Consider the following 72,089-nt stretch of genomic DNA (forward strand, 5'->3'; position numbering starts at 1 on the left):
GTACAAGATTTGTTGCAATTGTATAACAGTGGTAATATCAATGATATAAATAGTCATATTCAATCATACAGCATCACATATGTGCATTATCATAGTCTGGTGTGCTGAGATGGGATTTAAGATTCCTGTAACTGCATTCTTTGCAGTCACAAATTTGTACCCCACTTTTGAAAATGTAGTACTCATAGCCCTAAAATGCTTCCTTTTAGATTTGGTAGTATATTAACCAATTGTTTTCTGTTAGAGTAATGGATTAGTATCTGTATTGAACAGAACATTTTCAATGCCAGTACATCTGTCTTACCAATGGAGTATGTCCCCAGAGAGACTCTAAGGGCTGCAAGATGAAACCAACATAGAATAAGAGGTTAAATTTTAATTCTCATTAAAATCATTGTCATAGGATGGAGGATTGTTGTGCTGTTTCTTTTTTTTCCTTTTCCATTACATTCTTTGTAGACTTAAAAACATAATTCAGGCCATTTCCATGCAAATTATACTTTTCCAGGATTCATTAAATGCTCTTTACTGAGAACATATCTGGACTCTCTCCTCTCAAATTACCTATGTGGAATACAAGGGTCAAAACAGTTCAGCATGCTACTGTATTTCACAGAATAGAAAAGTAGTCAGATTGTTGTGATTTCTCATTCTTGTCATAAGGAATGGTAACAAGAAAAGAAAATGGCTGAAAATGGTTTTGTTCCCGTGTGTCAAATACAATAATTAGAATAAGAAATGATACAAATTAACCCATTCTCATTACAGTCTCTGTATGATAATTCCATGGTCCTCTTCTGATGCTGTACTCTTGCTAAGCAAATTTACATCTCATCAATGAATACATGCAGCAGATCTGCTAGCAGTGAACGCCAATTTATGTCTTCTTTTTAGCTGGGGAATCCATTGTGTGAGCTAATAGCAGGTTTCCCATTTGAAATGACTGCAGATCTCTTCACATTTGGATACACTGCAGGCATTGTCATATTTTTTTAATGTGTCACATAATTGTTGCATTATACTATGATGTGCAAGCAGAAGAAAGCAAATTTTCAGCATAAAATTAAACACTACGGGCTGCACTGTACTCTGCTGCTGCAGATATATGGAAGCTTTTTTCTCCCAGAATGGGTACAGTTGAGGTCTTTGTGCTCATCTGAATGTAAGGAGTGCACAATGTTGTCACCACTTTCCCCCCACAGGGGTAAGGATGGGTTTCAGGAGATAGGGCGATGGCAAGAAAAGTGGAGGAGTGCACCCTTTTAAGAGGTGATTAAGTAGCCATGCTTCCACTATGTCCTGGATTTCCCACAGAGCATTGTTCACTGTATGATGTTTTCTAGTTCATTTATATACGCCATATACAGCAGTGGATTTTGCTTTCGGGCATGTGGGACAAATTTGTCCTTGGTGTAACTCCACTGAGGTCATAGATAGAAACAGAAAGTGAAAAGCACTTAGTTTAACTTTTCAAAATTTACAGCACATAGTTTTAGTTTAGTTATAAAAACGTACTGAAGATGTAGCGGGAGGAAAATGTTCTTATGTTACCTTAACTGGTTTGACACTATTTAAAAATATTGTCACTTTCTTTGTGGTTGGTTTATTGCTATTTAAAAAATCCCTGAGAATTTAATATTTATGAAAGATGAAGGATTAACAGACGACAGAAGTTCTAGGTTCCTCACAGTACCTCTCCAAGGTGCTTCAACACTGACTTGGAAGAAACCAGTAGAGATATAGGGCCAGACTCTGCCTTCTGTTACACCAATATAACTGTGGAGTAACACTAATGATTTCAATGGAGTTACTGTGGAATTTCACCAGGATTACTGAGAAGACACTTGGACCACAGACCACAAGCTTATCTGTCTAGCAGATACTTCTAACAAACTAATGCAAACTTCAATGCTGTGTTCCTAATTGTAGTGTATGTGCAGATGACAGTTTGAACCAGAATTAATTGTCTTATCCTATTCCTATTAAAGTAAACAGCAACATTCCTATTAGTGTTCTCAACCATTGAAGTTAAGTTCATTTTATAGACATCAAACAGATCATCAGTAACTGAAAATTGCAACTATCTGATGGTAGCAACTTCCAGTTTCTGCTGATCTGAGCTAGATTTCAACTGGTAACCTCAAAGGGAAAGGCTCTGTGTTTGCAGTTTCAATTTCCTAAGCCATCCAAGCTCCCCTTTTTTATTTTTAATGTGAATATTAAAAAGCCAAAAAAGAACAATCTGTCATGGATGTGTATGATAATTGACATAATAGACCCTAACGGCTAATATGGAGCATAATAGACTATGACAGCTCCACTGGAGCTTACTCGAAGGTTCAAAGAGGATTTTATGGACACAAACACTTACTATACTTTTTAGTATATCATTGTTTATTATGGATGTATAATTTAAACAATGACGGATTCATACACAGTAACGTTCTTCAAAGAATCACAGGGCACTTCACAAGAAAACAATTAAAATAGTTAACATTTTTAAACCACTAGTGAGCAGATGTCTGACAACGAGTTGTTCCAGAATTTGATAGATTTAGAAGATTATTGGTGGTCTCATTATTTGCATAGACTCAATAGCTATATCCAAGGTCTGATGCTGTGGTGAATTTGAAGGACAAGGTAATTGCTACAGGCACAAACTGTGGGAGTCTGAGAATGGTGACATTCCCCGTTTCTTTTTACCCCTCATCTAGCACGGGACATGTTGAATCGATAACGAAAGCTTACTCTCCCAGGTCTGATGTTACATTCCTTTAAACTCAGACTGGGTGGTATAAAACTCTCATCACCAAACACTATCTTAAGATAGGTGGAGTAACATGTAATTCAAGCTTCTGTCAGCACCAGGAATAGGGTGGCTTCCTGTGGGGTAATCAAAAAAAAAAAAAAAAAAAAAGCCCGAGGAGCCAAAAGACATGGTGTCACCTGTCAAAAAAGGAAGTTAGTTCTGTCCGAGAGAGAAAGATGTATTTCTCACCCTGCAATGCCAGCATAGATTGGAATCTGCATGAGAGAGGGGAAAGAGGCACACAAATTTCAAAAAAAGAGAGGCTTCTAATGCTGCTTCAGGGGCTTGATCCATGATTACTGAATGCTTAGGGATGGCAATGTTGGTGGGCGCAGGAGGAATGCATAAAGTCTTCAGTAGAATTCACCTGCATAAAAAAGAGGACTAACACAGCAATGAATCAGACCCTAGAGGCTATGGCCCGGCTCAGTGGCCCTCAGTTTTCAAGATGGATATTTCTTTGGTTTTAAAAGCTACCAGGAGGTGAAATCCTGGAAAAGGGAAAGAAAATGGTTATTTTGTGAAACTGGCAAAACGCAGATTTGGAAAAAGGAAAGGTGTTGCTGCTGCACAACTTTTCTACAGCAGAATTAGGAATGAGAAGTAATATTATCGAATGCTTAGAACAGCAGAAGTCAGGATTTCTGAGCAACATTGAGAGCTCTGCTATTGGCCTGCTGTGTGACCTGTGGGAAGCCATTTAACAACCAGTCACCTGCACTTGTCTAATACTTATTCACCTAACAGGGGTGTTCTTAGATTGAATGTATTTTATGTACTTTGAAATCCTCTGAAAGGAACTGCAGACATGTTATTAATTACTGCTATTATCATTTTGGTAGAAAGAACATTTTGATACTCTGCCTGTTATCATCTAATTCCAGATCAAATAGATCTCCCATCAGGAAAGAAAGAAAGTATCTGCTTGTGAGACGAATCATGGAACAAATTCAAAGCAAGGGCTCAGACAGTGAAATTATTTCGGAGATCAGTGGACGGAAGATAGGAGGAAATGGAAAAATAAGTATAACTAAGCTTCATATTTACATCACAATAGGTTTGTCAACCAGCGATCAAACATTTTACTATATATCAGTCTCAGTTAATTAGAAAATAGTCCAGTCTCATTCTGTTCAGCTCTAACTACACATCTAACCAACCTTCAGGATATTGAAATAAAGATTTTGAAAGTGGCTTCCCTGCATTCAATTGCAGCTTCAGTCTGGAGTTTATGATATCTGAGTCTAATTCCAGATATTGAAACAAACAACTTATTTTTCTTTGTATCTTCAAACTATTAATAACATTTATACTATTTGTATTAACACAGACGTTTGTAATTATAGTATTTATTTTGTGCATGTTTCTCTGCTATGTAAGGGTCACATTAAATACCATCGGCCATTTAGGAGCTGGCCCAGAGTTTTAGTCAATGGGAATATTTCCATTGGCTTCAATGGTTTTTGGATCGAGTACACCAGGAATCGGCAAGAAGCCGCGGCCAGCACATCCCTCAGCCCGCGCCACTTCCCGCAGCCCCCATTGGTCTGGAATGGTGAATAGCGGCCAGTGGGAACGGCGATCGGCCAAACCTGCGGACATGGCAGGTAAACAAACCGGCCCGGTCCGCCAGGGGGCTTACCCTGATGGGCCGCAGGCCAAAGGTTGCCGATCCCTGAAGTACACAGTCAGTAAATGTAATTGATCCTGATCTTTTGCAAGTCTACATCAAAGACTAGGACTAACTAAAGAATAGGGGGGAGATTTTATAATTTCTTCTTAATGGCTCTCACTGTAATCTATAATTTGTATATTTTACCTACATACTACAGAAATAAGCATTATAGAATTGTTTATGATTGGTGGAATTGATCTAACCTTTTCTGTTATACATTTGAATAGTTTTCAAAAAGTTGCAGTTATTGAGATGTCTAAGAGTATATGCTGCTACATGCATATTTGAAGGCTAAACTACTTATGAAAATACATATAAGAAAAAGCTTTGTTTTCACTTGCACAATGGAGTTATTTTGGATGCACAAAGTGCAGAAGTTGGTCATATTTTATGTCATTCATTATATTGCCAGAAAACAGTCCTGGATATGATGCCTGCTCCACTGGCACCTCCTCCTGGTCACTCTGGGGATTAGCTCTCAAGACCAATGCCCCTTTCTGCAGTTTGAACGCCCTCGCTCCAACTCACTCTCTCTGATCTGCAGCACCTCTCTCGCTTCAAGACCTGCAGTGACACCTTCATGATGCAGCCCTCCAGCTAGGTCAGTGAGCCTTCCCCCTCCCAGGGTGCCAAAGCCTTTCAAGTCTCTCTCCACACTAGACGTATCTGGCAGTCTTCCCATTCACTGCCCTCCTAGTCTATGCCACAAACTTGGTGGCTGGTAGGGGAACCTGGACCTACCCTCTTCTCCGGGTTCCAGTTCAGGAACCCTCAACGCAGCAGTTCTGGGCTTTCCTAACTCTGTTCTCACCATCCCTTTCTTGGAAGGCTTCCTTCCACTCTGGTTCCCCTTCTCTCTCTGGGTATACCAGCTCCAAACCTTCTTCCCAGAAAGGCTGCAGCCTGCACATCCCTTGGTCCGCGTTGCTTCCTGCAGCCCTCATTGGCCTGGAGCGGCGAACCGCGGCCAGTGGGGGCCACGATCAGCCAAACCTGTGGATGCGGCAGGTAAACAAACTGGCCCGGCCTTGCTTACCCTGGCGAGCCACGTGCCAAAGGTTGCCAATCCCTGCTGTAATGCTCTGCATGCTTTCAGAACATTTCAGGGGCAAGGGGAGAGATATTTGCCTGTATATAGTTTTTACTTTCCAGAACTGTGTAGTGTTTGCTTTCTGACTAAGACACTTAAGAACTTGACTACTTGCTAACTAACTTCAGCCGTACTTCAATCAAACTTAATTACTGAATATTTTGTGTCTAGTTTCAGGTGTGGCCACAGCTTTGAGATTGCTACACCAAATGTTGTAAATGACCCTGTCTGTTCTTCAGCTGTAGAGGCATTCTGTGATAATGTGTTAGGTCTTTTAGCAGGATTTGTTTGCTACAATTAATTAATGGCTCCTGATGTTCACCTCCCTGTCATCGCTTTAAAGTTGTTTAGATCTTTTATGATGTGGTGACTTTCTTTTGCATTTGGGGTCTCCTATAAATACCGTGCAGAATCACTGATGAATTTTATGGCATTTCTTAGGGGTATTATTTTGGCACTGTGCTTTCTGACATCTTTATGTCTTTTAATAATGTTAATAGACAGGAGCAATAACCTCATTTGCAAAAACCTTATGGTTGTTGAAAGATTTGCAACAAAATTAGAAAATGTCAACATTTTAGATTTTCATTATTCACGCCAACTTTAAATAATAGTTCTCATTTCATGAAAAAGGTGCAAATTTTCACTCAGAACAATTCTGTTTTTGAGGAAAAGCTTCAAAAATACTGACATTTTAACAATTCTAAATTCTTTTCTGGCAATGATCTGTTTTTTGCTTGGAAATGTGGCATTTAGGATTTTGTTCATGTTTTGACATGCAAACTGCACCCTTCCAGAAAAATGTTGCGATAAGCTACACTTCATGCCACCACCTACAATTGGAATGAAACTACCTTTTTTTTTTTTTTACAATTTAATGAGAAAATGTTTTCCATTTTTTGACCCAGCCTTAAACCCAGCAAGCTGCACTGCTCTGCCAGATTCCTGGGTACATTGGTGTGAAGGACACAGTGCTCAGTATAAATGCAGGGGGTCCATCCATTCGAAGCAGCTTATTATATCTTAGACTCGGTCACAGTTGCTATGTAGAGCACACAATGCCCAGCTCCACTTACATATTTCTCTTCCAGCTCAGGTTGTACTTTCAGTACTATACAACTGTTCATTCTCTCAAGAAATGATTTGGTGCAAGTGTCTGGTATTTTGCTCAACTTTGAATCAACACAAAAACATGTTGAGAGAGAATCCTGGGGATGATAATATTGTGCCTCTGTAAATGTCTTTGTTACACACGCCTGTAATGTCACCAGAGGAGTTACCAGATGGAAATCCCTGCTTATTAAAATTGAAGCTTTGGCTTTTCATTGCCTCACATTTAAATTTATGAATGTCATTTGATTTCTTTGGGCCTTGTGGACATTTATCAAATAAATGGCAATTCTCAGAGTACAGCAACTGGGGTGTTGAATATACCAAGCTTTCAGGTGACACCACTGCTCCCTGACCTGAATTAATTACCTGAGAAATCTTGTAACATAAATACAGTTTGAGCACAAGTCACTGGGTTCTTCCCCCTTCCCTGGCCCCTACCCCCTGCGTGCACACACACGTTTTCTGGGTGAAGAAATGGCTCACAGCACTCATGTGATGAAATCCCAGTTCATTGAAGAAAATGGCAAAATTCCCATGGACATCAATGAGGTCAGGATTGCACATATGATTGGCAGAGACATGCATGGACTCTCTGAATCTTGCCCAGTGGCATCACATGGCTTCTTCTGCCTTCAGAAACTTCAAGGGTAAGTGGGCTGGATTTAGCCCATAGTTAACAGGTACAATATTTAGGTTTATTTTCCTAATAGTAGACAATGTTTCTTTTCTTTGTTATATTAAACACACACACATACAAACTGATGCCTTTTCTTTAAAGGTAAATTCCTTATAGTACCACTTACTTTTCTACTTTTACCATCACTATCAATTGGGCGGAACAGCTCTGTTGCTTCAACTATAATATACAACATTAAATCAATGTATGGGACATCCTCACAGAAAAGTATTAGATACTATAGCAGGTTCTAGTGCCCCTGTAAGATACTCTCACTGGTTCTCCTACTTGTGTGTAGAGACCTGGTCTGTAGAGAAATACTGATATTTTTTCCCCAGAGACCTCAAAGTTGTTAGCTGCAACAATAAGTTTATCTTACAAAGAACTGTTCTTACAACTTTTCCATAGTAAAAAGTTGTCAGAAATTATCCCAGGCAGTTGGGAGAGCGAATCCAACAGTGTTTTTATTATGAGCAGTGGAGTACAGAGAGGCAGTTTCATTTCGGCAGATGAACTTCAACACTGCCCTCTTCCTTAGAAACTAGAAAGCAATAATAGAAGATCAGCCTTTGCTTTCCCACTGGTAATAATTGTGTTTTGTTGCTCCTTCAGGATAGTGATAGCCTGTGATGTTTTAATATTAACAGCTTTATTCTGATGAGTTCACAGCTCCATCTATTAGTATTAATTAGTTATCTAGCAGCATGGTGGATTGACAGATCTTAACACCCCTCTCCCCAGGGGTTAATATCAATTAATGCAGAAGAAGAAAAAAACAGAGTGGAGGAGGATGAAACTTGCACTTGAGTAGTCTCTCATCCCCTGTCTCCCCCCTTTGTGTTTTCTTTTTTTCTGCTAGGAATTATGTACAATTGAATTGCATGACTCAACAGTCACAATAATAAAAAAAGCTCTTACAAAATATAGGTTAAGGGAAATGAAGAGTTTACTGCTCATCTCTGAACTATGGCTAATTAGTGGATTTAGTGTCTGTGATGAGCACAGAATGACTACTTGCTGCCAACCACAAGAGGATGTGGTTTATATCTTCTTATTGTGACCTAGGCCATGGAATGGTAAACCAAAGTGTATCAATTATCAGAGTAAAAAATTAACTTCATCTGCAAAATGTTGGGCTTCCTTCAATTTCTGGTATTGTACTCCCACAGCTGTTCTGCACTGGGCTGTCACAACCTAAGATTATTCCTCATGTGTCCTGGATGTCCACAATAGGAAGAAAAAAAAGGTACCACAGGAAGTGATGATAGTGATTCAAAGATCCCAGAAACAAAGGATGAGCAGGACAAACATGATTTAGAGTCCAAACCTGCTCTCAGTGAAGTCAGCAGGAATCTCACATCTTTAAGGGCATTCTGGTACAAACACCAGATGGTAAAAAAGTTTGGAGAAAGAGGGCTACTAGTCTTTTTAGGAAGGCTTTCAAAACATATTTTTTGCTATTCCTCCTCCCCCAAACATAAACACTTCCTGTCAAACATGAATATGTAGTTAGGTATTGTGCACAGCTGGCCTAAGGCTTAGGGGAGGATGGGTGAATCTTTAGGAGATACTGCAAAATAAAATGACTAATTTTGCTCAGATTGTGTGTGGGAGTGTGATTTTAGAGATCCCTTAATTCTCCTGGTGTAGAATTTGGGTCTCAGTCTTTTCTTCCTTTCTAGACCTGCCATTGGCTTACATTGGATTAGTGGGGTTGTGAATTCCAGACTTTATATTTCTAGTGCTCCTGAATCAGGGTCTGGTAGCCACTGTATTTGAAAGGTAGTGTGACAGACCCAGACCAGTGGGGTACAGGAGTCTGGTAGAGGGCAAATATACTGGTCACTGGATGAGTAGTTTTCTGTTCCCTGAGTGACCAGAACAGGGGCTGCACTAGAGTAATCAGGAACCTGCTAGAACCAGTTAAGGCAGGCAGGCTAATTAGGACATCTGGCGCCAATTAAGAAGAAGCTGCTAGAATCAATTAAGGCAGGCTAATCAGGGCACCTGGGTTTTAAAAGGAGCTCACTTCGGTTTGTGGTGTGAATGTGAGGAGCTAGGAGCAAGAGGTGCAAGGAGCTGAGAGGGTGTGCTGCTGGAGGACTGAGGAGTACAAGTGTTATCAGACACCAGGAGGAAGGTCCTGTGGTGAGAATAAGGAAGGTGTTTGGAGGAGGCCACGGGGAAGTAGCCCAGGGAGTTGTAGCTGTTATGTAGCTGTTACAGGAGGCACTATAGACAGCTGCAATCCACAGGGCCCTGGGCTGGAACCTGGAGTAGAGGGCAGGCCCGGGTTCCCCCCAAACCTCCCAATTGACCTGGATTGTGGGCCCTTCCAGAGGGGAAGGTCTCTTGGCTGTTCCCCAACCCACATGGTGAATCTCTGAGGCAAGAAAATCTGCCAATAAGCGCAGGACCCATTAAGGTAGAGAAGGAACTTTGTCACACTGGTGTCAGGGGTGGGATCTTGGGTTGCACAGATGGGCGGAAGAGGGAGGGTGATTTTAAAAAAAAAAACAACAACAAAAAAAGAAGAGGGTTTATTTTCTTTTTTCACCACAATGGATGACATAGTGTGGGCACTGATGCAAGCTACGGTGGCCCAGCAGGAGGCTACCTGTTTCCAGGCAGCCGCCCAACAGGAGGCAGTGCGGCTGCAGCAAGAGACTAATCGCCTGCTGATGGACCAGGCTGCTCAAGACCAAGCTATGTTGCGGGAACTGGTAAACCAGGTAAAGTCCCTTACAGAGCTGAATCGTGGCCATGATGGGACACGGCTCATATGGGCCAGCCATTGGCTGCAGAAAATGACACGGGAGTATGATGTAGATCCATACCTTCTGGCCTTTGAGAGGACAGCCCTACGGGAGGCCTGGCCTCAAGATCAGTGGTCTGGCATCCTTGCCCATTCCTGTGTGGGGAGGCCCAGAAGGCCTACCATGATCTGCCTGAAGAGGCTGCGGTAGACTACCCCCAGCTGAAAGCAGAGATCCTGGCCAGATCTGGGGTAACGATAGCAGTGCGGGCCCAGCAGTATCAGAGTTGGAGGTACCAAGAAGACAAAACCCCACAGTCCCAATTGTATGACCTCGTCCATCTCGCACGAAAGTGGTTGCAAACAGAGTCCCGGAGTCCGGAAGAGATACTAGTGGTTCTGGTCATCGACCGATACATGAGGGGACTACCACCAGACCTTCATGCCTGGGTAAGCCAGAACAAACCTTCCACCTATGACAAGGTTGTCGCCCTGGTAGAGAGGCGAAGGACAGCGAGGGAGCTGACCCAACCAGTTAAGGAAAAGACACCCTGGGTTAAACTAGCAGCACCAAGCCCTAAAGTTCGGGTGACTGGGCCACCAGGAGGGCCCAGGTGGAAAAAGAGAGAGGCTGAAGGCCCTTCACAGGCCACAAAGAGTCGGAGCACTGAGGGAGAAGAGGATCGTCACGTTAGACTGCCCAAACCAAGAGACCAGGGAACACCTAGGGCTGCATACAGATATTATGCCTGCGGGGCGTGGGGCCACATAGCTGCACAGTGTCCCAATGCTGAGGAGCCTATGCAGTGTAACCTGGGGAACTGGGCAGATCCATGCTCCCTAATCCACCTTGTGGGGGTCTCGCTAACTCCACATGTGTATACCAGACCAGTGAAACTAAATGGGTTAGGGACCACGGCACTGGTTGATTCGGGGAGTACTATCACGCTTATCTCAGGGAAGCTCGTGAAGCGTAGTCAGCTGCTACAGGCTAAACGTACAGGGATAACATGTGTCCATGGGACAGTTAGTTACTACCCCACCATCCCAGTAAAAGTCGAGTTCCAAGGGAACACTACTGATGTAGCAGCAGGTGTAGTCCCTAAACTCCCATACCCGGTGCTCATAGGGAGGGACTTCCCAGGGTTTGGAAACTTACTCCCAGTAGGGGGATTGGAGAAAGATGGGGACCCTAAAATTGGTGAGGCATCCACAGCAGACTGTCAACCCCCAATCTTCTCTGAAATATCCACAGATTTGTTCTCCACTCCCAGACAGGGTAGAAAGACAAAAAGGGAAAGAAGGGCAGCTAAGGCCTTAGGAACCCGAATACTGACCCAAAGCCAGAGGGTCGCTCTTGTAGGTAGGCGGACCCGAGCAGCTGAAAAGGAGGCCACGCAGGAGGGAGAAGCACCTGCGTCTGACCCCCACCCTAATGCTTCTGAACCAGTAGAGGCAACAGAGACTGGGCCCCTAGATCTTGGGCAGATTAGCTCCGGGAGAGGAAATTTTGGACGGGACCAGGCAGAAGACCCCAGGTATGACAACATTAGGAAGGAGGTGACTGAAATAGATGGGGTCCCCGTGGAAGGGAAAACCCATGGGGGAAGTAACCTACAAGGTGCGGCAGCCAGCATGCAGAAAACAAGAACAGATTTATCACGTTAACCTTCTGAAACCCTGGCATGCACAAGAGGCATGCACAACGGTCCAAAAAGACCTAACCCAGGAAAACAAGCTTTCCAAACAGGTGAGAGTGTCTCCCGATTTAACACCAGACCAGAAGAATGAGGTGTCTGAGATGATCTTCCGGAACCAAGATGTGTTCTCGACAAAACCGGGTCGAACAACCAAGACATATCACCACATCGTCACGAACCCTGGGGCCAGAGTAACAATGAGGCCCTATCGGGTGCCAGCGGCAAAAAGGGAGGAAATAAAAGCAGAAGTAAAAAAAAATGCTGGAGTTGGGGATCATCGAAGAATCCCACTGTCAGTGGTCCAGCCCAATCGTGCTGGTGCCCAAACCTGATGGCACCACAAGATTTTGCAACAACTTCCGGCAACTAAACGAAGTATCCCAGTTCGACGCATACCCCATACCTTGCATAGATGAGCTAGTGGACCGTCTGGGTAATGGCCGGTACTTGACTACCCTAGACTTGACAAAGGGGTACTGGCAAATTCCCCTTGCAGAAGATGCAAAGGAAAAGACTGTGTTCTGTACACCAGAGGGTTTTTTCCAATATACTGTCCTCCCTTTTGGACTACATGGGGCTCCAGCTATCTTCCAGCGCCTCATGGACAATCTATTATGCCCGCATAACAGTTATGCTGCTGCCTACTTAGACGATGTGGTCATTCATACACCAGACTGGGAAGCCCACCTGGAGAAAGTGGAGGCAGTCCTCGATACCTTCAGGCGAGCTGGCCTTACAGCCAACCCTGCCAAGTGCGCTGTAGGGTTTACAGAGGCCAAATATCCCATTGTGGGAAAAGGTCTGGTAAAACCCCAAGTGAACAAGTTAGAGGCCATCCAAAATTGGCCCCGACCAAGTCGCAAGAAACAAGTCCAGACGTTCCTAGGTGTGGTGGGGTATTACCGACGATTTATCCCCCACTTTGCCCCCTGACAGACCTAGTGAAAGCCTGTGGACCTGACCTGGTGAGATGGTCTGACGGAGCAGAGGAAGCATTCACAGACCTACGGACTGCCCTCTTCAGTAACCCCATACTGATAGCCCCTGATTTCACCAAGGAGTTTATCCTGCACACAGATGCATTGGAAGTAGGGTTGGGGGCCGTTCTATCACAGATGGTCGGGGAGGAGGAACACCAATTCTATACTTCAGTCGGAAACTCCTTCCAAGGGAACAAAAATATGCAATGGTGGAGAGAGAATGCCTCGCTGTAAAATGGGCTATGGAAACATTGCGTTACTACCTGCTCGGGCGCAGATTTGTCCTCGTGACCGACCATGCTCCTCTGCAATGGATGCAGTGGAACAAGGAGAAGAACACAAGGGTGACCAGATGGTTCTCATCCCTCCAACCTTTCCAGTTCCGTGTGCAACACAGAGCAGGGAGCTGTCATGGCAACGCCGATGGCTTGTCACGTGTGCACTGTCTGGCGTCCCAAGCTGCCCAACCCCTTGGCGTTGAGCAGGGGGGAGGGATATGTGACAGACCCAGACCAGTGGGGTACAGGAGTCTGGTAGAGGGCAAATATACTGGTCACTGGATGAGTAGTTTTCTGTTCCCTGAGTGACCAGAACAGGGGCTGAACTAGAGTAATCAGGAACCTGCTAGAACCAGTTAAGGCAGGCAGGCTAATCAGGGCACTTGGGTTTTAAAAGGAGCTCACTTCAGTTTGTGGTGCGAATGCGAGGAGCTGGGAGCAAGAGGCGCAAGGAGCTGAGAGGGAGAGGGTGTGCTGCTGGAGGACTGAGGAGTACAAGCGTTATCAGACACCAGGAGGAAGGTCCTGTGGTGAGAATAAGGAAGGTGTTTGTAGAAGGCCATGGGGAAGTAGCCTAGGGAGTTGTAGCTGTCATGCAGCTGTTACAGGAGGCACTATAGACAGCTACAATCCACAGGGCCCTGGGCTGGAACCCGAAGTAGAGGGTGGGCCTGGATTCCCCCCAAACCTCCCAATTGACCTGGACTGTGGGTTCTTCCAGAGGAGAAGATCTCTTGGCTGTTCCCCAGCCCACATGGTGAATCTCTGAGGCAAGAAAATCCGCCAATAAGTGCAGGACCCACCAAGATAGAGGAGGAACTTTGTCACAGTAGTAAAGCCAGCTATGCTTTAGAGTCACGTATTCAGAGGCTTAAGGGACAGATTTTTAAAGGTATGTAGATACCTAATGAAGGAGGTAGGCATGTAGTGGTATTTTTAAGAGTATCAAAGTACTTACCTTCCTTTGACATCAGTAGGAGATAGACACCTAGTAGATTTTGAAAATCCCAGTAGGTGCCTTTTCGTTTTCATAGGCACCTAAATACCTTTTTGAAATGTGGTACTGAAGGCCTATTCTTACAATGTGTTGAACACCCTCTCCATTCCCAATAAAGTCAGTGAGAATTAAGGGTGTTCAGTTCCTCACAAGACTGGGCTCTAAATGAGGACAATGCTTTGCACACCTCCAGACTGAGATCTCACACACAGTTTGTGTGTATGTGTGTGTGCAAACAAACCGCCTGCTCATTATACATTTCTTTTTCTCTTTGGTGTTTGCATAGGGGCAACATTTAGGAACTGGGAAAGTAAAGAATCATTAATTCATGGCTGAGCCAGTGACATGTTGCACAGTTTGAAATCCCATGGGACATTGCCCCTGAATCCCAACTACAGAAACTTCTGAGAATTCTGTGCCTAATACTTATGAATTCTTAAGGATGGTGAGCTGATCACATGGTCATACATTCGTTTCAGGATAAATATGTAGCCCCATCTACTGATATTGGCAAGTGTGTATATTTTCTTGGAACACTTTCCTCTAGAACACCAGTTCTTACATGCACCTCTCTAAAGCTGCTGCAGGATATGCCAGATGCTCTCAGCAGCACTAGAGAGCTGCATTTAAGGATTCAAAACTGAAGTTTGTAGCACTACTTTTGTACCATAAGTTACAACTGTGCTTAATTTAGGTATACTTCTGCTATATATTTCCATTACTTATAGCAGAAGCAAAAGGGATTTTATAGTCCAGATCATCAGGTGGTATAAATCAGGAAGTCAATAGAGCTATGCTGATTTATACCAACTGAGGACCTTGCATTATATTTGTTAGTTGCATAGTTATGGGCCTGTTTCTTCCACTCAGCACCTTACTCTGTGAGTTGTATTACTGATTTTGATATATGACAACTTGTGAAGAAGAGTACTACTCAACATGGGTAGAGAATTCCCCCCCTCCCACTCCATACATTTACTTTTAGGTTCTTAATTGGTACATAACTGAACTATTTTTCAGATCTGTTTAGTTCATACCTAGATTTATCATATAAGCTTTAGGTTTTTATCATGATATATTTTGAATATGTTATGTAGTGCAACTGGATTAGATGCAGTTATTTGAGTGATAAAACCATATTTTAGAGGCTTCTAAATCAAACTTTTAAGATACAACATTTTCCAAACTCTTTCTTGAACATATTTTTCATCAGTAAGAATAGGGATTTTTTGTTTTGTTTTTTTCAGTCTTAGCTGTCAAAAATACACTGATGCAAACTAGTCGGATAACTAGGTCAATTTTGTCAACCAACTTATTTTTCATTTATTTTTTATTTTTAATCTCCTAACTGCAGAGTATAGCTGTTGGGCTTTTGTAATGTTTTATGTATTATGTTGATATACATCAATTATTTCAGCAGCAATCATATTTAATGCTAAGCTGATTGCAAAGTATTGCTTACCTTGCCAGAAGACAAAAAGGGGGGAAAAAAAAGCTTTAAAGTTGGGCAGTTCATTAAGGAATTATCAAGAGCCTACAAGGACTAATATCCATTCAAAAATATGGAAATAAATTTAGCCTCATCCTGAGAAAGATACATAAGCTACTTTCAGAACATGAACAAACCACAACTCCTATGTAAAAAGGAGTGAACAAGAGGGGGCAGCAAATCAGACCAGAGCATGTTATAGTTAAGAAAATCATTAATAGCTCAAAAGAGCTCGTACAAATAAGTCCTAAAACATTATATATTATATTTATTTATATTTTCAGTGTCGGTACTATCATTTTTATTTGTTTTGAATGTATGGGCATTGTTGGGATGACTGGCTTCAGTGGGAGCTAAGCAGATGAGGGAAAAGAAATCAATCTTAATAGAAGGTTAGATTAGAGCTGAGGTGGACAGAAAGTCCCTGTCACTGGTACTGGACTGGTTTAAAACAAATGTTACCTCATCCCTGGAAAAAAATGTTTTGAAGAAAATAAGTGTTTTAATTAAGTAAAAATGAGCCCCATGCTCCCGTCCATAACAGAATGGGAATAAAACACATGAATCTGGTTGGGTAGTGTCAGATCTGGAGGAGAAATTCTGTGGAAGCATGTTCCCCTTATCTCTGTGCTCTGCAGAAGTTCCTCTACCAGGGCTTCATGGATGGAGAGGAGGCCAAGCAGGGGGATATTGCTCATGCTCCATGAGATTCTACCTCCACAATAACTGTCAGTCAAATCAATGTAAGTTACGGTAAAGTCTACAACAACTTGTGCAGATTCTTACTCCACGGTATAGAATGTGTAGAATTCCAGGAAATGTGTTGAAAATACAGTGAAATGGAGAAATGGAGGGCAGGTGACAAGACAGAAGTGAGAAGCCAGTGCTTGGATGAACCTTGCATATAAGTGATCCCTCACACATTTCAAACAGGATCAGCAGGTTTAGACACAGATCCTGCCATGTGTTAACAAAAGGAGGCCTAAAATAAGAATTTTTTTCTCTCTGCCTGCATTACAAATACACCATTCAGATCTAGTGATAGTAATAGGGATAGGACAGAGGCCATCTTGTGAATCCATGTTGACCACTTTCAGACAATGCCAAAGTCAATAAAACACCATGAATCTGAGAATGAGTAGAAGGTAATGTGAAGTGACATGAGCCTCCCTAAAAATTTCTTTTTAATGAATATTTAAACAGACCCAGAGGCTGACCTACAATTAATATGGATTGATGCAATATGCCATGTAAAATTACATGAAATCCTCAACGGCCCAGAGATTCAGATAGTCACTTCTGTTTTCAAGTATTACAAATATGTATTTAAAATATGATTTTAAAAAATTTTAGTACTCTTGGAAGATTCATTACTGATCGTCTTCAAGATTTACAAGAAGGGTTTTGGGAGAATTGCTGAGGTCCACACTGTATATTTCCTTTTTGAGGGTAAAGAAAATATGGTGGTGATCCATGTTGACAGAAGACAGGTATTTTTAGTAGAAATCCAGACTGGAAGAATAGATATGTTTTCTTTAGTCATTATATAATAAATCTGTTAAAAAGGAGAGTTAATGTCAGAAAGATCCATATTTATTCATGTTTAAATTGAAGTTGGCTGTATACCTTTGTAAAAAATTATCATAATTGTCAAGGACATTTAGGTATGTGTTTCCATAACAGATGTAGTGATTCAAATGCAGCAATCCTGTATAGCAGCTGTGACCTTTCAAAGGTTCCTAGTGTGTCACTATTTAGAAATCTGAAATCTATTTATCTGCAATAGAAACACACTTGCAATGAGAACTCAAAGTTCATTGATACAGTTTTTTACATCTGAGGTATGAAAATCAGGTAGAACTGTATGGTCATTCAAGCCACTGGGAAAATGGATATTGTAGTGCAGGTACATGAGAATTGTTTAAGCCTTGGGAACAAATACAGGAATTTATTTTTGATACTGAAACACTTTCATTTTAAATGACAAGAACAGAAAAAAAATGTCCAAAATCCTTTATGGAATATTTGTACATATTAGACAAACATTTAAGACCACACAAGCTTTCACTCATTCATTAGAGTGAATTTTCTCTTTGCAGCAGGCAGTATCTGTGCATTCCATTTCAATTAAAATATAAAGGAGCATATCAAATCATTCCTGCTTACATAGACAAGGCCACCTAGTGGCTTCTTTCAGAGTAGTGGCTTTCAGAGTAGTGGCTTCTGTATGCCTAATGCACTCTGTCCTGGCACAACTGCTCCAGGCTTTGATTAGCTTTATCTTACTTGCAAGAGGTACCCCGTGAAGAGAGAGACAGATGATAAGTTTTCCTGTGGTCTATGCAGATCTGGTGGAAACCAGCTCTATTCTGATCACTGGGTTTCCTGGAATATAAGCTTTAGAAATCAAGCAAGCTCTTATTGTTGCTCACCATATAGCTCATCCTGAATGCCACATCAAAACCATATGAATCTTCTGTCAATTGACTTAGGCAAGGATTACAAGGTTCTTCTTTTAATCCATTAAACTTGTAAATAATACATTTTCTGGTAGATTTCATTTTGCTGTTACCTATGTGTGTGCCTGCTTAATTCTTTTCAGTTTATTTAACAGACCATCATAATTTTCATAAGCTCTTACTTATTTTTTAAGTAGAAGAAAATTACAGGGTGTAAGGATGGAGAATTGTTATGAGAGAGGGGGGTTAATTTACATAGATGCCTGGTTTGCTGGTAATCAGTTTTATTGAATGGTCTTGGTGCATTTTATTTATATGTAGGTATTGATTTTGACTTTAAGTTATGTCAGGGGTCAGCAACTTCTGACACACGGCTCGTCAGGGTAAGCACCTTGGCGGGCCGGGCCAGTTTGTTTACCGGCCGTGTCAGCAGGTTCAGCTGATCACGGTTCCCACTGGCCGCGGTTCGCTGCCCCAAGCCAATGGGGGCGATGGGAAGCCGCAGTTAGCACATCCCTCGCACGCGCAGCTTCCTGCAGCCCCCATTGGCGTGGGACGGTGAACCGCAGCCAGTGGGAGCCGCGATCGGCCGAACCTGCCAACGCGATCTGCGTGCCAGAGGTTGCCGACCCCTGAGTTATGTCAAGGCTGTCTACAGCATATGGATAAACATCCTTTTTCATTGTGTGTGTTTATTTGTGTGTGTTTGTGTGTAAATCTAAAGAAAGAAGAGTATCTTTCATGCACAATTACACTGTGGTGCACAAATAAAATAATGATTTAGCAGTCTGTTTTGGTATAACTGAGGCCTCTATGACATGGGATCTAATTATCATATAAAATTAGATGAGAGCTCACTATAAAAATGGGTGTTCCCTCATTTTTAAAAGCACTGGGAATCAAGAATCAAGGTGATATGTAAATGCTTATATATCCGTACGTGATAACTAATAATAATCTTTAGTTACATCTATAAAAATGACCACTTAGGTTAATTAAAGCATTTTTATCTTCCAATAGATCAGTTGCAGAAGATACATTCAAAGTCTATCATTTCTGAACTTGTCTGGGTCTCTTAGCAAATCATAACCTATTAGAGGAGGTTTTACTTTTTTCTTACTGTTTTTATTACACTTCAAGTATACTGCTGCTTTTTTTCCTGTCAAATGTATAGTAATAAGGCTAAAAGTCCATGGTTTTGAAACTGCAAACCCTTATTCACGTGAGTAATCCTACCTAATCTGATAGTCACATGGATAATCCATGCTAAATTCAATGGGACAACGCATGTGAGTAGGAGTGTAACGGCTCAGGACCTAAAATTACGGATAGTATTAGTTAAGGTGTTCCTGGGCTTTGATTCGCTCTATTTTTGATACACCAAGGAAAAAACCTTCTAGATATGTGAAGGAAGCAATTTTATTGATTAAACAATTGAGACATTTGACCTATTAAAATGGTAGTGATGTATCTTGTTTCTCTTAAAACTGCTTAATTTTAATTCCATTTTTTTTTAAAAAGCCTGACATGAGTTTTTTTCCCCCATATATTTATTCATAACATAAAACCCTTATCTAGGTTCAACTTAAAGGTCACAGAATAGGAGAAACTAATTGCAATGAACTAAGAACAACTTAAAATCAGCACAATTAAAATACAGGAAAATGATCAAGTTCTATTATATGCAATATACTATTATAACATAAAATAATGAAACCATTTTACATGCATACTGTATTTCCAACTGGAAAATCTTAACCTTTTCGAAAGGACGTTAGAATAATGAAAAGCATGAGAGTTTGTATAAACAAACTTACTTGGTCCATGGGAATTTGAAAGTTCAAAACAGCTTTAGATGTCAGATTTTAATTTGCAGCATGTCTACTCCTAATTAACCTAACTATGAAGCTCAACTAGAAAGTGCATTGGGGTGGGAGAGGGGAGCATGTTTCCAGTATAACAGATAAATAGCTAGCTATTACCTAGGTGTTGTTTGTGGATAGCTTACCTCCTCAGAGATCTTTAAATGGGATTGTTTGGCAGTAATGAGTTTTCCCTCAGTGAGGAATTGCTTTTGCAAACATATAGTGCATTGAAAGGCCCTATTTGCTTGAAGACTATATATACTTGTAATTTTCCTGTAAACTATAAAGATATAATTTACAGGAGAAACTTAAAGTAGTATACTCAGAAAAATTCTGTTATTATGGTCAGAATCTGTTTTTGCAGGTTTTCCCCCTTCTTAATGTCTCTTTCTTTAAGCTTTTAGAATTTTAAGATTGAATTGAGTTTCACCATCAGTGGTGGGCTTCAAACAGTTCCTTACTTCTGAAAGACACCGTATGTGCTGGCCAAAATTACAGCTTTTATCATTTGAGTACAAAAGGGTTTTTTTCTGGGAATTTACAGGTAAGTTGGTTAATTAATGACTGACTCAATATTATTATTTTTTAAAAGTCCTTTAAGACATGTAATATCTGGTTTCACATCATTGGTTTGTCTTGCTTTATTTTAATAACAGAATAATTCCTTTATGGTTAAAACTAATTGAAATATTGTGCATAGGTTACATTGGAATGTAGATAGATAGATAGACCGATAGACAGATATAGATATATACAGAGAGAAAGAGAGAGATTAATGGTATATTTTTATCATTAGTCTTCATAAATGTAAGTTTCTCCTCCAGCATAGGCTGCTGAATAATGCCAGAAGGAAGAAATCTTTACATGTTAAGTTATAGAAATGCACAGTTTGGCACTTTAACTGTCACATTTCAAGGCAACTGCACCTGTACTTCCCTCTCGTGGTCCAACAAAGGACCTTTTACTCTTCTAGTTGCCCAGTCGTCACCCCTCTTGGACAGAGATGTGTCCTTTCCCTCTTGACTGGAGTAATCCAATCTGTACAGTTCCCTTCCTATACTCTAAAATCTCCAGCAATATAGATCGCCTCAGCAGGCATGCTTTGCCTTCCTTCCTCAGATGCTGTAAACAAAGTAACTGCCCACAGTTAAGTCACCACCCAGTGTTTTCTAAGGCCGGGTCGCCACTGGGATGGCGGGGGGGATTGATCTAAGTTACACACCTTCAGCTACGTGAATAATGTAACCAAAGTCAACATACTTAGAGATACTTACCATGTTGTCTTCACTGCAGTAAGTCGACAGCTGACGCTCTTCTGTCGACTCCGCCTGCGCCTCTCGCTGTGGTGGAGTACCAGAATCGACGGGAGAGCGTTCGGCAATCGATTTATCACGTCTAGACTAGATGCGATAAATCGACCCCCATTGGATTGATCGCTGCCCGTCGATCCAGCAGGTAATGTAGACAAGCCCTTAGAAAGCATATTTATTCTTAAGGTAAAAACATTACAGATAAAGCATTAAAAACAATAAAAGAACCTGCACACATGTTATTAACCTTACACCCCATCTCTGGCAAATGATCAGTCCTTCAAACCCAACTAAGGTTTGGGCTTTTTCTGTGGTCAAAAATTCATTGCAGCCTCAGCTCAAAACAACCACAAACATGAAACTGTGAATCACTCTTTTTATCTAGATTGGGCCTCTGATCTTGTCCTCATGTTACAGGTGATCAATAGACAATGGGTTTCCTCTCAGAGTGTTGCTTAAAAAGATTGGGTCCAGAGATGAGAAGTTGCCTTCCCCTCCTCCCAAGTATTTCCTAGGAATTTCTCATAACTTTGTTTGTCAAGCACATTGTTTCAAAGAGTCCTTGGTATCTCATAATACTTCCCAGGGTTTACATTAACTATGTCTCCTCCCCAGAGATGTTACATACAATCCCACAATAATACATAAACATTTGCATGCTTAATACAATGAACTCCTGAAAATTAATTAAATAAGGATGAACTTAATTTAGTAATTTTTTTTCCAGGAAGTTGCTATATCTGTCACACAAATAAACCTAACTTTGCCCTGTAATGAAACCAGGAAAGAGGGGCAAAAAAGAAATAAAATCTAATGCCTCTTTAAAAATTAGCTTTATCTAAACTGGAACCACAAACACTAAAATACACAAATCCTAGTCATACAGTTATTGAATAGTCTCTCTACAGGGCAGAGTTAAGGTGATTTGGGTTCCTTAACTGTGCATTCCAAACTATAACACGTTTGAATTTATCTTATGTGTAAGCAGGATCTGAATGAATTCTTCCCTGACAGCTAGCTGGGAAGAGGGGAGACGTTAGGTGTGTTCATGTCACATGTTTGGTCCTGCTCTGCTTAGATATCCAGCAGATAGAGCAGTGTGTTGCTCAATGTAATCAACTTTGGCTGGTGTTGGGTTACAAATCACTTTAGTACTGAATCTAGGGGTAGTGATATGTTGTAACCATTGTTATCATTATTGTATGACTAAAGGGGAGCAGAACTGTGCTTAACCTGTCCCAGATAAGGGGGTCACCCTCAGCTGAAAGGACCTCATTAAGCCAGGGTCTCAAATGCCAGAGCTCTGTGAAAGTAAGAGGGATGGGGACAGGTGTGCCAGCCAGGAGGTCCTCCCCAGGCTGGTTTAACCTGTTTCTCCCCACTGTTCAAAGAAAGAGCTAAACAGGCTTCATTAGGAGCCTCTTTGTTATTTTAAATGCTCAATCAGAGCTGAAATCAGTTGTGGTGGGACTATGTTTCTGCCCAGCCTGCTAAAAATCACTGAGAGGTGAAATCACTTGAGATAGGGCAATGTTTCTGCCCAGCCTGCAATGAGCTGAAAATTACTAGGAGACTGATGTGCAGAGGTCACAGCAGAGAGGCAGGTGGCAACAGAAGGTGACTGACAGTCGGCTGTTGAACAAGTGGCTGACAAGGCGGTGAGCAGAGCGAGCGGCTGGCAAGGCAACGAGGAACCACGGCTGGCGGGATGGGCAGCAGAGAGAAGCAGCAGCTGGAGGGGTGGCTAGCGGAGAAGAGGAGTGGCTGGCGGGGCGACCAGCCAAAGCAAGTGCTCTGATGGAGAAGCAAGCAAGGTCCCTTCTTCCCTGGGTGGGAGGTGAACTCACAGATGCACCTCTGAACCCTGGCTCCTCTCTGACCAAGGACAACCACTGTGAGTGGGGTATGGTGATGGAACAGACAGTGGCACAGAAAAGGAACTTTTGGTTGTGGAATTCAAGAACATGAGGCGGAAGGCACTACCTCACGCACTCTGGGGTGGATGTCCTGCTCACAGTTTTATGATTATGAATCCCACTTGTGGCATTTTACCTAATTAATGTCAGGTGACTTCCCTCCTTTCATTAAAAGTTTCTTTTCTACACTCGGACTCTGTACTTGCGAGTGGGGAAGTATTGCCTCTCAGAGGTGCCCAGGGGTGGAGTGTAATTTTCCCATGTTACTGGGTGGGGGCTTGAGCCAGTTCTGTGTTGTGTTGTTGGAAAGGAACCCTTAGCTATTGCATCTGGCCCTGGTTGCTGCTGGCTCCACCTGGCAGAAGGGTTACATATGTTTAACCTGAACTCTGAATTTCCTGGATTTATAATACTTGTTTGGGGGACAATTCTCACAACTGAGGCTTCTAGGGGCTACCACAATACAAATAATAAATGATAATCCAGGTGCTGTATTTCCCCCTAAATCACTGATATGTACTCTGAGCCATCTTAACTCTCCATCTCTTACCAAGGAATATTTATACAACAACTTTACTGAGACTCCAGGATCCCAACATGGTTTATAGATATTGGATCAAAGTCACTGCTGGAGTAAGTGGACCCAACACCATTCCAATAAACAGGAATGTGCTTACTTATGACAAAGTTAAATATAGCCCAGTGTATACAAAGGTCTCTGTACTCCAGTGAAAACATTCACTTCTGGGATGGAAATGTGGCACAACTGTAGAAAGAGAATACACACCAAACTTTCTACAAAAGGAAAGGAAGGAAAAGTATCTGATGGAAAACACAGATAGCATTCAAGTAGATTATAAAAATCTGTATTTGAATTTGGACCAGATATAGGAGCTATTCTTGAGAAAGCTGCTTTAGCATCTTTAATAATCTGATATGATAGTTTATAGTTTTACAATTTAAAAAGCATTTTAACATTCATATTTTGGTATTTCAGGCCAAAAAACTAATTTAAGTAAGGTTTTGTTTGAAAGTGATACAAAGGTCTTAAAATCTAGATTCTAATGTTATTTCAAGCTGTAAACTCTTAAGGCAGGGATTAGCCTTTGGACCTGATTCAGAAAAGCATTAAAGCATTGTCTTCTTAAATGTCATTGGCTTAAGCACATGCTTAAAGTTAATTGTGCTTAAGTGTTATCTTGAATAGGGATGCTTTCCTGAATGGAGGCCTTAATTTGTACTTTATATTGTATGGAGTGCATCACTAGGAATTAATATTGTTATTTCATAAAAGACAAAAGAAAGGTAAACACAGTGAGTTGTTGGAGGGCTATAGTGGAAGGAGAAAGGGCTCTGAGACCTATTGGAGAGTTAAAAACAAGAGCCAGAAAAGGGGATATTATCAAACCCAGAAGAAAATTTGGGCTCAGTTTGGTTCTGAGGATGGGCTTGTTCTCCTTACTTCCCCCAAAGCACTTTGTTCTTAGCAAAGTTCTGAAGACCCTCTCTTCTATTCTCAATATAATAAATGGCCCCATATATTTTAATGTAGATTTTCTGAGTATTCATTGTATAGAGTAGTTTGAATTGCCTGGCCCATTTGTGGTAGATCATTGAATACCCCCTCTACCTGTAGTAAGGGAGTGCCCTTCTATTTTTTGAGCAATTATATTATAAACTTCTTTGACATGTTCAATGTTCTGATGACAGCAGTGCTAAATGACCTACAGGATCAGCACTGCTATATGCCCCTGGGGATAAACATTATCCCCTGCCTTTTATGTCAGGAATAAACTGATTCTGCTCCTAGATCCTTTCAGTAATGCATCACTACAGAACCTTACTTTGATGATGCATTATACCAATACATCATCAGAGGACTGTCAGTCAAAAGATGGCATCATCTAGGATAAACAGATCCAGTTTAATTACAGGAGAGAAGGTGTCCTGATGTTCCTTAGAGACAAAATGATGGTGCCAAGAATTAATATGCTTTGAATCTCTGTGCAGTGGTCTGTTAATAAGGTAGAGAGTTCACAATTCCTCTATCAAGAGATTAAGATTAAAACAAAAATGAAACATTAAAATTATATTTTTCCCTTCCTAAAAGAAACACAATAATCTATATTTCAGTATTTCAAAAGTGTCTTGCAAGGACACTGTCAGGTCAAATTTGACTCATCATGTAGGCTATGTAAAATAAGATATTATCAAAACAAATGTTTTCATGTTTTGCGGGGTTTTTTTTAAGAATGTATAGGGGGGTAGTTACACTACATGAATTTACAGATCACTGCTACTTGTAACAGGAATATAGATATATCACCATAACAAAGAAATATACATCAACACATTGTGTCATTTAATTCAGGCAGGGATTCCCTACAGTGATATTATTAGTATTATTATTTTTTTTGTTTGTACAGACTAACTCAGTGACTTTACATTGAGATGTTTTCAGTCCTTTTTGGTATTATTGGCTTTTAAGGTATCAGGTTATTGGTTTTGCTGCCCCCCCCCCCACACACACACTTTAACTAATGGGCATTTCCCCATGGTATATGCAACCTAATCATTGCATTATTATTCTAGTACAGGGATCAAAAACCTTCGGCATGCGGCACGGACAGGATAAGCCCCCTGGCAGGCCAGGCCAGTTTGTTTACCTGCCACGTCCACAGGTTCAGCTGATCGCAGTTCCCACTGGCTGCTGTTTGCCACTCCAGGCCAATGGGGGCTGCAGGAAGCCATGGCCAGCACATCCCTCAGCCCGCGCCGCTTCCCACTGCTCCCATTGGCCTGAGACGGCAAACCGCGGCCAGTGGGAGCAGCGATCATCCAAGCCTGCCAATGTGGCAGGTAAACAAACTGGCCTGGCTTGCCAGGGTGCTTATCCTGACAAGCAACGTGCCAGAGGTTGCCGACCCCTGCCCTATAGTCTCTGGCAAGGTACCTCGAGTATGTTTATGCAGCAGACTGGAAATTCTACAGCAGCTCAATTTAAATAGTAAAAAAAAAAAGAGTTTTAACAAATGTAATATGAAAACAATAAAAGCAGTACGTAGCCCCATGTTGTTACCTTGATGTGAAATTCAATTTAATTTACCCCGCCCCTGCATTTTCATATATCACATATCTTTGCACTGAGAGCATATAACTTGTAAAGTTGTCAGGAGGAAGTTGAAGCTTGGCCTCTGGGGAGGTGAGAGCTGGAGTTTCTAGGATTTTACATCTGGGAATAAGTGGACAGCAGTTCCGAGGTAAGCGGAAGTATATTTGCTAAAATAAACAGCAGTGAAATAGTTAAAGGGCTTGTTTATTATCATCAACACTTATTATCATAATGCCTCAAGTGGAAACAGGGCCCCATAGTATTAGGCATTGTTGGACAAACAGAATAAAAACCAATCATTGGCCTAAGGAGTTTACAGACTAGACAAGACAAATAAAGGGTAAGGGGGAAAGATATAACATACAAGCAGAAGGATCGAAGTGATGGCTGAAAACATCATGTTAATTCTGCAGCCTTTTTTTCTTTTGTTTTCTTATGTAAATTCTTTCAAAGGGGATATGTAAAGATAGGTCTGTGAGATGGAGGCCTTAGGGGTTTAACCAAGGAGACAGTCAGTATGAGGGTGCACAGGGCATATAGTATTCAGAGGTAAAATGGCAGAAAACAATCTGATGATATCCTCAGCGTCCCTTGGTCCCTACTGTGACAGATACGGCAGTTTCCTGCAATGTCCTGGTGTGACGGGTTGGATCACAGAAACCCCCTTGGGAACTGCCAACTGATGTGCCAAGACTTCTGCCCCTGCTTTCCCTGCCAGCTTGGGACTCCAGCACCTGTCTTGCTGAGCCAGACACACCAGGCTGCTCCAACACAGACCCAGGGTCTGAACAACATGCCCCAAAGCTGCAGGCTTAACTGAAAGCATCTTACAGAAGTTCCTGTCTTTAACACTCAGACGCACAACTCCCAATGGGGTCTAAATCCCAAATAAATCCGTTTTACCCTGTATAAAGCTTATGCGGGGTAAACTCATAAATTGTTTGCCCTCTATAACACTGATAGAGAGATATGCAGAGCTGTTTGCACCCCCCTTCCCCCAGCCCAGTATTAATACATACTCTGGGTTAATTAATAAGTAAAAAGTGATTTTATTAAATACAGAAAGTAGGGTTTAAGTGGTTCTAAGTAATAGCAGACAGAACAAAGTGAATTACCAAGTAAAATAAAACAAAACATGCTAATCTAAGTCTAATACAGTAATAAAATTTAATACAGATAAAATCTCACCCTCAGGGATGTTTCAATACATTTCTTTCACAGACTGGACGCCTCCTAAGTCTGGGCACAATCCTTTCCCCTGATACAGTCCTTGTTCCAGCTCAGGTGGTAGCTAGGGGATTTCTCATGATGGCTGCCACTTTTTCTCTGTTCCACCCACTTATATATCTTTTGCATAAGGCAGGAATCCTTTGTCCCTCTGGGTTCTCCTTCTCAATGGAAAAGCAGCAGGTTAAAGATGGATTCCAGTTCAGGTGACATGATTACATGTCACTGTAAGACTTCATTACCCACTTGCCAGCACACACATATAGAGGAAGACTCACAAGTAAAACAGAGCCATCTACAGACAATTGTCCTGGTTAACAGGAGCCATCAAGATTCCAAACCACCATTAATGGCCCACACTTTGCATAATTACAATAGGCCCTCAGAGTTATATTTTATATTTCTATTTTCAGATACAAGAGTGATACATTTATACAAATAGGATGACCACACTCAGTAGATTATAATAGGGTTACCATATTTCAACAATCAAAAAAGAGGACATAGGGTGCTGCCCTAGCCCCACCCCAGCCCCATCCCCTCCCACTTCCCGCCCCCCTCAGAATCCCCCTACCCCCTACCTGTCCCCTGACTGCCCTCTCCTGAGGACACCCCCCAACTGCCCCCCGGACCCCACCCCCTATCTAAGTCTCCCTGCTCCCTGTCCCCTGACTGCCCCAACTGCTCTCTACACCCCCTTCTCCCTACAGCCCCCCCCAGGACCCCTGACCAATCTAACCCCCCCTGTTCCCTGTCCCTTGCCTGCCCCCCCACCCCACCAGGCTGAGGGAGAGCTGTGAGCTCCACGTGCAGCCAAACACTGTGGCACTGCTCTGCAGGGGAGGAGGGAGTGGGGGAGACTCTGGCTGCTAGAGGCCCCAGTGGCTGCGAGCGGCTTTCAATCAGGCGCAGCCATCCAATCAGCCGTGCCGCACTCTGCATGAGGGGAAGGGGGAAATCCCAGACATTTCTACTTTATTAGAAATCCCCCCCGGATGGCCATTTAAAGCTGAAAAAGCTGGACATGTCCAGGGAAACCCGGATGGATGGTAACCCTAGATTATAAGCTTTGTAATGATACCTTACAAGAGATCTTTTGCATGAAGCATATTTTTATAAAATCATATAGAGTGCAATGTCACACCTGGACAAACCACAATGAAGTTAAAAAATTCATTGTATTAAAAGTGCAAATGGATAGGTATTTTTGTGGAACTGTATGTAATGTCTCTGAGGAGGAGACCTGACTAATGTAAGCCTCAGGAAGCTTTTGTGTGCCGATCACATGAGAACAGGATAAGAGGCACAGACTGGAAAAAAAAAGGGACTCACAAATTCATGGGTATCCTTGTTCTGAGCCAGAGTAGTTATGAACTTGTAACCACAGAAAATTCCTTGTTGCAGTTTGAAGGTCTGTTCCCTTTTCTCTGGAAAGCTTAGTAGCATGAGTGTAAGTTCTTTTATTATTTTTAGTATGTGCTTTCTTTAATGCTGTCACCTTAAGAATAAAAGGACCCGCTTAGAAAGAACTGTGTGGTAACTTATGACTGTGGCAGTTACACTGTTCATAGCTTCTGAAGAGTAAGCAAAGTGCAGACGCAGGCCTATCTAGGCAGTCTGGCTTGCTGGAGAATAACATACTGAAGGCATAGAACTGTACAGTCTGGAAATACTCTGATCAGGAGGAAGAGAGATGTGATGGTTGAGAATCTGGAAGCCTAACATGGGTGCCTTACTGCAGTTGCCCTGAACTGTGACACTTGCTTCAACTGCTTCTGCTCTGTAGGCTTTAGTCCCTGGCTGGCTCTTCCCTGCAGTTTCTTTCCAAAGCTCACAATGGCAGGGGGAATGCTGCATGGGTCCTAGTACCGGCTGGAACTGCTTCAGCAGCGGCTGAAATGAGATAAGCTAAATTGCATAAGAATGCCCACATGGGGTCTTCTTCTTAGTGTATGCACAACAAGCCTCCGGCGGCATGTGACCAGGATTCATCACCGACTTTGGTCCACCAGTTGGATCATTAGCTTCCCCAGCCCAGGCCAGATACGAAGGGGGAGTGTGACATGAATCCATGCCCCCCAGATGGTTATAACAGTATAATTATACCTGTATAGCTATACTGGGGTAGCTTGGAAAACTTTCCTATATAGAGAAGACTTAAGAACACCTACACAAGAGATTATATGGTAAATTAACATCCTAGATTATACCCAAAATGCTGTCCTGTGTTCTGTGACCTGTCCAAAGTTGACATTAAGGGTGAAAATCTGGTCCCATTGAGGTAACGGGCAAAACTCCCAGTCACTCTAAAATTGTCAGCCTGGTGTCTCCGAGTTGACAGTGAACTGGGGGAAATGTGGCAATTCACAATTTTTAGAACTACCATTCCAAACAGTCGGCGGACACAAGAAAACAACACTGTCCTCCTTTACATACAGAACCATATGTGCTAGAAACAATTTTTTCTTAATGAAAATTAGGTTCTGCAGGACAAATTTAAAGAGTAGACAAAGGGAGGAGGGAAAAGGGCAATAATATAACAAAAATAAAATTAAACCTTACTTGTGTGTTTTCATTGTGTAAACTGAAAGAGAAACAAAACACAATCAGCAAAAATAGTGAACAGTAAATGCAAGTGTTGGAAATGTGCTTACTTTTCATTATAATTTAAGATGTTGTTTTTAAACATATGTAAAGATATTTTCCCCCTAAATCTTTTATTTTTTTACCGTATTGTGTCCCTTTGTTAAGCTATGCAACACTATGGAGCACAGAGGAAAACAAGTTACTTTCTCTTTGGTCTTTCCCTTCTCTAACTACTGTTTGACTGTAAAGGTTTCTGTCACTTTGGGTTGCACCAATCCTGTGATTTGCTTTAACCAATAGAGACATTTTGTGTATTAAATCTCTGTTGCTGTACTGCTGTCTGCTAGTCTTAAAATGTAAGAGGCATAAAGCATGAGGAAGGGATATGTTATGCTTTTCTTTTATAACCATGGCTGCTTGTTTGTTTGGATTCAGGACAATGGAGTGTTGCAGGACTGATTCTGAGAGTTTCTCTCCCATTGTTGCATGCTATTCAGTACCATGACATGGACATCACAAAGATTTGGTATGCTATTTGCACTTTTAAATAGCTGCAAAAGTCCTGATATCTTTTCATCTGAAGCACTGAGAAGTGAGAAGGGCAACTGAAGAACTTTCCAAATACAAAGATTCTATACTATACAAAGAACCTTTGCTAGGAGCTGTTCCCTTAGAAATATATACAGATGAAACTATCTTTCATGTTGTATGTTTTGTGTATATCTATATGCACACACATGTGTGTGCACATACACAAACACTCACACATACAGAAAGATTACATTCATTTACTACTACCACACTTCTCTTCTGTCTTGGCCATGTATTGACTTTTATAAATTTAATGTGGATTCTTCCACATAAATGACTCGTCTCGCTGCATGCCTGCACTAGAAGAGGTAAAGCACACAAACTAGAAGGAATTAAGAAATTAAGATCTTCTTGTACACTTGGGAATTCCTTAGTAAAACCATGTGCATGTACTAAACCTCTGAGAGTTGGCTGGCATATTCCAGGGACCGGCAGCCTTTGGCACCCAGCCCATCAAGGAAATCCGCTGGTGGGTCAGGATGGTTTGTTTACCTGCAGTGTCTGCAGGTTCGGCCTATTGCAGCTCCCACTAGCTGCGGTTCACCGTTCCAGGCCAATGTGGGCTGCAGGAAATAGCGCGGGCCGAGGGATGTGCTGGCAGCCACTTCCTGCAGCCCTCATTTGCCTGGAACAGCGAACCGCAGCCAGTGGGAGCTGCAATCGGCCGAACCTGCGGACGCTGCAGGTAAACAAACAATCCCGGACCACCAGTGGATTTCCCTGATGGGCCCCGGGCCAAAGGTTGCCGATCCCTGGCATAGTCTATATTTTTCCCCTCTCATTTTATCTTTCTTGTTTCACTCACTTTAAAGTCCATACCGTAAATGCAGTCTATCAGCAAGGTGTCAAGATTAAAAGTAACAGTCTCAGTTGCAGCCCCATTTTCATCATATCTAACATATCATTCTGTCTTGCAATTACTCAGCCAAATGAAAGAGACGAGACCCCAGGAAAAATCTAAAAACATAAAATGGAAATTAACAATAAATGTCTGAAATACTTTCTTTAAAGGAGTCTATGGGATTACACTGACAACCTTTCCCTAAAATGTTATGCGCCACCTGTAAATTGGGGGAATTCAGAAAAAGGATAATAATAAGACTTTGTAGTTTTTTAGTGCCTTTCATATAAAGGTCTCAAAGCACTTCCCAAACATTAATCAAATGTCATAACAGCACAGTGAGACAGTGATTTGTTATTATTCAGAAACAACAAAAGAATCTTTAAAAAACAAAATGTTATAGTTGAATGCATTCAACGCAGCCCAATTAAGCAGAATTACTTATTGTTTACACTTTTTAGAAAAGCCAGATATTAAAATGTGTGAAAATGAACAGCTAAGGGACACAATTAGTTCTCCATTGCCATAAATTTACACTGTGCCTGGATTGGCCGTTTTAGCCAATACATATATGTTTGGTATAGCATTAATATCAGTGTTGTGAAGTTATGTTCTCTGAACAATTATATTCTCCCCACAATGTCAAGTATCCCATAACACCTCTCCCCATGTAAAGTATCCCATAAGACCTTGCATTAATTGACGTAAGCTTTTACTTAAGTAGATAGGAAATGTCAGGATCAGGATATAGGGGTAAGAAGCTACTCTCACCCAGGTAAGGAGCTACTCTCACAGACCAGTATTTGTGTTTCTACCCTGGTGCAAACCTAGGAGGTGCCTTCACAATCCTTGGTACCTGGAATGCATGTGTTCAGAACAAAGAAATAAGGGGCACACCGTGCTACCAAAAATAAAAACTAGAAACTGTTAGGGGCCTAGTCTGCACCACAACCAGTCTCCTGGCAACTTAATGACCACAGCTGGCCCTTATAGAAGCTGTCTGATTAACTGCACCACTGGACTGGCTGAACAATGCATTCCTAGTCCTCAGCACCACATGCTCCCATCCCTGCTTCTGCTGTCTCTAGCCATGCTCCAGCCCCCAGCCTAGATCTGCTCCTGCTCCAGCCCCTGAACCCTGAGAGCACAGCTACTTTGGAAGGTGAATTTAACAACACTGCATGAAACAGCTTCCCAGAAACTGGTGTTGTATACTTTCTTCCTATACTATATTGTTATTGACTTTGAGAAATAAACCTGACTGATATTGGTTATTTGGTCTCTTGAATATATTTCATAATGAACCAAAGAGCAGTCAAGCAACTGATTATACAATTTATTAGGGCTGTCAATTAATCACAGTTAACTCACACAATTAACTCAAAAAATTAATCGTGATTAATCGCACCATTAAACAATAGAATGCCAATTGAAATTTATTAGATATTTTTGGCACAGAATTTAGTGTACAGTGCTCACTTTACATTATTTTAATACAAATATTTGCACTGTAAAAATGATAAACAAAAGAAATAGTATTTTGCAATTCACCTCATACAAGTACCATAGAGCAATCTCTTTAACATGAAAGTGTAACTTACAAATGTAGATTTTTTTGTTACATAACTGCACTCAAAAACAAAACAATGTAAAACTTTAGAGCCTAAAGTCCACACAGTCCTACTTCTTGGTCAGCCAGTCGCTAAGGCAAACAAGTTTGTTTATATTTTTGGGAGATGGTGCTGCCTACTTCTTATTTACAGTGTCACCTGAAAATGAGAAAAGGTGTTCACATGGCACTTTTGTAGCTGGCGTTGCAAGGTATTTATGTGCTAGATATGCTAAACATTCGGCTGCCCCTTCATGTTTCTCACACTATTCCAGAGGACATGCTTCCATGCTGATGATACTCATTAAAAAAAAAGTGTTAATTAAATTTGTGACTGAACTCCTTGGGGGAGAATTATTTGTCTCCTGCTCTGTTTTACCTGCATTTTGCCATATATTTCATGTTATAGCAGTCTTGGATGATGACCTAGCACATGTTGTTTGTTTTAAGAACACTTTCACTGCAGATTTGACAAAACACAAAGAAGGTACCAATGTGAGATTTCTAAAGATAGTTACGGCACTCGATTCAAGGTTTAAGAATATGAAGTTCCTTCCAAAATCTGAGCAGGACGAGGCATGGCACATACTTTCTGAAGTCTTAAAAGAGCAACACTCTGATGTGGAAACTACAGAACCCGAACCATCAAAAAAGAAAATCAACCTTTTGCTGGTGGTATCTGACTCAGATGATGAAAATTAATATGCGTCGGTCGGCTCTGCTTTGGATCGTTATTGAGCAGAACCCTCCATCAGCTTGGATGCATGTCCTCTGGAATGGTGGTTTGGTGGTTGAAGCATGAAGGGACATATGAATCTTTAGTTCCTCTGGCATGTAAATATCTTGCGACGCCGGCTACAACAGTGCCATGTGAATGCCTGTTCTCACTTTCAGGTGACATTGTGAACAAGAAGTGGGCAGCGTTATCGCCTGCAAATTGTAACCAAACGTATTTGTCTAAGCAATTGGCTGAAGTAGGAATAAGTGGACTTGTAGGCTCTAATGTTTGACATTGTTATGTTTTTGTATGCAGTTATTTTTTGTACATAATTCTACGTTTGTAAGTTCAATTTTAATGATAAAGAGATTGCACCACAGTACTTGTATTAGGTGAATTGAAAAATACTATTTCTTTTGTTTTTTACTGTGAAATATTTGTAAACAAAAATAAATATAAAGTGAGCATTGTACAATTTGCCTCAGTTTCCCCATCTGCAAAATAAGGCTAGCACTTCTCAGCCACCTATGAACCGGGTAGAGTTACAACTCATAAATGTTTGCAAAGCACTCTGAAGATGAAACTAGTTAATATTGGATAAAAGTGTTATTATGAAATAAATACCTCCTTTATCTGTACTAAGGAGAGTACCCTTGTGTTTTGAGCTATTATATTATAAACTTCTTTAACATGTTCAGTGTTCCGTTTACAGAACATGATTGTTCAGAAGTTTTTTAATGATGTTTAATGTCTATGCAATACACACATATTTTATTGCAGAGTTGTTGAACCTAAGGAATGGTTTTATGACAAATTATTATTTAATTGACAAATGCTAATAATTACTCACGATGCATGTGCTGTAATTGCTGTAGTTAATGTATGTAGATTTGACTATATAGAGATCAATAAAAGGAAGGACTGATGTGAAAATTAATTATTATATTAAAGGTTTTGTGGAATTGTCTTAGTTTGCTTAAATGTCTGTTTAACTTGTAGCTTATGGTACTTTATAAACTCTTATTTTTACTCTCACATAAAGCTTCATCTTATATGTTTTGGTGATTTGCTATGAAATTCCACACTTTCAAAATATGTCAAACAGTTTTAACGAGGCTTAGCAGTCATATCAGGTAAGCATCTATTACATAATTAAACCTCAATTAATATGTTTGTAACAACCATTTTCTATTTAGGATGTATACAAAAATAATGTAATGGAATCTAAATGTAATCCTTATTAGAAACACTTCAATTTAAATGATGATCCCAAACCTTTATCTCCACCTCACATTTAAAACATGAAATGACCACAAGGAACAAGAGCATCTCAATCTCATAAGATGTGACACACTCCCCACCAGTCCTTTGCTAGCTAATATGTTTCCTTTCCTGAAACTGATCAGTTTTCAAGGTGTTATGATGTGCTAGTGTGCCTTGCAGACAAGGACAGTGGAAGTGACAGAATCTATAATAAAGGCACCACATACCATATGGTATGTAATGTGCATGCTGTTAATTTGCAGAACCCTGTAGCTCTTGGAGGAATTAAGTTTTTCCACTGAAGACCCCGATTCTGCAGTTGGAGCTCCATGGGCAGACCCTTACATCCATGCAGAGCCCCAGAAAAGTCAGTGAGGCTCTGTCACAGTCTGCCCATGCAGATCTTATTGTACAATCAGGGCCTGAATTAGAAAAAGCTGCTGGATTGGGCCCAATGCTAATATGTGCTGCTGACAGTTTGAACTGTGTCCCTGGTGGACCTATATATTTAGAAGTTGATGGTGATGGTGACATTACCGAAAGGCAAAAGAGAGTATAAAACATCTGCTGGGTAAGAGAGCAAAACAAAACTGGCATGTGCCCCAGAAGGGCTGTAAAGAGGAATGGGGGTTAACATCCATAACAAATGCAAAAAAGAAATTCTCAAAAACTAAACAAGGTGAGAGTTAATTAGAGTCCAACTGTGGGCCAAAAGTTTAAGGATAAATAAAATAAAATAATAGGTTTTGTTTAAAAATGAATTTTAATAGGAGAAGGGAAGCTGTCTTACATCTTTGAGGGCAATTAATTCAGCCAAATGTAGGAGTCCCACCTTCCCCCCAAGAAGCAGGAGAGAAATAGTGCCCCCCTCCCCCAGCTCTGCCCCTTGCATTAGCTGGGAGGAAAAAGGGAGAGAGACCATGAAGCAGCTGATATTGCTGCCTCAGCAGAATAGTTCAGTTTTCCTTTCACAAACTCAGACTGTACATTAACATGCGGCTATCTCATTTCCTCTTTCACTGACCCTCAATACTACAGCAATCTACATGAGTCTGACTTAGCCCCATGCTGTTAAATAACATTTTATGGGTCACTAACCTTTTTTGAACAAAGTAGGAAATGAAGGGTGCAGCTCAACTGTTGTGTCTTCCTTCAGCCTCAGAAGTGCCTGAGAAAAGGAATTTTCTAGCACTTTGATTCAGTGTGGGTGTGTGTGTGCCTGTGTATCTGCCCACTAGCTCTACCTACAGGTTAAGGGAAGAAATTGCAAGGACACAGGCACAATAGAGAAGTTGAAAGCATGTGGACATGAAGCAGACCCTATGTAGGTGCTCTTTCTCTTTTAAACGTGATGTCTGTGCCGGTAGCATATGGTGTCTGGAGGCATGTGTCAGATGTAACCCAGACCCTGTTTAAGTCTGCACCAACATTAAGCAGTGGCTGCAGGCATCAAACAAGACATGTTTATTGTCTGTTCAGCTCCTCAACAGGCTTGTTTTGCCGTCAGAGATATAACATAGTGGGAATGTAGGTAGTTTCCAGCTGATTCATTCTGTCTAAGACTATACCATTTTTATTTGTAAAAGAAAGAAGTGAGACTTTCGCTTGGCATGAGAGCAAGAGACTAAGCTCAATTTACCTCAGTGAAGGCCTACACAAGGCCCCGTGCACCACTTAAGTATCTCTTTTACCCATAACATAATCAATAAGTGTGGTTGCAGTGGTGCGTGGTCCTCTTCTACACTTGAGTGGATTATCAGTATCAATAATATTTGCAAGCCTGCTGTACTCAGAGTCCTGCAACTAGAGTGATAGTCACCTGTTTGCCCCTGCTCCTGTCACTCATGCTAGCTGAAATGTCACTCAAAAAGGTCAGGAAGCTGCAAGGAAAGTTTCCACAGCTGATCCTCTTCCTGGCTACAAGGGCTATACTTTGGACTGCTGAGCAGATAGCCAAGGATCCTTCCTCTTGTGCACCTCCTCTCAATGATACAGCTGCTGCTTCCTCACCCTCCCTATGCCTCTCACCGCAGCACTATGGGGCAGGGAGCGGATCTAAGAGAGGGGAAGAGGAGAAAGTGGTGGCCCTCAGCATTAGCTGTTTCACATTCACTCACTTACCTGTCTTCTAGCACTGAGAATCTGCACCTCGGACATAGGGCCACAGATGGTGAGGACAATAGCACATGGGCAGAACAGATAGGGCCTGCCTGTGAGAACAGTGTTGGGCAAGAGACAGTATCTGAATATGTGCTGGGCATTAGCATTCGCAGGATTGGTCCTCATTCAACCCAACCCAGTCTTACTAATAATCCTCTGACTGGGCTCAGAATAGGAGTAACTGGGTGAAATTCCCTTGCCTGCATTACACAAGAGGTCAGAGTAGTGATCTAATAGTCCCTCCTGCCCTTATAATCTACGAATCTGTGAACCTTACCTGTGGAGCCTCTAGGATAGTGGCCCTCAACCTTTCCAGGCTACTGTACCCCTTTCAGGAGTCTGGTTTGTCTTGCGTACCCACAACTTTCACCTCACTTAAAAACTACTTGCTTAAAAAATCAGACATAAGAATACAAAAATATCACAGCATGCTATTACTGAAAAATTGCTGACTTTCTCATTTTTACCATACAATTATAAAATAAATCAACTGGAATATAAATATTGAACTTACATTTCAGTGTACAGTATATAGAGCAGCATAAACAAGTCATTGTCTATATGAAATTTTAGTTTGTACAGAATTCGCTAATTCTTTTTATGCAGTCTGTTGTAAAACTATGCAAATATCTAGATGAGTTGATGTACCCCCTTGGAAGACCTTTGCGTTCCCCCAGGGTTACATGTACCCCTGGTTGAAAACCAGTGATCTAGGGGACTTCCTTGAGGTCAGGTATGACATCAAACAAACATTAACCAATAATGGTAATTAAATGCTAATATAAATTAGTCTGGCAATTTTTTTTCATTGGGATTATGGATTGGCATTATCTTCCTAATTATCTTTCTTTTATAGCTGTTTTTCTCTCCTTTATAATTTATTTACCTCTTTATATTCTTTCTGATTGAAGTTGTTAATTTATTAAAATTTTCCATCAAATGTTGGACACTGCAGCTACTGGGTATCCCACCATATCACTCTTGTCATCCCATGTTTAAATGTTCGGTATGGGGTGAATTTTTTTCTACTCATATATTATGGTTGCTATTGATTAAATTAGATTTTCCTATCTATGGAGGGGAAATGGATTTTGAAATGCTGCATATCTTGTAAGTGATCACTCTTGCCAATTGACTTTTTTTTTTTATAGTCAATATGGGAGGGATATTGGAGTTGCATTAACCCAGTGATTTTCAACCTGTGGTTCATGGAAACCTGGCAGTCTTCAGACTAAGTCTAAGATTTCCAAAGGGGTTCACACCTCAATTAATAATTTTTAGGGGTCTTCAAATGGAAATAGTTTGAAAACCATTGCATTAACCTCTAAAGAGTTATTAGTAGAAACATGCAACTTAAGTTTGGCCGATGAACCAGGTTAAAAAAAGTGGAGTCTATGATAATGAAATGTATAAATGGTAGGTCTACACTGCAGCTGGGATTGTGCTTTCCAGTGCAGGTACACAGACGTGCTAGGTGTGCTTGAACTACCATGTTAAAAATAGCAGCGTAGTCAGGATAGGATGGGGGGCAGCACAGACTAGCCACCTGAGTACAAATCCACTTGGATGCCCTGGGTATGTCCTCAATTGGCTGGCCCAAGCTGCTACCCATGCTACCCATGGTTACACTTTTATTTTTAGTGCACTAGCTCAAGCAGAGATTTCACATCTGTCTTCCCACACTGGAAGCACACTCCCAGCTGCAGTGCAGACCTATCATAGGAGCGGTTGCAGCCTTTATTTATGTATTTGTTTGTTTGTTTGTTTATAGAAAGAGACTAACGACAAAATTGTACTCCTTCACCACCGGTATGCTAAGTACTGTTATTTCATTGACTTCGGTTAAGTTATTTCTGATTTACAACGGTGAAAGAGAAAGGAGAAGCAAGCCCTAAGCTTTTTCTTAATTTTGGACAGTTTACTAGCTTATGACAAAACACATTTGAGGAATCACTTTACAGAGCAACGCGGGACACAAAACAAAAATGAAGAGCCAGATCCTCAGCTGGTGTATACGGAGCTATGCTCATTTACACCAGCTGGAAATCTGGCCTCAGGTGCGGAAGCATTGCTAGCTTGGTTGCTATGGAAACTGGAATTACAATGAAGATGTACGAGAGACCACTCTTATTACATAGACACTTGGACCCGACTCATTCAGTGACATGCATGTGGGTGTTCCCCACTGGTTCCATAGATCCCATTGAAGTCAAAGGATTCCCAGTCGTGTTTCCTAGCAACAATGTTCTTTTTGCTGTGTGATGGACACCAGTCAAGAGTGAGACTTGCCGTACTTCAATCAGCTACTTCTTTATGTTTTCTAATCCTTTTAGGAGAAAGAAAAATAAATGTGTTTGCCATTAAGAAGACTTAGTTCAGCCAGCTTCAAGGGAAAGATTTATGATTTATGATGGATAATGGATAACTTATTGCCAGAGATTTATCCAGTCCAGTAGTTATCAAACCTACTGGTAGAGCTGGTGGAGGAACTTTATTAGTAGAACAAATATGCTAGAAAATGTGTGTAAAGAAACCAGGGATGCAGAAAGTAAGTAAGTTGAGTTAGTAATTGAAGAAAGGAGGGGTCTGGTGAGGGATCTAAGAACTTGTCACAGATAAACTACTGAGTACATATTGCGACATATATTATTTTTTAGATGTGATCCTTGGGGTCTGAATTTGCTCTCATTTATATTATATCAGTTTTATACAGTGTCATTCCTTTTACCTCATTAGCATTACTTCTGTTTTATATTAGAGTAAATTTCGGTAGAACCATGCCCTTAACTTTTGACACAGTAGCCAAATTGAAAAATAGGTAACTTATTTTCTTCATGTAAGTTCTGGGATCCTAAGAAAATTTCAGGTATATGTTAAAGATTTTTCTTTTTCTGGCACTGGTAATATTCTATGAACTAATCAAAAAGGAAGGCATAACTTAAAAGTTAAAGTACAGAAGGCTTCTGTTTGGAGGGTGGAGCTACAAAGATGGTAAGGGGCAAAAGTGAACATGTAATTTGGCTCTGGTTATTGGGTCAGAATTTTTTTTTAAATTACATGAAAGACAAAATTGCATTTGTGACAGATGTGAGATATTGGAAGCTTCAAAGACTATTATAGTGAGATGTGCCAAATGGTATAGGCACCTGAGATATTCATAGATTATTGTATCAATAAACATTACTTGTAGCTTTGTGTTCCTGACTTGCTGGGACCATTGTGTCATTTGAGGATCAGCATAACACTCAAGGTTCCCCTCATGCCGTTTCCCACCCCAGAATACCTTTTCCAAACCTCCAGCTGGCCCCAGCATGCCCCCTGTGCTAAAGGGAATGGGGAGGAGCTACCATAAACACTGGGGAAATTGTTAGGAGCCTCTCTAAGGTCCATTTGTGCTGCTCCGCTGAGGCAAAGAGAACTTATCAGAGGCTAAAGATCTGACCTGTGCTTCTAGTATGTGGCTCTTCTGTTTTAAGGCCACACCTAATGTAAACTACTACATTCTGGCTTTCTTGTTTATTATGAACTCACTCTTTATAACATGGATCTCATTGCAAAACTTAAATCCCATATAGCCGTATATAGCCATTTGTAGCTTGTCCATACAATTAATAAAAATGAAGAGTAGAGTCAGTATTATAAAGTACACTTTGAACATTTCCTAACACTCCCTTTATTAATACACATCATTTCTGAATTGCTGTTAAGATGCCATTGGATGAATTGCACAGGTCATTCTATGCACTAACATTTTTTGTAAGTCTACTGATGATAGTAATTGAAATTTACTCCAATTACTTTCTGGATGGGGTGTATTTCAAATTATGGCTGTGTTGCTCATTTTCCTATTCAAATCCACCTCTCTGGTAGTAGGATCAAATGATGTGCAGCTCAGAAACAGCATCTTCAGATCTACCCCTCCGGAACTGAATTAGGCTACAACATGCAGTCTCATATGTTTGCACATACAAGGAAGGTCAGATTGTTATTTTCATACTCCTAAGTACTACAGCTAGACACAAATCCTGGGTCTGACTCTGCCACGCTTTCTCAAGTTGAATACTGTCATACTTCATAAGAAGTCTTATATATGTCAATGAGACTACTCATGGAGTAAGGCACTACCCAGTGTGAGGAAGAGTGATAGAATCTGCCCCATAGAAATTAGATCTGGAAAAGTCCTGCTAGAACACCTGCTCTATCCCTGCCAATACTAAATGGTTCAAGAAACCATTTAGTATTGGCAAGGGGAGGGATAGTTCAGTGGTTTGAGCATTGGCCTGCTAAACCCAGGGGGTTGTGAGTTCAATTCTTGAGGGGGCCACTTGCGGGTCCAGGGCAAAATCAGTACTTGGTCCTGCTAGTGAAGGCAGGGGGCTGGACTCAATGACCTTTTGGGGTCCCTTCCAGTTCTAGGAGATGGGATATCTCCATTGCTTTATAAAGCAGCGCACAAGCGACCAGGGAGCTTTGCGAACAGGGGCTGCTAACAGGGAGTTTCGCAAGGGAGTTTGGAAGGGGAGCAGGAAGGGGGCGAGGGTCCCTTGCCGGTTCCATCTGTTTTCTCTTGATTCCCCTTAATACCTATAAAGCAACTACATTCATAACTTTTCGCTTAAACAACCCTTTCAGCTGACAGGGGGCTGCAGACGGGAGTTTGACAGAGGGAGGCTTACGATGGTTAGGAAGACCCGCAACACCTGTGCCAGCACTGCTACTGTCTCCTCCACCAGTGCCTGTAGCCAGACAGAGTGCCTAAGCATGGATGCCTCTACCCAGATCCTGGTGTGGTTTTGCAAAGACTGTAACTTGCAATTTCCACTTACTGATATCCAGGCTGGGGGGACCATCCAATGTGAGAGGTGCCTGCTGGTGGAATCTCTCAGGCAGCAGGTGGGAGAGCTACAGGAGGAGGTGGCTAGGTTGAGGAGCATCAGTATCCATGAGCAATTCCTCGACAGTGTCCATGTGGAGACAGCTGAGGTAGCTGTCCCAGTACACAGGACTGCTGATACACCACTGGTGGAGGAGGAGATGGCTCAGGGTGGACACTGGCAGCTGGTTACTTCTGGCAGCAGGCAGTGCTCCACCCTTGCTCCGAACCCTCCTGCCGTGGTTATAGGTAACCGTTATGCTCTTCTTGACACAGGAAAGAAGGAATCACTCCCTACAGTAAAGGAGGAGAAGCCTCGTACCCCTAAGGCTGGAAAGTCTGCTGCCACCACTGCAAATAGGAAACGTAGGGTAGTGGTGGTCGGAGACTCTCTGCTGAGGGGGACGGAGGCGCCCATCTGTCGCCCTGACATCTCATCTCGGGAGGTATGCTGCCTGCCGGGGGTCCGTATCCGAGACGTTACGGAGGCATTGTCGAGGATTATCCGGCCCTCTGACTACTACCCCATGCTACTCATCCATGTGGGCACAAATGATACTGCGCGGTGTGACACTGAACGGATCAAGAGTGACTACAGGGCTCTGGGAGTACGGGTGAAGGAGTTTGGAGCGCAGGTGGTATTCTCTTCAATTCTTCCTGTCAAAGGTAGGGGCCCGGGCAGAGACAGATGCATCATGGAGGTGAATGCCTGGCTGCGAAGATGGTGTCGCCAGGAGGGCTTTGGCTTCCTAGACCACGGGATGCTATTCGAGGAAGGACTGCTAGGCAGAGATGGCGTTCACCTTTCGAGGAGAGGAAAGACCCTATTCGGACACAGACTGGCTAACCTAGTGAGGAGGGCTTTAAACTAGGTTCGACGGGGACAGGTGAGCAAAGCCCACAGGTAAGTGGGGAACATGGAGACCGGGGAGATGGGTCGGAAACGAGAGGGAGTGTGGGCTATATTGGCAGAGAGAAAGGAGAGTCAGGACAAAACCGGGAGGAAAGATCAAACCAGTATCTTAGATGTGTATATACAAATGCGAGAAGTATGGGGAATAAGCAGGAAGAACTGGAAGTGCTAATAAATAAATACAACTATGACATTGTTGGCATCACTGAAACTTGGTGGGATAATACACATGATTGGAATGTTGGTGTGGATGGGTACAGCTTGCTCAGGAAGGATAGACAGGGGAAAAAGGGAGGAGGTGTTGCCTTATATATTAAAAATGTACACACTTGGACTGAGGTAGAGATGGACATAGGAGACGGAAGTGTTGAGAGTCTCTGGGTTAGGCTTAAAGGGGCAAAAAACAAGGGAGATGTCCTGCTAGGAGTCTACTACAGGCCACCTAACCAGGTGGAAGAAGTGGATGAGGCTTTTTTCAAGCAACTAACAAAATCATCCAAAGCCCAAGATTTGGTGGTGATGGGGGACTTCAACTATCCGGATATATGTTGGGAGAATAACACAGCGGGGCACAGACTATCCAACAAATTCTTGGACTGCATTGGGGACAACTTTTTATTTCAGAAGGTTGAAAAAGCTACTAGGGGGGGAAGCTGTTCTAGACTTGATTTTAACAAATAGGGAGGAACTCGTTGAGAATGTGAAAGTAGAAGGCAGCCTGGGTGAAAGTGATCATGAAATCATAGAGTTTGCAATTCTAAGGAAGGGTAGAAGGGAGAACAGCAAAATAGAGACAATGGATTTCAGGAAGGCAGATTTTGGGAAGCTCAGAGAGCTGATGGGTAAAGTCCCATGGGAATCAAGACTGAGGGGAAAAACAACTGAGGAGAGTTGGCAGTTTTTCAAAGGGACACTATTAAGGGCCCAAAAGCAAGCTATTCCGCTGGTTAGGAAAGATAGAAAATGTGGCAAAAGACCACCTTGGCTTAACCACGAGATCTTGCACGATCTAAAAAATAAAAAGGAGTCATATAAAAAATGGAAACTAGGACAGATTACAAAGGATGAATATAGGCAAACAACACAGGAATGCAGGGGCAAGATTAGAAAGGCAAGGGCACAAAATGAGCTCAAACTAGCTACGGGAATAAAAGGAAACAAGAAGACTTTTTATCAATACATTAGAAGCAAGAGGAAGACCAAAGACAGGGTAGGTCCACTGCTTAGTGAAGAGGGAGAAACAGTAACAGGAAACTTGGAAATGGCAGAGATGCTTAATGACTTCTTTGTTTCGGTCTTCACCGAGAAGCCTGAAGGAATGCCTAACATAGTGAATGCTAATGGGAAGGGGGTAGGTTTAGCAGATAAAATAAAAAAAGAACAAGTTAAAAATCACTTAGAAAAGTTAGATGCCTGCAAGTCACCCGGGCCTGATGAAATGCATCCTAGAATACTCAAGGAGCTAATAGAGGAGGTATCTGAGCCTCTAGCTATTATCTTTGGAAAGTCATGGGAGACGGGAGAGATTCCAGAAGACTGGAAAAGGGCAAATATAGTGCCCATCTATAAAAAGGGAAATAAAAACAACCCAGGTAACTACAGACCAGTTAGTTTAACTTCTGTGCCAGGGAAGATAATGGAGCAAGTAATTAAGGAAATCATCTGCAAACACTTGGAAGGTGGTAAGGTGATAGGGAACAGCCAGCATGGATTTGTGAAGAACAAATCATGTCAAACCAATCTGATAGCTTTCTTTGATAGGATAACGAGCCTTGTGGATAAGGGTGAAGCGGTGGATGTGGTATACCTAGACTTTAGTAAGGCATTTGATACGGTCTCGCATGATATTCTTATCGATAAACTAGGCAAATACAAATTAGATGGGGCTACTATAAGGTGGGTGCATAACTGGCTGGATAACCGTACTCAGAGAGTTGTTATTAATGGTTCCCAATCCTGTTGGAAAGGCATAACGAGTGGGGTTCCGCAGGGGTCTGTTTTGGGACCGGCTCTGTTCAATATCTTCATCAACGACTTAGATATTGGCATAGAAAGTACGCTTATTAAGTTTGCGGATGATACCAAACTGGGAGGGATTGCAACTGCTTTGGAGGACAGGGTCATAATTCAAAATGATCTGGACAAATTGGAGAAATGGGCTGAGGTAAACAGGATGAAGTTTAACAAAGACAAATGCAAAGTGCTCCACTTAGGAAGGAAAAATCAATTTCACACATACAGAATGGGAAAAGACTGTCTAGGAAGGAGTACGGCAGAAAGGGATCTAGGGGTTATAGTGGACCACAAGCTAAATATGAGTCAACAGTGTGATGCTGTTGCAAAAAAAGCAAACATGATTCTGGGATGCATTAACAGGTGTGTTGTGAGCAAGACACGAGAAGTCATTCTTCCGCTCTACTCTGCTCTGGTTAGGCCTCAGCTGGAGTATTGTGTCCAGTTCTGGGCGCCGCATTTTAAAAAAGATGTCGAGAAATTGGAAAGGGTCCAAAGAAGAGCAACAAGAATGATTAAAGGTCTTGAGAACATGACCTATGAAGGAAGGCTGAAAGAACTGGGTTTGTTTAGTTTGGAAAAGAGAAGACTGAGAGGGGACATGATAGCAGTTTTCAGGTATCTAAAAGGGTGTCATAAGGAGGAGGGAGAGAACTTGTTCACCTTAGCCTCTAAGGATAGAACCAGAAACAATGGGTTTAAACTGCAGCAAGGGAGGTCTAGGTTGGACATTAGGAAAAAGTTCCTAACTGTCAGGGTGGTTAAACACTGGAACAAATTGCCTAGGGAGGTTGTGGAATCTCCGTCTCTGGAGATATTTAAGAGTAGGTTAGATAAATGTCTATCAGGGATGGTCTAGACAGTATTTGGTCCTGCCATGCGGGCAGGGGACTGGACTCGATGACCTCTCGAGGTCCCTTCCAGTCCTATAATCTATGAATCTATGAATTAATTATTTATTATTATTATATTATTAAGAAAACATTTAAGATCCTTTAAAAGTGTGCGTGAAATTCTGGCCCTATGGAAGTCAGCAGGAGTTCTGCCATTGACTGAACTGGGACTAGGATTTCATCCTCTATGCCTTAGCAAGAAAGTATTTAAGAAAATGCAAAAATGTTTGTAGTCTTCAGCTCTCCATGTATTGTTATCAAACCACAGCTACACCAGACCTATTCTGTACAGAAAAATAAGCAACATCAATACATAGTTTCCAAGGTCTTGTGTAATTTCCATGCCAGACCACTTGAATGAGGCTTTCCATAAGTGACCACTTGGCAGAGCAGATAAAACATAGTTTTTGCAGCATATTTTATCACTCTATGTTCACAAACTTGCATTAAACTTGCATTTTGTTGGAGTATGTGGTTATTGCTAACACAATTTGCAAGTCATTACGTAGAGTAAATAATTTACACATCAAAAATTGATTGCTATCCAGAAATTACAGTGATTGCTGTTCTTTTAGGTTTTCAAACATTTCTCCCCGAGAACAGTCAAATAAGTTCACTTTGAAATGTGTTAAAATGAGGAAAAAAAAAAGTCCTAGATACATAAAGCATTCCTTTGTGCACTGCATTCATTGCATGTATTACATAGATTGATGGTGCAGACACATCTTCTTAAGGGATGTGAAGTAGCTGTTTTCATTTTCTTCTCTGAAGGAATTTTGCTTGTAAGAGATGTGAGCAGAATAGGGGTTAAGATGAGCACAGGTCTTCTTTTTTTTCACAGCTCCTTTTTTTAGTTTAGTCAGTTGCTAAAAATCACAGTGCTTTAGAATGCAGTTAATTTACCTAAGGCTAACCCTGAAGTCTGAATATAGCCAGTAGCTTTAAAGAAGAGATATTACACCCAGGGAAGGGCTGCATTACTTTACCTGGATAATTTCTCAACCTGCATAATAGCTTGGTTACAAAAAGGACAGATAAAGTCAGTGTCTCCTTTTTCTTAACTCACTGTCTGTCAACTTATTCATGTTTCAAACATATATTCCAAACGTTTGGAAGATTCTGACAAATGCAAATCTTCTGTCTTCTTCCCTATCCACTTGAAAGGCAGAAATGATAACGTTTTTTGATCATTTTTTTTGTTCATTTGCCATTACAATAGCCATAAGAGCACCATATTGGAAAAAAAAAGATGATGTCAAGGTTTTTAGGCCTCTAAATTAGCCTAACTATGACTGTGATCCCATTTGGAAAGTTTCACTTTCAGGAATCCATTGATATATTGATTGTTGCAACCAGTTATGTCACCATCTGAAAATGTAATTAAAAAATGCTCTTGCCTGACTTACTGAATGACTAGCCATGAACAAAGATGTGCACACACAGGGACAAATTCTGCAGTTCCTAATCAAATAAAATCGCATTGATTTCAACAGCAGTTCTGCTCAATTAAGGACCATAGGTTTTGGCCCATGCATTCTCGTGAACAAGAACAAATAATGGAAATCAAGATAGTTTTAGGTTGGGGAATATCTTATTTCCTATTTCATATATGGATCAAACCAATGCAATAGGGGAAAAAATTATTTCAGTTCTATTATATATATTTTCCTATACCGCCCTCACCACTATAGTATCTGATCACATGACAAATAAGATATGTATAGATTGCCAGTAAAATAAGAACACAAAATTTCTCTGTAGTCTTGCCTTCCTAGGGTTTGATAAACTCTATTTAGATTGCTTCCCTTGCCCCACATCAGCCTCCCATTCTTAGCTTTTGCTATGGTGGGTGAAAAGGTGGGTTTGGTATGGGGCTCTGAAATAAGTTCAATTACAACACATTCTGATGTGACTTTGAATGGTGTGATGTACAAGCCAACCAAAAAAGTTGAAAGGCATATTTTACCCTAGAAAATGTATATCTTTCTTCTAGAAATCAGGCTGGAAATTGTTGAAGAAAGAGGCTTCCACTCGATATTTCTGTTACTTCTTGATTTTATTAGGGCCTGAAATACTGGGCTGAAATGTTATGGAATCTTCTGGTAGAGAAGGTTCTAGAGGAAACAGCAGAAGGGGAAATTCCTGGCAATAGAGCTGCACTGCCAGGGAGCTTGAGTTGAGAGCAGCGAGCACTGGAATTATTGCCTCCATGAGGATTGCCCTAGCTTGCATTGGCAGAGGACAACAGACTTTGGGATCCAACCCACTGTTAATCTGAGGGAGCTTGCAAAGTTTTCCTCTTTCATTTTCTGAAGGAATAGGAGATATGTCACATCATGGGAAGAGCATCACTTAGTATTCTGGTGCAGCACTTCCATAGTATAGGGCAGAAGTGAGTAAAAAAGGAAAGTCTAATTGAATCTTTAAACCTTCCACACACACCCCAACCCCCCCACTCCTCAAAAAAGAGAGAGTCTGTTCAGGCTTACTCATCCCTAGTGATTGTGCAGGATCTGATATTTCTGAGGGGTAATGGATGGAATCAGTGATAAGGATTAGTCTTAATTCATGACCACACACAACTGCAAAAATGAATCATGAAAATGCTGTACAAAACACAATTGAACTTTCCTAAAATGTAAAGTAAATACTTTGTTGTGCATGCAAGCCTAAGAAAGCAGATCATCTCATAATTGCTAGCCTAACCAAGCGAATGAAAAGATGATCAATTCAAAGTACAGTATCTCATAAAAACCATAATTTTCGATTGGATGATTGCATCACTCTCTGAACCACTCATTCCTATTTTTTAGCTGGAACACTCACTGCTATTATAGAGAAAGAACAGAATGTCCTAAGAGCAATATCTATTCCATTGAAATTCTTAAGAGGATAGCTAAAAGAAACTTGTCTAAATTATTCTTGGTGAGTATGGGTAAATTGTTTCTTTGAGACAGATCCTCCCACTTTGGTTGAATTGAGACACTCTCTTATAACTGCCTGACTTATAAGATATTTGCATTTGGAAGAAAAAAATCCATTTTAGTGTAAGGTATATTAGAGCCATGAAACTCATCTAGAGTCATATAAATCATATGCAAAATTTACATGCTGTAAAAGTGACAAGAGATCAAGTCTTTATCATCAGGGGAGTACATTCCTTATTCTAGTCAAACCTACCATTGGCCATTTTATTGTGATAAGGTATTGACCTTACATTTTACAAAATTAACCAAACACTTGGACCAATTTGATCCCAGCACTCTCAAGACTGGGTGCAACAAGGGATTGCCATGCAGCAAATCACACAAAGAAATCTTAAAGTACTATTTATGTGGAATAGGGCCCTACTGCATCAATAGAATCTGATTAGTTAGAAAGAGAAGATGAGGTTTTTTTTTTTTTTTCTTATGGGACTCAAATAGAGATTATAGTGAAGGAAGACATAATGTTAGAAAAAAGAGGCTTCTGCCTCCATTGCAAAAAGTATTAAGCCCAGTGTGAAGCTACCTGATTCCATCTTCCTCATAGGCATTGACCTTCATGGCATCAATCTAACAATTCAAATCATGTCTAACTTGATGAGTTGTGAGCTTTGTGATGTTATATATTCTGTAAGGCTTCTTCATATCATCCTTAAAGAACTGGAACCCAAGAAATAAAAATAAGGCGGGAGGGGGCAATTTGTATTGTTTGAATGCAACACATTTTTTTTCACAGCATTGAGTTAGTCACTTGTTCATGATTCCATTCTGAATAGAAAAACAGGTAATGAATACTTCAAAGAAAAAAAAGCTCTGTTATATCACATGCACTTATTCTTGCACAGAATTAATCATCCACGTACATTTTGTAAAAGAGTGTGAAAAATTATCAACAAATACCAGGAAATGTCCTTTGTAACAATAAGCCTGTTAATATTTTAATTTAAGTTTCCATTTATAAATGCTTTACTTAGCAACAAGAAACCTTTCCTCATAAGTCAGAATGATATTAGACTTTTTTCAACTGCATTATATTGTTGACTCATATCCAGTTGGTGATTCAATATAACCCAGAGATGAGTTTCAGAAGTACTGCTACCTAGCCAGTTATGTCCCATTTAATAGTTTTGCATTTGAGTTTTACTTCCTAAAGTGAACTACTGTGACTTGTCATTATTGAATTTTATATTGTTGATTTCAGAACAATTGTCTAATTTGTCAAGGTTGTCTTGGATTCTAATCCTGTCCTCCAAAGTGCTAACAACCCCTCCCAGCTTGGTGTTATCTGCATATTTTATAAATATACTCTCCACGCTATTATTTAAATCATTAATTAAAATTTTAAATAGTTCCAGATCCAGGATAGACCCCAGCAGTATCCCACCAGATACGCCCTCTCAGTTTGACAGCGTACCATTGATAACCTGCCTTGGACTGTATTCCTGTCATCTAAATAAACCTTCTGCTTTACTGGCTGGCTGAGAGTCATGATGAATCGCAGGAAGCCGGGGGTGCAGGGCCTTGTGTCCCCCCACACTCCGCAAATTGATTGTTCCATAATTTGCTCCAGTATCATCACAGGTATGGCTTCCTTGGCTGTTCTGTCAAGGTTTGGATGTACAGCAGAATTGGGTTGAACTGACTGAAATTTTTCAGATTTGTTGGTGAATCAAACATTTGCTTTCTGTTCTGTTCCACAGCGGGTATTTGAATGTAGGTATCCTACCTCTCAGGTAAGTGCCATAACCACTGAGCTAAAGGTTATGGGGGAGGGGTGGCACATTTTTGAATGGCTGAAACTATTTGTTTCACATTCACAAATAGTTTTGAGTCATCTGAAACTGCAGGTTTTGTTGTGCAAAGTATTTGTCTGAAAAATTTCCTCCAGCTCTATTTGGCTGGCTATTTTAAGGCATGAAGTAAATAAGGGGATTTTTTTAAAGTAGAAATTGTACAAAGCAGAGTCTTTGAAAAATATGCTCACAGTACTGGGTGTCCAAGGTGTTGGAACATTCAGACATGAGCCGTGTACAGAGCTATTGGAATTTCCAAAACCTCACTGGTGATTATATGGTCCTAGGCTTTCCTATGCTGTTCTACTTGTTTTTAAATCTCACAATTTACCCCCATTTCCAGCTATCCTTACTCAACACTTGTCAGTACTCTTCTCATGGGAAGCCTGTGGCCTGCTAAAGCAGTGCAATGTTCCTTCTTGCACCTGACTTGATAGAAAAATCTCAGATACTAGTGGGAGAGGGAGGCCATGGGAGGTCGGGGAGGGGGAGGTTAAAACAATGATAAGTCTGCTTTTCACACTCTGTGGGGAGTTTTATACATTCTATAGACCATGTTTTTTTGAAGTCTGAGGGGAGGCAGATATCTGGTTAGGTGACTATCTAGACTCTCAAGGGGAGCTGGGCATTTTCAAGCTACTGTTTGACTGCACCCAAGCTGAGTGCCAAGGGTGTGGCAAGATTTTCAAAAGCACCCATGCAATTATCTGGGTGGTCACTGCAAAGCAGAAATACACTTTAGGTGTACATTGGCATATGTATATTAGCAATAGACACACACTAATGAGGCCTGGACACTCAGTGTCGACTGAAGTAACAAGCTATTTTCAGAAACCTTAAGGGTGGCCAATAGAGCAAGGCAAAGAATGATACTCCTTTTTTGGAGGATTTCGCAATTTCAAAACTTGTTTCACTGGGATTTGGAACCATATCCAAAAATTTCAAAATTCTCCATGAAATGGGATGGCTGTGGGGCAATGCACTTAGCAGAAGTCATAAGGTCCCCAATTCAGAGGCACCTGCTGGACTGCCCTAGAACCACTGATCTTGGAAGCCCAGGATTCCCAGCAGATCACCAAGTGGGCTGCTGAGGAGCCAGGCTGCCAAGCTGGCAGGAAACCTGACAATTTTCTGGAGGAACATCATTGAAATCAAACTGTCTCTCTGGAACATTTTGATTCCAGTGAATGAGAAAACTCTGACAAAAACTGTTCTGTTTGACCTTTTCTGACCAGCACTTATGGTCAACCCCACAGGATTTGGTGCAGATTCTGGTGATAGGGAAATGGTAGTGTGACAAAGTGAACTGTCACTGGGGGAAGGGAAAAAATCAAGCAGTTGACTCCAAGTAACCATTCTCTCAGAGGGTGCTGGGAGTGGGTGGGGCCTGGGGTCTACAAAAGCCAGACCAAACTCAGTCCAGAGAGAGACAGAGACTAAGACTAAGACTGGAGTGCTGAAGAAATGTCAAGGTAGGAAACAGATCCAGAGAAGATCAGGAGAAGAGAAAATGGAAAAATGTACTGAGTTTAGGGAGAACTGGGCACTGGCTGACTTCGCTGGGAAACTTTGGACTAAGATAAATGGGACTAAAGACTGGGTGTTTTGATGATAAATTAAATACTGATACACCTCTTTTATAAGTACTCCTACATTCTCTTTGGCAACCCCCCTCTATTTTCTTCTGTGAAGGTCAGGATATCTTCGTCCACCAGACAATGGCTTGGTGACATTTGGAGCTGTGGTATTTGGGACTTAGCCAGAGCACCAAGTCATATTAGTGATCATCTGCCAAATTTCCTTAGAAATCCACAGGTCCACAGGCAGGAAAGATGGAGGTGATGGTAGGGGATATTAAAAAGGGAGTCATATATGCTGGAGAGGATGTGGAGGAACAGGATGTTTTTATATGTTTTGTGAGAATGCCTTGGTATTCTAGGGGAAAATAACAAATAGACTTTTCCAGGATACAGAACCCAGAGTGATCCTAATAGGTTACAGAACAAAGGAGGTCATTAACTGAAGGAAGAAACCACTGTAACACAATTACTACTAGTAGCTAGATTGCTTAATTTTGGAAAAGGAAAGATCCCCAAACACTTGTATCATGGAAAAATAAAGTATGGAATATTCTTTCAATGGAAAACATGACAGACAGCCTTACATCAGGACCCAGTAGATTTTATAATGAATGATTACTAAAGCTGTGTGGAGGATGGAAAGGACTTTGAGATTTCAAAATTTGGTTTAATTTTTAATTGGAATGGAATCCAAAAATTAGCATGATTTCATGAAGCATTTCAATGTCTATGGAACTGCATTTTCCAATGGAAAATGGTTTGGATGAAGTTTATCTGACCAGTTCTAATGGTTACCATTTTTGGCATCTGAATAAAATAAATTCATATATAATGATGAGAGGTTAATGAAATACACATGCATATTTAAATATATCAAATACAGGTTAAGAATAAGTTTAATTAATACGTGCATGGAAATATCATGTATTTCAATAATGATAATATAAAAATTAGAGAGCCACAGAAACAGACCCTATATTTACAGAAATGAATCCCCTTCAAGGATGAGCTGCTGCGTGAGTGCTCAAGAATTTTCTCTGTCTGCATGTGAGGTCAGGTTGTAAATTGAATAATGCCGTGTAGTCTAGCCTTGGTTCTTTCAGAGGGATGTCTGAGGCCTCACAGATGGGAATATAACCATGACATAGAATTCCTACATGATTCAATGCTGTATATTCCTTTCCATAGGAAGCTAATATCATCTGTAATCCCTGTGGAACATAGCATTCAGATGGCAAGCTTTCTCAGGCAAAGAAATGTATTATAATTTATTTTTGTACTACACCCAGCACAATGGAGCCTCAATAGTGACTGAGACCTTTCAGAGACACTGTATTTTGTGTTGATTAATAATAATTTAGATAAGTGTCTGGGCACACAGAGGATCTAATGACAAGGATGGTGAATGTGCGGCTTCCCTGACTGCTAAGAAGGGCACATGACTCCTCTGTATTAGCCCCTCTAGTTATCACTTCAGCTTATACTGAAGGTATCAGATGGCATTAGGGTTCTTCTATACTGAGGTCAAGGTAGGTCCACAGAGGTCCATAGACCCTGAAAGGAAAGTAAGGTCATCTCCTCCTTTGTATGTTTGCTGCCCTTGGCTGAAGTCAATGAAACTTGAAGGTGCTCAATACCTTCAGGATTTGCTCAGCACCTTGCAGAATTGGGCCCCAAGTAGGTAGCTCACTCTATTTTTTATATTCCAATCTCTATGTAGATCAATCAGTTGAATAACTGAAACTGAGTGAGGTTAGGAAGTTATCAGAAAACTTTTATTTTGATAATTTGTTTTTATGGCTATACTCTTGTTTCCAAGGCTCATAAAAAAAATCAGAAACAATATTTTTCTTTTTCAAAAAACATGCTATTCTGAACATATTTGTTCTTCTATCAGTCTCAGTCATTCAGAGATAGTAATGAAAGCCAACAATTTTATATTCAAGCACAGCTTGAAATGTGGTATGATATTGCTGTGATGACTGCAAGACCATATATTAGAGTGAATTGTGCGGTAGAATTAATTACCCACATTTTGACATGTTTAGCCAATCACAATGTAAATGTTTAAAGCCTAATTTTATAATAATATTTATTCAAAGATTATTCAACTCTTTACAAATATATAATGCATATGAATGAACTCATAAGGAAGATATTCTATATTTTTACAGGTGCTAATAAACAATGCAAAATCATGTAGTGTATGTTGCATGCATATAGTGAAATCAAAAGCCCATTTCGCACCCACTGCCATAGCTGCAGAGAGCGAGGGGGTACCAGAGGCCAGACATAATCTTCCTAAGATGCACATAGGAAGACATACATGTGTCCTATAGTGGAGAATTCACCTAAGAGTGGTGCTTATACCTCCCCTGGAGTTGAGGATAAGCCCTTCTATTCCATTAAAGACTGCTAGCTGATAGGGAAGCAAGATGGAGCCATAAAACTGATCCTTTGAGATATCCAATACTGCTCTGGTTCCTTTATTTTTTTCTGCTTATGAAGTTGAAAGGTCATGCTCATGGCTGCCCTCTTCATGGATGATGTCCTCCAACTCTGATACACCCACACTATGTGTCCAAGCTGAATTCTTGTCATAAACATTTATAAATAATAATAAATTATTTATGAATACAAAATAAAATGTATGGTTTAAATTTTAATAATAGAATTGTCTTTGGATTAATGGCAGAAAAGCTTTGTGGCAGACATTTTTAAACATAAAGGAGATATTGAATTATGTGCTAATTATCATTGAATTAAGCTGGCAACTCGATGTGTCTTTGGAGAAGGCGTGCAGTCGTGTACCGAGATAATTAGTTTGGTGGAGTTTGCCATGGAGAGGTGTGCTGGAAGGAAATGTCTGTCTTATCCAGAATATGTATGATGGAGTGGCTATCATAGTCAAAACCAAATAGGTCTACAGGAAAGTATTTCCAGTAAATGTTGGCCTGTGTCAGTCGTCATTGTTGAATCCTTTTTGGTTTATAGATGTTTTGGATATGATAAGTGAAACTATGCAAAGGGAGCCTCATTGGAATATGATGTTTGCTGATGACTTAATGATAAGTGCAGAAGACTGTGTGAGATGCTGCAAACCAACTTTGAACAGTGGTAACACAATTTTGGGCAGGCAGGACTTAGAGTGAACTTTGACTAAGGCTATGATAATTAAGGGAGTAGGACCCACCATAAAGGATATTACAGGAAGAGAGTTTAGAAGAGTGAAAGAATTTTAAAACCCATACTCAGTGATTCCTGACAAAGATGATGTCTTGAATGATGCCTGGCTTTGTGCCCCAGCTGCATGGTGCAAATGGTGGGAGCTGACCCCAGTTCTCTGTGAGAAAAAGATGTGGAAAAAGTTAAAAGGTTACAAAACTGTAATTTGACCTAGCCTAATGTACACAACAAAGACTGGGCCAGCCACTGGAAAATAAAATCAGTATGCTGTCCATCATGGAAATGAAGATGTTGATATAGACAAATGGTTGAACATTCCGTGATATGAAACAAAGTGAGTTTGTGAGTTGCTTAATGAGGGTTGCCCTAACTGAAAACAAGTTGGGGGAGGCTAGGCTACATTGATACACCTGTCAGGGATGGTCTAGATAATACTTAGTCCTGCCATGAGTGCAGGGGACTGGACTAGATGACCTCTCAAGGTCCCTTTCAGTCCTATGATTCTATGATATGGACATGTCCAGTTCAGAATTGAGAGTTCTGTAAGAAGGCTGTAAAATTCACTGACCCTGAATAGGGAAGAGGCAAGAAAAAAGAATTGTCTAAGGAAACTGGAAATAAATTAACTTATGAGATGTAAGTAAGGTAAATGAAAATAGGAAGGCAAAATGCCACATTTTTATATGAAAATTATATGTGAAGTGCAGTTGTGGAGCACTTTTTATAAATATGTGCCAACTTTTGAACAGTAATACAAATTTTAGGTAAATAGTCATCTCTAGAAGTTGAGATACTCTACAAGTTGTGCTGTACAAGGACAATGAATATGAGCAGAATGAAATTCTTAAGTGAGTTTTTAGAATGTGTGAAAGTCATTAGTGGGGTATGAAATCAAGATAAAACAGCTCTAATGACAATAATTAGGAATGCTGGAATACCCCCATGAGTTCATATAATTGCTAGTATCTGCCTGAAGTTTAGATACTTGCAAATAATCTTTCCAAGCTGTTTTCACAATTCCTTGATGACATTGCTTAGCAGGAGTTTCAGAGATTGTGCAAAAATCTCTTTTTCATGTTGCTGCCCTGTTAATTTTTCACTGTAACTGGATTAAAATGTATCTTAAATTAGAACTGAATATACAGTTCTTCACTACTTGGTCCTTAATTAACTATAGTAGAGGCCATTAAAAAATGGACATTTGCCTCCTGCAGTAGTAAAATTTACTGAGAGTATTGGCAATATTTCCCATTCTGAGTAGAAGGAACACTACAGAGACTGTGAAAAAAGTAAAATACTATGGTGAAATGAATATTTTTATTAAAATTGTAATGGTTTTGTTTGAAATTATTTATGGTTGAACCAGTCTGAATAAAATAAGAACTAACCTAAACTTGCACCAAACCTTGAATCAAGTCTTTCTTGAGATTCAAAAAGTTTTATGTTCTAGTTATATCACAATAAAAGTGAACCTACAGACCTCCTGATGTTTACCCCTCACTAATACAAATACTAGCTGTTTCCTCAACCTAATCCAAAATTAAAAAAACATACAGAGAAATGAAGTCCTCCAGTATTTACCCCACACATTTGTGGCCTCTGTTGTCATATGCAGGAATTAAGCCACACATCCTGAAAGTGCTCCTAATCGTACAAAATACATGATTTCATCTGTTTAGCAGGACTAGTCACCATGAACACACCAGCTCAGTGGTCCATTCTCTACTTACGAAATTTAAAGTCCAATTCAAGGTTTCTTTCCTTGTTTTCAAGACCCTTCATGGGAGTGACACTTGCTGCCAGAAAAAAATGGCTTCCCCTCCATGACCATGGCTTCCTATGACAGCTACAATCTTCTGAAACTATTGACCAACAGAGATTCACAGTTGCAAGAGACAGATCTTTCACTGTAGCTGGATCTACACCATGGACTCCATCCTTCAAGAGATAAAGTGACCATGCCACTAACTATTTTTAGGAATAAATGAAAAACTTATTTCCTTCTTCTTATTTTCCCTCTATAAGTTAGACACATGCACACACATTCATGCACAAACAAAAAACTCAATAAAAACAATCAAGCTATTTCTGCTGTGACGGGGAATAAAAGACTGTGCATGTGAGATCCGTACTGCAAGTTCTGCTTTTTAATAGTTGTGAATCTCTCTAATGCTATGCTGATAGAGACCATAAAAGTATATAGATAAGATAGACGACTTGTCCACTAAGAATTGAACTGAATTTATTTAAAATCAATAACTCTTCTCTAGATCAGTAAAAATATGTTTCAGCAATAAATAAGTAGAAAAAGCATAGAGTTTGTAGACCTGATCCAAAGCTTGCTGAAATCTAACTTTTAATCAGGTCCTGTATAGTTCACAAGCTATAATAATAATAAAAAAAGATTTTAGAGAGCAATCAGTGTTTTTATACAGTGTTCTAAGGACCAGACCCTGAGAGGTGAGTGCTCTGGCCCCATTATCTACTGAAGTCAATAAACACCAAGGAAAGAAGAAGTAAGCACTAAAAAAATCCATCTGAATTGTAAGAATCTCAGATGGTGAAAAAATACACAAACTACATTAGCTGATAGATATAAAATGACTCATTTTTATTTGTATTAAACCAGTTCAAATCAAAACCACTACGAACAAAAAAAATCTGATCTGGAATTTATCTTCTGGCCAACCAGGAGTCCTTATTCTTCTGAGCATATTTTGTGGAATTAATCATATTTTCAGAACTTGTTCTCATGGTCTCAGGTCTGTTTATGATTTCCAATCTGACCGATAGCTTGTAAGATATTGTCATTATCCAGAAGATACATCTGGATATCACAGTATTACTTGGTCAATCATATTCTGTGCCAAAAACGTATGTTTTCATTAGCAGTAAACATTTCAGAACTTGATTGTTGCTGTTGTACAGCTTAGAGATAAATCAGTGTCTAAACTGAATCCTGAACTTCACCAAATAGCAGATTATCAATTTCCACCAAATTGTACTTATATATATGTGGTCACTAGCGGGGTGGCATATTACATGTTAAAAGGTCATATGTGGCAACAAACTGATGTAATTTTTGACATTAAATAGAATTTGAAGACTAACATCAAAGTAAAATAGTTGTTATAGCATCCAGTCATGTCTCATGTGTTTTGTATGGATAAAATCCTTTCCTGTGGGTTAGGAATTGGATTTTGCTGAAGTATGCGAGTTTTAGGTCTTTGTGCCTAGTCTTAGGTTTCTCATGAATAATCATTAAAATAAAGTAAAAAAAAAAAATCCAATAAGGGATTTATTCTAGAACTCCAGAATTTTTTTATAAATGCAACAGAAAATAAGCCTTGGTAGTATGGAGATAAATACATAAACATAACCCACAAGTAATGGAATTCATTGCATAGTTCTGCGCTCATTGATCATTATTCCATAGTAAACAAGATATATAAGCTAATAGATGTTGCTCCAGCCAGCTGATGAGGGATTTTCACAGTCTCCCTCTTTCCCTGGAAGTAAGAGCAGTCCAGGGGGCTGTTAGCAGTATGATTCATGGTGCATAGTGTCCTGGAGGGGAGACATAGAATGGAAAAGGACCAAATACTCAGAAGTGCTCAACACTTCTTGGAAAGTGCTGAGCAACCTCAGATCCCATGGACTTCACAAATGAGAGGTGAATATGATCAGCACCTTGTAGAATGTCCAGAGTATCTTTCAGGATCATGTCTGTGATTCCCCTCCAATAATGGGTGCTGGATGAAAAAGTCTTGAAGATACAAACACAACATGGGGTCTTCTGGAGAAACCTTTAGCAGTCCACATCTCCTCAGCTATATCATGATTCTGAAGGAATCTCCAGTCCTCACCCCACTCACTTTCCAATGATGAGGAGCCTTTTATAGTTCTCTTGCCCACCAATAGAACAAGGAATCCTGGTTGAGGTATTACTGTTTTCAGCAGCTTCCCTTTCTTTACAGGAAACAACAGACTCCAGTGATGGATATTATTTTACCATCCACGAGACTGTTAACCTCGTTTTCAGTTTTACTATAGGATTTATGTGAAGACTTATGTTGGATATTTTTTCAACATTGCCTGTATTGAACACTATTATTAGTTACTATTCATATTATTTTGAATGTCAGCTTTGTTTCTGAGACCACTGAATAACGCTAATGGGGGGAGTATGTAATACATCATTGACTCAAGCGGCTGGAGCAGCTGCGGTCCACAGCCCCCAGTAAATAGTGCAACTGGCCCCAGGCGCCCACCCCCTGCAGCAGCGGTCCCCTTCATCCTCCCCCAGAAGCAGCCCTCTGGACTCCCTCCTAGCAGTGGCCCCCACGGCACCCCATCACCTCTCCCCTAAGATTTAATCACAGGTATTTTCCATATAAATAATGGACAGGTCATAGGTCATGATTTTTTGTTTATTGGCCGTGACCTGTCCATGACTTCCACTAAAAATACCCGTGACTAAATCATAGCCTTACTCAGGAGAAACAGGGCCTCTCTGGAAGTGTGTGAGGAGCTTGCACCAACCCTTGAGCACCAGAACACTCAATTCAAGGAAGCCATAACTTTTGAGAAGTAGGTTAGTATTGCCCTATGGAACTAGCTACCTCGGACAGCTATAAGTCCATGTAAAACCAATCTGGGGATAGGAGGTCCACTGTAGTGATCATGGTTTGTGAGGCAGGTAACACTGTAGTTAACCCATGGGTGGTTGGTGTAAGTAACATTCCCAAAATAATAGCCAATTTTGAGAGGCATGGGTTTCCAGACTGCTCAGGGCCATCAACGGGACTCATGTCCCAGTAGTTTGCCCCACCATAAGGGGCAAGTGAATATGTGAACAGAAAAGAGTACTACAGTGGTGAAGACAGCACAGCACAAGCTTCAGAGTGGGCAAGCAAGCTGAGTACATACCTGGGGGTTGTGCAGGGTTGCACTACCCATGATGAAGCCTACACTGACCTGTCTTCAGTTACATGTTTCCTGTGTTTTCTGTGTTCAAGGTAACTCAGGTAGGCTAGCCTGTGCACAGCATTTGCTGTGTAGACATACCCTCACAGTGTAACCCTCTTGAAAGCATACACAATCTTGGTTCATCAAAAGCAGAGCATATAGTATGTCATCTCAGCACATATTCCTATAGTGCCTTTTATCCTGATCCCTAAGCACTTTTGAAACAAGGAACCTGATTCTTTGTTCCTAGTTCACCCTAAATTCCCACTGCAATCAGCATAAATTTGGCACAAGGAATGTAGAATTAGGTCCTATATATATGATTTGAGATTCATATCTGAAATGTAGACAGGATGGAAATTGGCAACTGTTTAATTATGAAGCTCAAAATGATGTTACTGCTTAGGATAGATAAAGAAAATATTTTATCCATTTGTAACTGCAAGTGGAACGTAATTAATTATAGTATCATTACCAAAAATGGAATTTGGCCAGGGCAGCAACACTAACGTCTATACTCCTGGGAATGTGTCATGGACAGTGTTTTTAATGACTACAAGTGCTCAGGACCTTTGCCTCACATCTCATCCAGAAGAACACAACTCCAACATCACTATGCTTCCAGAACCATAATGGAACATTTGTTTAGTACTAGCTTAGAGGAAATGAGTGCCACCTCCTAAAACACCACCATCATTTTCTGCTGCAGTTTGATTTTCCTTGGAAAACTATTTTACAAGTACCGATCAGGCCCATTCATTCCTAGGTGGTGAGAAATGACCAGAACACAATGCTATGGCTGAACATCTTGTAAGGGCTGAGTTGGAATGTCAATATTATCACTTAATTATAACTGACAATATTTGTGGTTCCTTCAACTACTTTTTGACAAACTTTGACAGAAATGAGATTTTGTGGAGTGGGATAGAGAAGAGGGATTCTGTGATAGAGCCAGGAGTATTTGTAAGCATTTCATGTGACTGGGAAATGAAGCAGGGGAGGTTGCTGTGCAACAGTCTGGGTTATTGTCAGCATTTCAAGTGGCTGCCATTATTCAGTACATTAACAAAGTATTTATCCACTTTGATGTCTATTAATTTGGGGCACTTAGTATACATCTATATTCACGCTGGATAATTAAAGCAGTTTTAATAAAAAAGACAAACCATATGGAAACAATGAGTCTTCTTCATCTGCAGTCTTTTTATGCATACTAGATTATAGTTTCAGTGCCAATAACTACTGGTGGGTAGAAATTCTATACAGAAAAGTTCTCCCAGAGTCATTGTGCAGAGTTGACAAAATATTTTGTCTGACCAGCTGTATGTTTGCAACTGAAGGAATTTAAGCTAGACCCATTGATTTAAGTAAGGGTTACTTATGTGAGTAAGTATCAGAGGGGTAGCCGTGTTAGTCTGGATCTGTAAAAGCAGCAAAGAGTCCTGTGGCATCTTATAGACTAACAGACGTATTGGAGCATGAACTTTTGTGGGTGAATATCCACTTTGTCGGATGCATGTATTGGAAATTTCCAGAGGCAGCTATAAATATGCAAGCAAGTGTGAGTCAGGCTAGAGATAACGAGGTTAGTTCAAAGAGGGGGGATGAGGCCCTCTTCTAGCAGTTGAGGTGTGAACACCAAGGGAAGAGAAACTGCTTTTGTAGTTGGCTAGCCATTCACAGTCTTTGTTTAATCCTGAGCTGATGGTGTCAAATTTGCAGATGAACTGAAGCTCAGCAAAAAGCAACAGAGAGTCCTGTGGCACTTTTAAGACTAACAGATGTATTGGAGCATAAGCTTTCATGGGTGAATGCCCACTTTGTCGAATGCATGTCCGATGAAGTGGGCATTCACCCACAAAAGCTTATGCTCCAATACATCTGTTAGACTTAAGGGTGCCAAAGGACTCTCTGTTGCTTTTTACAGATCCAGACTAACACGGCTACCCCTCTGATACTTGAAGCTCAGCAGTTTCTCTTTGAAGTCTGGTCCTGAAGTTTTTTTGCTGCAGGATGGCTACCTTTAAATCTGCTATTGTGTGTCCAGGGAGATTGAAGTGTTCTCCTACAGGATTTTGTATATTGCCATTCCTAATATTTAATTTGTGTCCATTTATCCTTTTACGTAGAGACTGTCCAGTTTGGCCGATATACATAGCAGAGGGGCATTGTTGGCATATGATGGCGTATATTACATTGGTGGACGTGCAGGCGAATGAACCGATGATAGTGTGGCTGATCTGGTTAGGTCCTGTGCTGGTGTCGCTGGTGTAGATATGTGGGCAGAGTTGGCATCGTGGTTTGTTGCATGGATTGGTTCCTGAGTTAGAGTTACTATGGTGAGGTGGTGAGAATATGCTTCAGGTTGGCGGGTTGTCTGTGGGCGAGGACTGGCCTGCCACCCAAGGCCTGTGAAAGTGAGGGATCCTTGTTCAGGATGGGTTGTAGATCACTGATGATGTGTTGGAGAGGTTTTAGCTGGGGACTGTATTTGATGGCCAGTGGAGTTCTGTTGGAGTTCTGTCTGGCCATCACATACAGTCCCCAGCTAAAACCTCTCCAACGCATCATCAGTGATCTACAACCCATCCTGGACAACGCTATTAGAATCCAAGGTATATTAACTTCATTAGGCTAGCTCTTCAGTTGGCATGAACAATGTAGCTCCATTGACTTCAATGGCACTGTGCTGGTTTACACCAGCTGAGAATCTGTCTGAGTGTATTTTCTGGATTATTCTTAGTTAGGTAAGGATTTGCAGGTTATGCTAGTGGATAGGGCCTGGGACTGGAACTCAGAAGACATTCCCAGATCTGAAACTGACCTGCGTGACCTTGGACAAATCCTTTCTCTTTCCCCTCCAACCCATTTTCTATCTTATCTGTTAAGATTTTCACTCTTTTGGGGCAGGGACTTTCTCTCACTATGTGTTTGTTCAGCACCTAACACAGTGGAGCCCCAATCTCAGGTGAAGTCAGTGGAATTACTCTTTGCCTAAAATGTAGGAAAGGCTCTCAATATGCTCCTTTTTGCTGAAGAAAAAAAAAAACAAAGGGCCAGATTGTTTCTCTCTTAAGCAGGTCTGGAGTGGCCTTCCTCCCTACCTGTGCATGCAAGTAATGTTCAGAAAACACTTAGGGGAGTATAAATACTGGGATCCCTTTCTACTCTCCATTGGATTCACAGATGGACCATTGCTCCACCCTCTCCCATGTACCAACCAGCAGAGCTAGCTGGCTGAATGTGGGGAGTAAGCTATGTCTAATAAAGAGGTATGGCAGCTGGTGATCTGCTTTTGCATGTGTCAGGGTTCCCTCCCCTCTCTGAACTCTGGGGTACAGATATAGGGATCTGCATGAAAGACTCCCTAAGCTTATTTCTACCAGCTTAGGTTAAAACTTCCCCATGGCACAAATCCTTTCCTTGTCCTTAGACGGTATTGCTGCCACCAGCAAGTGATTCAGGAAAAGGACCACTTGGAGTTTCTAATTCCCCCAAAATATCCCCCTAAGCCCCTTCACCCCCTTTCCTGGGGAGGCTTGAGAATAATATACCAACCAACAGGTTAACCAAATGAGCACAGACCAGACCCTTTATTTTTGGGACACTAAAATCAATCAGGTTCTTAAAAGAAGAACTGTATTATAAAGAAAAAAGTAAAAGAAGCACCTCTGTAAAATCAGGATGGAAGGTAATTTTACAGGGTGAATAAAAGATTTAAAACACAGAGGATTCCCCTCTAGCTCAACTTCAAAGTTACAAAAACAGGAATAAACCTTCCTCTTAGCATAGGGAAAATTCACAAGCTAAAACAAAAAATAATCTAACACATTTCCTTGCATTTACTTACAATTTCTGTAATTTTAGATGTATCATTTCAAAGTATCTTTTCAAGAGATGGGTTACCTGCTTGTTCTCTCTCTCTCTATCCAGAGGGAACAAACAAACAAACAAACAAACAACAACAACAACAACAAAAAGAGAGAGAGAACACAAACACCCTTCCCCAGATTTGAAAGTATCTTCTTCCCCATTGGTCCTTCTGGTCAGGTGCCAGCTAGGTTAATTGAACTGATTAACCCCTTGCAGGTAAAATGATTCTGTACCTCTGGCCAAGAGGGATTTGATGTTACTGCATACACACAGGTTGTTACCCTTCCCTTTATATTTATGACAGCATGCCTGGGAAATATTTAATTTTTCTTGCTTTTGAGTGCTTCCCCTTGGGTAGATCATACCTGAACTCACCTCCTCACTCTCCATGCTGCCCCTTTACATGAGTGAAGTCTCATTTCTATTATCAAAATCCTCATAAGGTGTATATTGAAAGCAAATTGAATGGAGATGCTAGAGAACTGCATTGTTCCTTTTTATTGATGGATCAATGTATAAAGCAGGGATCACTTTTCAAAAGCAGAAACCTTAATAAAACAATCATGGACACTAAAATTTGCATTTAGGCACAGAAAATCTTTCTTCATTTTTCTATTCAGAAAATGCCCTTTTGTGCAATCTGACTTTTCAAGTGAGGTACTTACCTATCTAATAAGGTGGACTGATTTGTAAAATGGGCCCACAGTATCTAGTTTCCATTGCCTTTTTCAGAATATACAGGATTAATATCCAAGAGCATGACAAACATTCAAATGCATTGGAAAAGTCCCATCAAATGATGTCATATCTATGTAGTTCAGCCTAATCAAATGTTATTTAAATTACTATAAATCAGAACAAAATTATATGTTAGTTATTCAAAAGATTATGGACAATGGTATTGTAGTACAATGTAATTGATAGTTGAGAAGAAAATCACCATTGCAATCACTCTGAAATTATCCAGTCCCATAATTCTTTATACAAAAAGTGGAACTGTAAGAGTATAATGAAATAGTAATCATAATTGCAACCTAAAAGTTTAAGCTTCAGATCTGGTTTTGATAAACGTATTATTAAGAGAACAAAGGAACAAAATTAATGGTCAGCCAAGAGTCACCTAGGTGTAATATATCAGGGAACAACTACTATAGAGCCCACTACATCTAGTCAGACTCAAAGCATCAGGTGTACAGTATGAGAAGCATAATCAAAATAACAAAAGTGCTTTCCTTGTTTCCTGGCATTTTTGGGGTGAATTTGTAGCCCCTGAATAGTGGATCATTAATATTAGCTACAGCCAGATGTAATACTAGTACCCAGAGCACAGAAAGATTCTATATACATTTCCTCATGTTACTGTAAGAGATATGTAATCTCCGATCTGCATTGCTCCTGTCATACCATCTTGGATATCTCTGAGGAAAAAAAAGCCATTCCTGAGAAGCTATGTGATTATTTTATGATGTTCAGAGATGGGCCAAACCAAAACCAAAAAGGGCTGAGAAGCAGGTTAATTTTATTCAAATTCCCAAAGTTCAGTGCAGCTGCAATTCATCATGATAAAAGATTCTAATTTTGTCCTCTTTCTTGAATATGTGAACTAATATCTGTGGAAGAATGCATAAAAGAGTTAATCAGAAATCAAGAGATCCATTAAACTAATTTTTGGAAATTATAAAAAGACACTTTAGATGATGTCTGCCTGATCTTGCGGTCTTTGATAGGCAAAATTATCCCTGATGGCAATGGAAGTTTTGCCATTATAAGAACTGAAAGATTATAAGATCCTATGGAAACAGCTACTACTCTAGGAAAAAAAAAAAAAAAAGCCCATTTTATCTTCCATGTGTGAGTTATATTCTTCTTATACTGCATAATAGACTGAATATATTTGATCCTGATTTACAGCTCTAAGGAAAATGTGATTGTATTAAATTTCATAGCTATACAGCCATAGTATTAAAGTTAGAAGCATGCAGTTGTGTGCATATCTTTGCTCCTGCCTAGCCTATATGCAGGAGCGCTGCCAGCTTTTCCGCCGCCCTAGGCGGCGGAAGGTCTCACCCCAAAATGCCGCCTGTTCACAGAGGCAGCGGAAGGTCCCGCCGTGGAAATACCGCCGCGGTCGCCACCCCCCAAATCGCAGCGCCCTAGGCAACCGCCTAGGTCGCCTGATGGATTGCGCCGGCCCTGCCTATATGCATAAGTATCTGCCATATATGCACCTTCCAGGCCAGTATGCACAAATACCCAATTTGTGTGAACACAGAAGGTAACTATATGCATGAATTAGGCACATTGTAGTATGTCTGCATGAGAGTACAAGCTTAACTTTGAAAAGCTGACTCATGAATGTAGTGGAAGGATAATTTAACTATTGCCTTTGAGGGTCTAGTTTTCTCTCTGTAATTTAAATACAGATATGATCTGTAGTATTGATGAAAGAACTCTACAGTATAAACCAAAATATTAACTTACTTTGGTTTGTTAGACACTTTCACATCCACAAATACATTTAATTGTAGGTGAGAGAGAATTTTCCTTGTGCTTTGGCTATTAGTGCTAATAATCATTGCACATAAATGAATGTTCCTAGGAGACTGGATAAGACAAATTCACGCATCAAGTACCCTGAGATAAAGTTGATGATGGGAAGTTCTTTAGACTAGAAAGAATACTTACTACACCTCTACCCCCATATAACGCTGTCCTCGGGAGCCAAAAAATCTTACCGCGTTATAGGTGAAACTGCGTTATATCGAACTTGCTTTGATCTGCCAGAGCGTGCAGCTCCCCCTCCCCCCCGCCCCAGAGCACTACTTTACTGCGTTATATCCGAATTTGTGTTATATCGGGGTACAGGTGTACTATGGAAACATTGCTTCTGGAATCAATTGATTGAAGCAGTGGCATTTTGTTTTATTCCTAAAAACTTTTTTTGTTTGTTTTATTCTCTCTTTAGATAGTAGTTAGATGATAGAGAGACATACTTAAAGGTGATTATATTGGAATAATTGGTAGGCCATATTCAGTCTGGCTCTTTGTCTTTTGCTTCTTTAACAAAAATAGTCAGCTGAGAGCATTTCCTACATTTTAGGCATAATTATCTCCAGAAGTAGTGCAGATGGCCCTGCTCCACAGAGTTCATATTTGTGAATGTTTTGATCTAGAGTTTTGGGGCAGGGCCATCTCTAATACACAGGGTAAAGATGATACATCTGGTGATACTGTATGTAAGTCTTGGGGGAGGGAAATAAAAAAGAAAGGCTCCAGTGCTTGATAGCATCAGTTTCCACATCAAAATGAGTCTCTCCCATGTAGATGGGAACGGTATTGTTTTTTTTTTTTTCTAATGTGGCTTGAGAAATAAACATGGCTAAATTAAGTGCTTGTAATTGCAAGTATGTACACATATATCCACTACTATGCTTTAATGTAAGGCATATATAACTCCCACGTACCGTGGTGTAACTCATCAATAAGAATTTTGCTTATGTTTGGGAAAAAATATATAATATTTAAATTTTACATTCACATCTTTATTGCCATAGGAAGGAAAAAAGATTTGTTTTCATGTTCTAAATCATTGTTCTGCCATTTAAAGATTTTGTATATAAATTACACAGGCAAAGGGATTTATTTGCAGTGTTAAAAATACAGATCAAAAGTATCTAATTTAAATGCTGCTCTACAGTCAACTGAGAAGAGAAGGCAAACTTTACAAAATCTACACTGCAGGAAATGAATAATAACTTAGCACGGGGTACTTAAGCTTATGGATAGCAGAATACATCATAATATAGAAACTGAAAAAGTACTATTGAGAATAGGAAGAATTAAAAATGAGAAAAAAATATACAGCCATATACTGCATTGAACTGGCAGTTTTAAATATTTAGTATTTATTCTTGCTTAATTATCATTCTTCACAACTGTGGAATTTATACCATGCTGAAGTATGTTCTACAGAAGTAGTGCTGCTGCTAGCAACATGCATTATATTGCCTGTCAGTCATTTTATTAAGCACCTACCACCTTGAGTTTTATCATAGTAGACAGCATAAGAATGAAAGAATTTTAGGAACTTTCAAAACCTTATTTTATTCATTTTTATAGTACTGATCTTCATAGCAACTAAATACTTTGGTTTAAAACATTAAAACATATAAATTGCATGTGCCACTTGCAATAGCTAACATAAATATGGTTAACATTACTGCTACTGCAGCTGTCACCATCAAGTACTAGCAGAAGGCTGGCTGTTAGAGAATGTATCTGAACCCCAGCTAGCAAACCCAAGACACGCTATTAACGAAACAGTAAATGAAATCATTAAGTTTTACATCTTGTCCTGAGTCAACCAGATTCTGTCTCCAGTGGACCTTGAAGGGTAGCAAATTCCAAAGGCAGGGGAATCCCTCAGAGAAATCACTGAGCTCAGCCTCCAATTCTGACATCCGGCACATACATTAGCAGCTATAGGGGGAAGGTCTATTTCTCAGATGGCTTGGTTCCAAACCACAAAAAGCTTTAGAGATTATCACCAACAACCCAAATTATACCTGTAAGTGGGGAAGAAGCCAGCACAGAGGGGTGGGCATCAATGGTATGGGCTTGTGGTATCTCACTCAGAAGATTGGCAGCTGTATTCAAGCTGGTTTGCTTTGATTACCCGAAGCAGAATACATTACTGTAGTCTAGACTGGAGGAGACAACGTTGTGGGTGTAGATCACAAAGCCTGAGTTGGAGTGGTATGATTTCAGCCTCCTTCCTCAGCATTTACAACAAAATCATTCTGAGGCCCCACTGCTAGCTGAGAATCTAGAAGCATTGCTGGATCCCAAATGGCCCTGAAGCTACAAATCTTTTTGGCAGAAACTCAGCATATACTATCTAGAGACAGTGTAGACCAGTGCTTCACAAAGCCAGTCCGTCGCTTGTGCAGGGAAAGCCCCTGGTGGTCGGGCCGGTTTGTTTACCTGCTGCATCGGCAGGTTTGGCCGATCGCGGCTCCCACTGGCCGCAGTTCACCGCTCCAGGCCAATGGGGGCTGCGGGAAGGGCAACCAGCATATCCCTCGGCCTGCGCCACTTCCCGCAGCCCCCATTGGCCTGGAGCGGCGAACCGCAGCCAGTGGGAGCCGTGATCATCCAAAACCTGTGGACCTGGCAGATAAACAAACCGGCCCAGACCGCCAGGGGCTTTCCCTGCACAAGCAGCAGCCCGACTTTGAGAAGCACTGGTGTAGACAGTACCTCAGTTTCAGGAAGGTATTACTTCCATCTTATCCAGCCACAGCTCACCTTCAACTAGATCCGGTTTCAGTTTATTTCCTGGGGCACTTTGAGACTGTAAAAATAGTCATAAATATTTATACCATCTGTATACTGAGATGCAGCCCACAACTTCTCAAAATCTTCACTAGTGGCTTTCATTCATATTGAATTGGAGGGCTTGCAAGATGGAAACCTGTGGGACTCCATAGGTTTTTCAATTGTAAAAGAGTGAAAGGAAAGAAAAGAAAACGATAAGCCAGTTTGTTTATAAGCCGACCCCTCCAAGTAAAAATGGAAAACTTTTATCACTCATTCATAAGCCAACCCTATAATTCAGGAGTCAGCAAACTTTGGCTCCCGGGCCATCAGGATAAGCCCCTGGTGGGCCGAGATGGTTTGTTTTCCTCGAGCGTCCACAGGCATGGAGGTAAACCTAAGTAAACAAAGTGTCTCGGCGCGCCAGCTGCTTACCCTGATGGGCCAAGACAGCAACTGGTGGGAAAATATTTTGGGGGGGGAAGAAGCTGGGGGTCAGGGGAGTAACCCCTGTGACCACCCCCCACATGACCCCACCCCTAGCCCGGGACCCCCACACTCTCACCATCCCATCCCTTCACACCTTATCTGGGGAGGGCCAGGGGAGGATGTCTCTGGCCTGGCTGGAGCTGCTCCAGCAGGCTGGGCAGCATGGCCCCAGCCTGCTCTGGGGGGCAGGGCCAAGCGGCATGGCTGCAGCCTGCCAGCCCTGGAGCTGCAGCTGCGTCAGAGGCTGTGGGGAGAGCAGCGTGGCCAGAAGCGGAGAGACTCTTGCCCCACCTCTTCCGTTCTGTCTCTGCTGGCTGTGCTGCTTCTCCTTGCTCCCTCTGTTGGGGGGAGGGGCTGTGTCCCTCCTCTCCCTCTCTATACCCATTCATAAGCTGACCCCCTTCTCTGGTGCTTCCCTTTTTTACTAAAAAAATTCGGCTTATGAACGAGTATATACGGTAATTTAGGAAAATGAAAGTCATGATTTGGGAAGTGTTGGGGTAGTACTCTACTTACAGAGGCTCTAAGTCTATCACTCTTGTCATAACTATAAAGGGAAGGGTAACAGCTGTCCTGTGTACAGTACTATAAAATCCCTCCTGGCCAGAGACTCCAAAATCCTTTTCCCTGTAAAGGGTTAAGAAGCTCAGGTAACCTGGCTGGCATCTGACCTAAAGGACCAATAAGGGGACAAGATACTTTCAAATCTTGGGGGGTGGGAAAGGCTTTTGTTTGTGTTCTTTGTTTGGAAGCGTGTTTGCTCTCGGGACTGAGAGGGACCAGACGTCAATCCAGGTTCTCCACATCTTTCTAAACAAGTCTCTCCTATTTCAAACTTGTAAGTAAATAGCCAGGCAAGGTGTGTTAGTTTTCTTTTGTTTTCTCAACTTGTAAATGTACCTTTTACTAGAGTGTTTATCTTTGTTTGCTGTACTTTGAACCTAAGACTAGAGGGGAGTCCTCTGAGCTCTTTAAGTTTGATTACCCTGTAAGGTTAATTTCCATACTGATTTTACAGAGATGATTTTTACCTTTTTCTTTAATTAAAAGCCTTCTTTTAAGAACCTGATTAATTTTTCCTTGTTTAAGATCCAAGGGGTTTGGATTTTGATTCACCAGGAGTTGGTGGGAGGAAGGAGGGGGGATGGTTAATTTTTCCTTGTTTTATGATCCAAGGGGTTTGGATCTTGATCCACCAGGATTTGGTGGGAGGAAGGAGGGGAATGGTTAATTTCTCCTTGTTTTAGATCCAAGGGGTTTGGATCTGTATTCACCAGGGAATTGGTGAAGGTTTTTCAAGGCTTCCCAGGGAGGGAATCCATTGGAAATGGTGGCAGCGGAACCAGAGCTAAGCTGGTAGTTAAGCTTAGAAGTTTTCATGCAGGCCCCTACATTTGTACCCTAAAGTTCAAAGTGGGGATACAGCCTTAACAACTCTTAATCATGATGGAGTCTGGTGGCACCTTAAAGACTAACAGATTTATTTGGGCATAAGCTTTCATGGGTAAAAAACCCACTTCTTCAGATGCATGTTGCTTTTGTGGATACAGACTAACATGGCTACCCCCTGATACTTAATCATGATGATTAGTTCTTATCTCATTTGAGTAGTCTCATTGAAATCCATAGGATTACTCACAAGAATAAGGAACAATACAACATGAATAAGGGGCCAGATCTAATAATTCTTGAAAGATTTCTATACTTTCAGTCCAATTCTATTGTACTCCATAATCAGCACATCCCATTAATATGGCGATGCCCAAACATTTCCTGTCACTCCCAGCCTTACCAGTAATGGAATTTGTCCACGCCCCCCTCCATTACTGCACAGACGGCTCAGCACAAGGACTTAGACTGATGACAAAAGTGGGGACAGAACTTGAGGATGGGGGTGGAGCTAGGGCTAGAGATGGAGCTGGCCTTGAGGCAGAGAGGGAAAGAGGGCAGAGCTGGGCTGGGGTTGGAGGAGAGGGCAGAGTGGAGCTG

The 72,089-nt window shown here is 40.9% G+C and overlaps 1 long non-coding RNA gene across 2 annotated transcripts; it reads right to left on the reverse strand.

The window, feature by feature from the left end:
• Positions 1-16,733: 16,733 nt before the first annotated feature.
• LOC117870917 lies at positions 16,734-36,263 on the reverse strand. Of its 2 annotated transcripts, XR_004644072.1 has the most exons (4): positions 36,158-36,263; positions 30,014-30,035; positions 17,849-17,947; positions 16,734-17,117 (listed from the first exon to the last, which is right to left on the reverse strand). It is a non-coding gene; the product is annotated as an uncharacterized LOC117870917 (long non-coding RNA). The 2 variants fall into 2 exon arrangements; XR_004644071.1 differs by lacking the exon at positions 16,734-17,117 and having other exon boundaries at positions 17,331-17,947.
• Between the last annotated feature and the right edge of the window lie 35,826 nt (positions 36,264-72,089).

This window comes from Trachemys scripta, chromosome 1 (assembly GCF_013100865.1).
Source record: "Trachemys scripta elegans isolate TJP31775 chromosome 1, CAS_Tse_1.0, whole genome shotgun sequence".
Lineage (NCBI taxonomy): Eukaryota > Metazoa > Chordata > Testudines > Emydidae > Trachemys > Trachemys scripta.